We start from the raw sequence: 61,250 nt of genomic DNA on the forward strand, positions 1-61,250 counted from the left end.
AAGTCTTATAGTTCCTGAAATATTTGTCATAAAAATTCTTGTAAATATATACATTTCTTGAGATATATAAAGTCTTATGGTTCTTGTAATATTTTTTCCCTTTAATAAGCCATGAAGCAATTTAAAGAAAGATATTATAAATTGACTGTAATAAATTTGTAATAATTAACGCACCATCTAAGACAAGTAATTTTTGGCAAAATAAGGTAATCATCATATCAACCTGCGCAATTAATTGATAACAAAATAAGGTAAGTTATTAATAAACGAATCTATCTTATTAAAACAGAAACATTCTGTTGGACCTAACATTTATTTTGTAAGTTTTTAAATTAAATACACATTTATACTTTATAGTTAAACCTACATTAAATCACTAATGTTCATTTCTTTATATTACTATCCATGTTCCCAAACAATATACTTATTTCTTTATACTACTATCAATGTTTCTAAACAATATATTTTATATACTACTATCAATGTTTCCAAACAATACAATAATTAATCTTAGTTATGTTATATCTATCATTTTCTTTTTAAAATTTTGTAGAAACGTCATAATTTCATAAATTTTAAAAATAATGAACTTTAAAATTGAATTATAAGATTACAAATTATGAAATTGTTACAATTTAAATCAAATTAGATTACATATCGGTCATCCAACAGTTCAATCGGTTAATCTCGGGTTTTAGTAATCTTTTTAATATGAATATTTTAAAAACCTAAATTAAATTGTCAGATCTCCGAATTAACCGATATAATCACAATCGGGTTGAATTTAAAAACACTGATTTAAATGCAAAAATATTTTAAATATACACTTTAAAAATTACCAAAATATTTGTTAAGTTATTAGTGAAATTTTTCATCGTAAAATATTCCGCGCTTCCAAAGCGCGGGTAAGATCTAGTTAACTAATTAAAAGCTTTTACCAACAAGGTATATCTTTCCTAATACCATAATATGAGTATAAAATTAAAGAATAATAAATAGTTTTGATTTTGATATATTGTAAATCTATAGAATATATAATAATTATGTTTTATCACTTATATTTAATATAGAAGTTTGTATATAACCGATTTAATTTTAACATTAGTATTAGAAAGATATATTAGTGTGTAGTTTTTTCAATTATTGGGTTTAATTTAAATTTTAATAACTATATTACATTACTTAGCAGTAACCCTAACAAAATTACCTTGTTGTTTGATTAAAAAAAATTACTTTGTTCGATGGTGTTGAGATCGTTGTTGATTTGGTTTGAAGCTTGATAACTATGTCTTTTGATAATTCAGCTTACATTTAATTTTTGTTTTTCATATTACCACAAACATCAACGTTGATGGAAACCATTACCATGGCACATGTTTTAACTTATAAGTGATCGATCATTTTTGGAATTTTTTTAATGAAAGATAAATGGTTTATTTAACAAACACTACCAATAGTAAACAAACGCAAAAGAGTTTTACGAAACTCAACTTCCATTAACCTTCTTACAATACATTCTTATATCTCCACTTATCATTTTCAATGGAAACAAAGCACTGATCATCCCCTTATGAACCCAATATGTTTTCAATGTTGAAAGAAATCAGTGATGCCTGTATTTAGCACATAATATCTATGTTGCCATCATTGACCTTGCAGCAAATGACCATCTCTATCATATTGATATATAATCTGAAACAAAAAAGAATTTTCAGTTTTAAAAAAACTATAAATAAAAAAAAGTTGAAATATAATACAAAGAAAGACCAAATAGTTTGGGTTCTTCAGTCAACTATTCCCTTTTATCAAATTGATTCTTTTGAAATATGCAACAAAAATTTTACAGCATAAACAAAATCAACGGTTTCGTTTCAATTCAGAATGCCTCGTTTATATAGTATAATGGTAGACTTTACTAAAATATTTAGCTTTCACTATATAGGTGGAAAATAGTTTACACTAATGATTTAATTAACAAATCTTACCCTTTTAATTTAAATATTAAAGTATGAGATTAGGAAATAAGATATTATGTCAGTAGAGAAAATACCATCCTACTATAAATATTTTAAAAATATAATATGATTATTCAATTTTGATGTATAGTAGAGAAAATACCATTCTAAGCGCACATTATTTGCAGGATCGGAATGGTGAACTCTTAGAGGTCTGAAATATGAACACTTCCCTCGAATCATCTCTGAAAAAATATGAAAAAAAAATTACAATCAGAAAACCAAAAAAATTATATATGTATATATAAGCTTATAATTCTAAACAATAATATAAATCTACTAAACCGCAAGTGTTTCTAGAGTGTTTGAGGGGTGTTTCCTTAGTTATAAAATAAAAATACAAATCCCACTGTTTTAGATGAGATTTTAGAGTGTTTTAACAAAAATCGCACCAAATTCTCTAATTCTCCTGTAATCATCTAAAAACTCATTAAAAATCAAATGACTTCAAATTTCGGATTCAATGCACCCCCTAAGAGAATTAATCCTAGAGGCTCTCTATGAGTGCCACCTAAGCAGAAATCACTAAAGTGACTTCTCTTTTAATGTATAGGGGGATTACAGCTTCCAATATGAATCGCCTCCTTCTTATTTATATATGTATTAGTACAATTAGTCATAGTGAAAAGGACAAAAGTCCAATTTTTCCTCTTAATAACTCAAAGATGCCATGCTTTGCACATGCTTCCTATATACGCTACATCTCGGTTGCATATGGAGAATGTGGTAAATTCCTATTGTCGCAGACATCCGAGTACCTAATTAAAAACATTATTGCATGATCACCTAATTAACTTTATTTTAATAGTTTTGTAGCTAAATAACTCTTTTTAATTGATAAAATGAAAGAAATTCATAAAAACAATTTAAACATTCATACCTGCAAAATTGCGGGCATCCACTTAGTTTCTTGATAAATTTGATCTTGCTATGGATCACAAAGAACATGCATAAATTTATAAATTTAAACCAAATAAGAGCACAAACAAAACTTTGTTCCTGAAGTTTTTAACACATTTAAGTAAAAAGAAAATAGACAACTGCTTAAGGAAGAGACCAAGTCACCAAGGTAAGAAGCAAAAATCAAAACTTAACACATATACTAAAAAATAGACAAATCTCTCGAACATCTTATCATTTGTGTGTAATCTTGTCCTTGCCATGAAACTTCCTTCCAGCATCTACGGATTCTCTGTAGACCAAAGAGAGAAAAACACACAGACACATCAGTTATAAACTGATCAAACAAAAACATATAACGAATATGAATGATCTGCAATATAGAAGACAATTTCGAAAATCTATTTTTTGCTTGGCATAGAGGTGAGAAAACTTAGGTTAGCTGTGGTTGTATATATATATATAGCATTAAGTTTGTTGATGCTCCAGAACTGTCTCTCAAATATTTGCTTTGGAATATACAATATTTGTTAAGGAAATCCCTAGAGTATTGGTCAAGTAAAATATTTTAAAATACAAATAGTTGGTGATGGTTTACTTATCTTTCAAATATATATGGTACTATAAGAATATAATATCACAGGGAAAATCTTTTTAAATTAAATCTTAAATTAGTATAGTTAATACATACCCTTGATGCCCAAGTTAGTATATATAGTGTATTTTATTCATAATGACTTGCCTCATTTATTTGTGTGAATGTAAGTTATCCCCTTATTAACTTTATTAACTTGCGCATTTTAAATAAGATAACATAATTCTTGCGCAAGTAATTTATTTATAATAAGAAAACTAATTGTTACATGTATTAACTAATATTCTTGTGCAAGTAATGTTAATAGGGGGATTAATTTATTTTTTTCTTTTTCAATTAGTATTCAATGTTACTTTCCTTTTATAGGGGGATCGATCAATTAAAAAATCTTTGAATTGATAAAATGACTTTATACATTCTTATATATCTATAAACTACATAAAATAATAAACCAAAATATTTTTTTGAATTGATAAAATGACTTTATATATCATACTTTCGACAATTAGTTACCATAAATAGTTATTAATAATATTATGTAAGTCATTTGGAAACTATTATATTTATTTGAATTGATAAAATGATTTTATATATCATACTTTCGACAATTAGTTACCATAAGTAGTTATTAATAATATTATGTAAGTCATTTGGAAAATATTATATTTATTTGAATTGATAAAATGATTTTATATACCATACTTTCGACAATTAGTTACCATAAATAGTTATTAATAATATTATGTAAATAATTTGGAAAGTGATGTTAATTGGTCATTAAATTATGTTTTTCTTTGCAATTAGTATTCAATGGTACTTTCCTATTATAGTGGGGTCGATGAATTGAAGAAAATAAAAAAGAAAAGAAGAAAATCGAAAACCATCGACCAATGAAATTATAACAATTTTCCTGAGAAGCTCTGTATGAGCGACACGTGTCAGAAATCACTAAAGTGACTTCTCTTTTAATATATAGGGGATGTTTAAGGTTAACCATTTTCCCATATTATTCTCCATGATTTTCTATAACGGGATCAAAGTTTTTTAAAAGTTTACTAGATCTTGACCCGTCCGACCGGACGGGTGTTTATTTTATATTTTTAGTTTTTTTGTTTATATTAAATGATAAATTTACGATATTTTAAACATAAATTTTAGATTAAAAATAAATTTTGGTAGTAATAATAAAAAGTTAAAATTAAAAATTTAATTAAATATTCAGATATAAAATTTAAATTTTCTAACTAAAATAATATAAAAGCGGGTCATATTTTTTTTAATTTTAAAATCTTAGCATCTCTTATAAACAAATAAAATAAATTTATAAAAATATAAAATATATAAACATATTTAGAACTATAATTTCTGTTAAAATAAATTTATTAAAGAAAATAATCTTGCGATGTTGTTATTTATTTATAGATTCGACCCGTAACTGTATAAATATTTTTTTCACTTTAATTTTTTCTGTGTACTAATGATATAATATATATATGTACATTAAACTCTATAACATTATTGTTAATATTACATTTAAAAAAAAATTTATTTATTATGTTAAATAATTATGTTTTATGATTTTAATTGTCTATTATATCACAGTATATCATATAAACAAATCCAATATTTATAACTAATTGAACTTATATTTTGAAACCATTATACTAATAATATATGAATAAATTATTTTATATTATATTTATATGTTATATAAATTGATTATGTTATGTGATTTTAATATTTAATAAGTTAATACAAAATATATAGAGAAATTAATTTTGGTTAATATATGATTAAGGAAATTTATTATTTAAATTAGAAAAAATATTAAATGTTTAAATCTATTATTTAAATTCAAATTAGGAAAATACATTTATTAATCAGAAAAGACAACAATAATTAAGGAATCTAAATCAGAAAAGACAACAATAATTTTGGAAAACACATTAAATAAACTGAAAAAGACAAGCATTAAAATAGGAAAGTTAGTTAATTCTCAGTGGCATGCCATTGTAAATAAAACTGAAAATTAAGGGGTATTTTTTATTGGGTACTTCTCTTTTAATAAGATAGATTTTATCTATTTATTGTTTATTTGCTTATTTGAGAATGTTTTGCAACTTTTTTTTTGAACCTTAAAAGAGTTTAACCCGTTTCTATTAAAGACACACACCTAACCCCTGGGTGGGAGGTGCAACTCACGGATAGACCCTTTCCCGGATATTCAAATGGGTCGTAAGTATGGACCTATATCCGCGTAACCACGTGTGGAGCTAATAATCTCGAACTAGAGGGGAGTTGAATCCTGGCCTGGACCATCAGGGCACTCCTCTTCTAGTGGAAACCACTTGACCACCACAACGTGGTTCAATATTTTGCAACTTACAATCTAATTGTATTTGATTAGATACTAACCAAAACTGAATATATGATGAACTACAATTAAAAAACATTGTAACTATCATGCAATTGTACATTTTTTACAATATCAAGAAAATGTATAAAACTTTATTAAAATAGTTAGAGGTGGTGTATAATAAAATCATTAGAAGTGGTGCATATTAAAATCGTATGAAGATTATAACTATCATATAGTTGTATATTTATAAAAAACATCGAGGGAATGTACGAACATATATTAAAACTGTTACTGTGATATATATTAAAATCATTAGAGGTGGTACATATTAACATCGTTTAATCCAACGTGTAAAACAAATCAAATAAGTATGAACATAATTAAACATGGTAAACAAAGTAAAGAAATGGATAATATCTTCATTTAAACAAATGCAATGATTTACCAAAAAATAAAAGAACCTATTTTCGAAAAAATAAAAACATTAAATAAAATCATAGCATATAAATAACCCAGTGACAGATAATAATAAATATATTTGGAACAAAAGGTTATCTCAAAAATGGGTTTTCTGTTTAATAGTTTAAAAGATTTTGATCTGTCCTTTAGAATATAAGTATTTTTTTTTGGTTTTACATTTGTTTTAGAAATTTAATTTTCATATTTATATTTTTAACCATATTTGTGTTTTTCTTTGTAATTTAATAGAATAGATGATATATATCTTTCCCAAAATATCTCTTAGTGTATTATATACATTTCTTTTTCTGAACATATTCTATATATTTCAATTTTCTTTTAGTTTAAATTATATAACTTTATCAGTATTATATATGTGTGGTTCTACGCTAATAACATACATCACAGAAAATTTACAAAAAGTAAATTTGATTAAAAATGAACAAATTTCATCAATAATTTAATCTAAATTAAAATATTTATAAAACATTGATTGTTGTTATACTATGAGTTTCATTCTACACTTCAAAATATTAAACTCACTGATTTTTTCATTTTATATAAGATATATTATGTAGATCCAAAGATTCAAGGGAGATTTGCTAAAACCAACTTGAATATTGATTGAAACTCTAAAAGTAAACCATATATTCAATCAAATGCAAAACTAACCAAAAGAGGTGTTAAATGTACTATTTAGCTCTTATGAACAAACAAAAAAACAGAATGTTATTTTACAGTTATGTCTTTTGTAAGTCTACAGGTAACAAAAAAGTCTACATATTTATTGACCCTCTTCACAATCTACTGTGTAGACTTATTCTGTAGTCTACATCATGATTTGTTTAAATTAATTAATTTTAAAAATATATAAAAATGATTTTTGTGAAATTATTAATTAATCATCAATGTTAGGGTTAATATGAAATTTATAGACTAAAATTTTATATAATTGAACAACTTAAAAGAATATATTTTGATATGGTAATCATGTGTTTGACAAGTTTGTAGTTTAGTAACAAAAGGTTCTAACATGTTATATTTTTAAAGGTTAGATTCTTAGGGTTAGATTTAGATTGACAACCTTTTTTGTTTTATTGATTTAAATTTGCATATTAGTGTTTAGTAGTTTATATTTTGTAAATGATACAATAATTGAGACTATTTTGATTATCAAGCTAACAATTAGGGTTTGAGTTTTGTGGTTTAGGATTGCGCAGACTTACAATTTAGTCTACTTGAATTAGTGTTTACAAAGAAATCATTATTTTTAAATTTAATTACGTTCTGTATGAATAAAAATGTGAAATTATATATTATAACTATTAAAAAAGAAATTTAGTACTTCATATATAAATTACAAAAACAATCAAGGAAATAGGAAAATAATAATGTGCAGATGTTATATGAAGTCTACGCTTTGATCCCCTGGGTTAGTTTTGCATTTGACCAAAATAAAATAGTAGACTTCATATGCATTCTACTTTTTTTTTCTGAGATCAGTAGACTGAATAAGAAATCTACACTTTTTTCCATCCTGGTCAACTTTTTATAATTTTAGTTAAAAACAAAACTAACTTAATCAACGGAGTCAAAGTTTGGGTCAAATGCAAAACAGACCTTAGATAGACTTCCATAGCAGTCTACATATTGTAGACTGTTGGAGAAGTCTACTTTGAAAAGTCAAAAGTTCGGTCAAATTCAAAACTAACCTCTTTACGTAGACTTCTTCGTAAGTTTACGCGCTATTTGTTTTTGTTATCAAAGGAAAAGTCGTAGACTTCCAAGGAAGTCTACTTTATAGATGTTATATGAAATCTACGCTTTAATCCGCTGGGTTAGTTTTGCATTTGACCAAAATAAAATAATAGACTTCATATGCAATCTACTTTTTTTTCCTGAGATCAGTAGACTGAATAAGAAATCTACAATTTTTTTCCATCCTGGTCAACTTTTTATAATTTTAGTCAAATACAAAACTAACTTAATCAACGGAGGCAAAGTTTGGACACGAGGGATATGAAGTCTACTTTATAGGTTTTTTAGCATTTTGATCAATTGCAAAACTAAACTGTGCGTTGACTTGTAGATCGCAATGTAAGTCTACGTATAGCCGTAGACATACAAAGCTGTCTACATTCGCGACACAGATCTGAAAAATGAAGAAAACTATGTCAATAGTTACCTTTTTGCAGTGTGAAACTCGTTTCCACCCTTTTCCAATGTCCAAACTCAAAATATGAGCAAAAGGAAGGAACTTTGATGACCCTTAAGAGATAACACTCAAAAGTTTGAAGTTGTGCTTATGAAAATGAAAGTTATGTGAGTTTTTTAGATGAGAATGGAGAGGAAATGAGAGGAAATGAAGATTTGCTTGTTTAGAAACATAAAAAATGGTTGAGAATTGAATGATAGAAGTGTAAAGAGCTCAAAAATGGTTGTTAATGGTGGTTGAAGAATTGATGATAATGACATGGTTGTAAATAAGAAGAAACTAGATTTTGACCCGCCCTTTTAGATGGCGAGACAATCGTTTTTGCTTTAAATTTATGCTCTTGTTCGATTTTTCATAAATATGTTTAGGCATGAGTATCCGGGTTGAGATCAATTGTCGTTAATAATTTTGGTTTGGTCCGACATATATATATTAAATAATATGTGGTATAGGATTGATTTTTTTTTATTCGTTTTAGGGGCACGATAGAATTATGAGTTATATTCGGTTATATAAAGTATTGATTTTTAATATTTGATATATTGACTAAAAACTTTAAAAAATTATAAACATTAAATAATATTAGGGTAACTATGTATAAAATTTTTGCTGATATTATTTTTATATAAAATAAATATAAGTACAATCGACTGTTTATTTATAAACAAATATGGTCATAAAAAGTGATATTGTATAATGAAGATGGTATGGTCAGAAAAGTGAACGCACGCCGTATAGAGAGAAAAGACTTCCGATTCTGAAAAAAAATATTAACTTGTTGAATTTAAAAAGCTTATTTGTGTGAATATATGTAAATAAAATCATAGATCCCGATAGTCCTCTCAATATTATTCGCAAAGATCTTCTTATTCATAGAATTCATCAAAAACCTGGAAACATCGCCATGATATATATTTTCCCCTTTTGAAACTCTATGGTACTATTACGATATATTAATCTCAGTAGTCACAATAGAAAAACTCAACACCAGTACCTTAGTTATCGAAGAAATGATTGAATACACTCTCAAACCCATCGTCTGCAGATCTGTGCTGATTGCAAAACCTTAGATTTCCATCGAATGTATCGTTACCAGAATTACTAAAAATAATGAAATGTTTAATTAAAAAGAAAATCGTAAAATACAGAATTAAATAAAAATCATAGTTTAAAAATATTCCAGTGGCAGAGATCTGTAAATACTCTTGAGATCAGTATGGTTTGGCTTAATTAACTGGTTTGCTCAATTGTAGTAGTTTGACAAACTTTACGTGTCGAGCTCGATGCAATCTTGTAATCGCTCGTTGAAGCCGGGAAGATTAAATGGATCAGCTCAACGGATGTTAGAAATTGATGTTAGAAATTACTTGAAGAATCAATTTTAGGGGGTTCTGGGTTTCAAAAGACAAACCCGATCTTATTCTTTATAGAACTAACGTTTCTGTCAAAAAGTTAACTTGTGACATTTTAAAGTCTGAATTTAAGTAGTCATCACTCACATGAGGATTAAATCTGCGCAAGCATTAATTGGAGATTAAAAATGCTAATTGTAAATACTTGGGGAATTAATAACTCATTTTCCCAACAATAGCTTATAAATAAATCAGTGGCATTTTTTGGTAAATATTGTTGAAACAAAAGGACACTTAAAAAAGATTTTCTTTTTTAATATTATAGATGAAATACAATCTTGTTATTCGAAAACAGTTTCAAAAGTTGGAGACTTTTCTTTCTTCCGGAAACAACCGACTGAGAATTTAATATTTGCTATATAATAAAACCTAGACAGGGGAGATCAGTTGTTAACTTGTTATTAATAATAACAGTGTAATCTTTGCTATATAACTAACCAACAGAATCTAAAAATGAAGAAGGAAGAACACAGATCTCAGAAAAAAGCTTGAGATTAATGACTTATTCTGCTAAATATTTGACAAAATAAAAATGCCAAAGAAGCCAAAATATCTACTTTTTCTTTCTATTTGAAAAAATGCAAAATATGTAACGTTGTGGAATAGATCAAGGGAATAATAGGATTTTAGTTTGAATAAACAACATTAATATTTTATTAAAAGCAGTTTTCCTGTTGTAATATTAGAAGAAAAGCAAGGGAACTTTTTTTTACAAAAAAAGATCTCATGATTTAATATATTGAATGAAAAAAACATAACTTAAAAATAATGCAGTAGCATAAAGATGTAAATATTTTGAAACTCTAAGGTTACCTAAAAAGACCATTTGGTTTTAATAGTATAGATATACAATAATCATAGATATCTCACATATTTGACCAATATTTACAAAAAATTCCAAATAATATATTTTCATATTCCATGTCAAATTTTGACCATGATTTTAAAAAATTTCTTTCTAAATGCTTTTTTTTTTTTTGACAACAATATTCTACTCTATCGTGATTCCACCGGTTCAGAAAGCCAAACCGGAGGTATTGAATCAACATATAACATAGCTGAAGGTGAACTCCTTGCCCCGTGTGCAAGCTTGTCCGCCATTGTATTATGTGCCCTTGGAATATGTCGAATGGTGAAATTGGGGAAGAAAGTCTTACTTCGGCGAAATTCTTCCATATGCGTAGTGAATGCTGGCCATTCTTCAGGTGAGGACACCATCGTCACCAGTTGAGAACAATCCGTAGCAAAAACCACATCTGAGAACTGCAGGGTCTTCATGCACTCCATTGCCCAAATCAGCGCTTCACATTCTGCGTGTAAAGGAGATAGGCTACGTCGGAGATTCATGGCCCCCATCATCTTGTCTTCTGAATCTATCTTTCGGCAATACCATCCTTGTCCAGTAAATACATCTTGTTCCTTCCAAGATCCATCAACAAAGCATACTCTATTGGCTCCCAAAGTTTGCCAATCAGTAGGTGACTGAACATTTCCATGAGGACTTGGTATCAATAACTGTGCCTCTGTCCAGAGCGTTTCTTCAAGGTCCGCTATCCGCAGTATTTCCTGCGGATTCCCATTTCTATTTGTGTAAATCTTATCATTTCTATTTTTCCAAATATACCACAAAATCCAAGGAAAATAATTGGAATCCACTTCTTTCGGTATCCTCCAGAATAGATAATCCAAACTTGTGAAGACTGATGTTGATGGAAAAATTCCTGGTGAAGATGAAATTCTTGATAAAGCCCATGTTTGTAAAGCTGGTGGGCATTCAAAAAGAACATGATGCGCTGTTTCTTCCTCAGCTCCACATATATTGCAACGAAGATCACATTCAATACCCCGTGTCTTTAAATTTTTGAACACTGGTAATGTGCCTGATAGGATTTGCCAAATAAAATGCCGCAACTTTGGTGAGCACTTTAGTTTCCATGCAAAGGCCAAAAGAGGTTTTATATTTGGCCCAAAGGGTGTTATCCTTGGACCCTTGTCAGGATACATTGTTTCCGTTCGAAATCCTGATTTAACCGAATATTTCCCTGATTCTGTAAACGCCCAGCCAAATGAATCAGGCCGTTGAGTTCGGCTCAATGCCATACCTCTGATAATCTTAACATCATCTGGATGTATGTATGCATTAAGAAGATCTACATTCCATGTCTTATCTAGTGGATTGATGAGGTGCTCCACTAATAAAGATGGATTTAGAAACTGAACCGAGTGTTTTTGTGTTGCTGATCTCGGGCGAGGAGCCGGAATCCAGGGATCATTCCAAACAGAAATAGATTGCCCGGTACCAACTCTTTTGATTAGCCCTTTTTTAACCAGAGATCTAGCTGAACAGATACTTCTCCACCCGTAAGATGAAGAGTAAGATCTGTGTTCATCCAGTGGATGAGATTTTCGGAAATACCTTCCTTTAAACACCTTTGAGAATAAACAATCCGGCTTATCTATTAGTCGCCATAGTTGTTTTGCCAATAATGCCGTGTTTAGATCTTGTAGATCTCTAAAACTCAAACCTCCCTCTTCTTTGTGAGTGCACATTTTTTCCCATGAGAACCAGTGTATCCCTTTTTTGTTTCCGCTCCCCCCCCACCAAAAATGTGCTGTGGTGCTCGTAAGTTTTTTTGTAACCCCTTTTGGGAGTCTGAAACAAGACATAACATGCGTTTGCATAGCTGAAGACACTGATTTAATCAAAACCTCTTTACCCCCTCTTGTGAGAAATCGAACTGTCCAACTGTTTACCTTTTTATTGACATTTTCATTTAAGAAGCCAAAAATTTGGATTTTTGATCCACCAAGGCTCTCGGGGATACCCAGATAATTCCCCATACCTCCTAGACTGGAGATGCCTAGCAAATCATGAATAACCGGTCTGTCCTCGGCTGGGACCTTGTGACCAAACTGTAGTGATGACTTTAAGAAATTAATTTGCTGTCCTGATGCCTTCTCATAATCTTTAAGTAGCTTAAGAATTACACTACATTCCTGCACCGTCGCCTTACAAAAGAATAAGCTATCATCCGCAAAAAGTAAATGAGAAATTGCTGGGCTAGCCCGGGCTACCTTTAGGCCTGTTAACCTTTTTTCCCTCTCTTCCTTTTTAATGTTAGCAATAAGAGCTTCAGTACAAATGATAAATAAATATGGTGACAAGGGATCCCCTTGCCGAAGTCCTCTCTCGGGAACTATGTTTCCTTTAGGTTGTCCATTTAATAATACCTTGTAGGTCACCGAAGAAATACATTGCATCATCAGTGTAACCCAATCCGGCGAGAATCCCATTTTTAGTAGGATCTTTTGGAGAAAACTCCATTCAACTCGATCATAAGCCTTACTCATGTCCGTCTTAATTGCTAAATATTTCCCTTGACATGACTTGTTAGTTCGTAATCCATGAAACATTTCCTGCGCAATCAGAATATTATCCGATATTAACCTCCCAGAAACAAATGCCGATTGGGTCTCCGAAATCAAATTTGGTAGTAACACTTTTAACCGCTGGCATAACACCTTTGAGATGATCTTATATCCGACATTACACAAACTAATGGGTCTAAGTTCTGTCATCCTACTTGGTCTTGCTGTTTTTGGAATTAGACAAATATTTGTCAAATTCAATCTACCATCAAATACCCCGGTTCTCAAGAACTCATTTACCAGAAGAACCACATCATCCTTAATAACTGACCATGATTGTTGATAAAATAATGCTGTCATTCCGTCTGGTCCCGGCGCCTTTTCCGGGTGCATCATAAATAGTGCTGCCTTTACTTCCGCTTCAGTAGCCCTAGCTAACAGTCTGCTATTCTGTTCTGCTGTTACCGTAGTCGGTACCTCCGCCAAAAAACTATCAAAACCTGATGGGGAAGAGGTAGTAAATAAATCATTGAAGTATTTAACCGCCACTCCCTCAATTTCCTCTTCCGAGTTAACCCACGTGCCGTTTTCATTATGTAGACCAGTTATCCGATTTTGGATTCTCCGTTGTTTTGTCAATGCATGATAGAATTCTGTGTTTCTATCACCACAAGTGCGCCATTTGATTCTACTCTTTTGTTCCCAATATTCTTCCTCGTCCCTATAAGCTTCTTTTAACTTTCGGGAGACCTCTAGTACTTCTTCATTGGACTTTGAAAAATCATTTTGAATTTCCTCAAGTGCTTTTTGAAGATTATTTATTTTGTCCTTCCCATAAGGAGGATTATTCTTACGCCAAACCGAGATCTCATGTCTACACCACCGTACTCGATCCACAATCCCAATCCTATCGTTCACCCGTGTCGATTGCCATCCCCTAGATATTGAATCCATTAGCCCATCCTCTCCTATCCATCTCTTATCAAACCGAAAGGAACCTCTAAATTTAAGAACTTTATCCTCAATCAGAGCCACAATCGGTCTGTGATCCGAGCCAACCATACCAAGATACTCTACGTGAGAATAGGGAAACATATTATGCCAGTCATTGTTACCAAGAGCTCGGTCCAACCGGCACTTAACATTATGTCCTTTCCTCCTTCCACTCCATGATAAGGTATTCCCAAGGCTAGGAAATTCCATTAAACCACAATTGTCTATCATATTATTAAAACTCAGAAATGTATCCGCATGTCTTAGTACACCTCCTTCCTTCTCATGATTACCTCTAATCTCATTTAGGTCTCCAATAATAAACCATGGGTCGGTTCTTGAAATACCAATTCTCGTTAATCTTTCCCAGACTGGTTCCCGTAGGTTTTGATTTGGTTCCCCATAAACAAAGGATAAACAAATTCGTTTTCCTTTATGTTCCGTTTCCACATCAATGATCCGGTTACTAGATGATATAATGTTCACCTTGTAACTGGAATCATAAAAAAGTGCCAAGCCACCACTCCTCCCTTGAGGGTCTACTGTATGGAGATGACTAAACCCAAAATGAAACTGAAACGATTGAACAAAATCAAAATTTTGTTTTGTTTCCGACAAGAACATAAACCTAGGTTTATGCTTATAATATATTTCCCGCAAATAACTAATGGTCCATTTACTCCCAAGGCCTTGACAATTCCAACTTAAAATCTTCATCTAAATATGAGTTTATAAATAAAACTGACCATCACTGATCAATAAAACAAACTAGCCACCGCTCGAAATTTTGTTTTGCCGCGGGTCCCCAACACCCATATTCTTTCCGATACCAATAAACCAGCCAGAAGTAACCAGAAGTAACTATAAAGCTGTATGTAATATTTTCAGTTTTCATAGTTCTGAAAATATAATTTACACGAGCCCGAAGAACCTTAATTCCCTTTTGGTGTGGAGGTGCTATTATTTCAAACTTGAAGTTAACTATATAATAATTCTTTGACCGAGCAAGCGAATCACACCATCCGTTCTTTATTTTGCTCAAAATCCCTACCCAATAGGACATACTAATCATGTAACCTTTGCTGCTCTCACCATAACTAAACATATATAACCGTACAAAAATCTCCCTTCTCAGTCTTCTCCTCACAGACTTTAACCTCTCAAAACTCGTAACACCATTTTTGACCTTTAGTTCACCGAAATAAAGTTGAGACAGATGTGTAGAGTCATACCAAGACACCATCTCATACCCATTCCTATCCATTCTCGCCTTTTTGTTCCCACTGAGCTCAAATAACCCAAAATTAAGCATTCCAATCCATTGAAATTTATCATCACCCATAATCCAAAGAGAATTATTCCAATATGTAACAAAGCACATTTGTCTAACCTTTATCAAAACACCACAAAGTAACCGTAAGTCTACTGTTTTATTAATCCAGAGGCTGTTAACTAACAGCAGAGAACCATACAATAACTCATTGGAGAACCCAACCTTGCCTAAGACAGTGAGGGGAACAGAACCAGGAAATAAACACCAATGATAACCAAATGCAATACTAACGGATTTCATAGATGAATCCCACATTATTCAAACAGAAAAAGAAAAACTGAAACATCTTACTCCGATGTCTTTGGCTTCATGGTAGCCTTCTTTGATGCCCCCGCACCTTTGTCACCCTGCTTCGCTCCCATCTTGGCCACATTTTTCTTGCGGGGTGAGACCAGACTCTGGACCAGTCGCATCTTCATAGAGCCTCCAATCGCTAGTGGCCCTGGCTTTGCTCCTTTCTTCTTTAATGGCTTCTCAGAAATCTCCTCATTGTTGTCTCGTTCCTCTTCTCCCATCTCGTTAGCCTCTAGTTCCTGGTCTTGTGCTTCCACCACATCATTGCCAGCTTCGTTATCTTGCACCACCACTTCTTCCTCCTCCATGAAATCTGTGATCTCTCCCTGTTCCCACTCTTGGTATTCTCCCTCCTCCACATCAACGAGTAGGTCAGAATCTGATAGAACGGCACCCTCCACCATCAGATTTGCATCATCAAGCGGATTGGAATCAGGCTTCTCATCCTCCTTTGTCCTCTAAATGCTTTAAAAAAATTTGAATCTAACTGGATAGTTTTTAATAATCCCATTTTAATACGAATATTCCACATTGCCAACAACAATACTATAATCAAAAGAAATAAAAGTAATAATATACGCTTTCAAGATATATAATTAATATACGGAAATATATTTCTTTCTTTAATAACTGAAATTTAAGACTTATACTCAGTATTGATACAACATAATCAAACCTATCGCAACATCTTTCTTCATCACTCCTCAAAATACATAAAATATGGCTTCTATATAGCAACTCTCAAATCTGATGGCGTACACATGTTAAAGTACTCAAGAACTGTTCTTGGACTTCTAATCTTGGAGATTGATGCCCCCATCTACTTTGACAGAAAAGATGGAAACCCAAATCAAAACTTAGAACAGAAATTCTTTATACAATCAATTCACATCAGAAAAATATGGTTAACACAAGTTACGTTAGATGGCATTAAAAAAATATAGTATATAGTTAGAGGTTTTTAACAGCATGAACAATCACATATACACATCCTTAGTCCATCACTATTAAGATCGAAGAAATACTAACTACTAACTTGTAAGTTTTGATCAGTCAAAATATTTGTTAAAAATCTTGTATTTTAAATTCCTATATTAGGTTGAATTCAAACATACATACCTCAACATTAGCGCATCTGTGGTAGTTTTGGTCAACATCTCCGCTGTATGTTTGCCCTCATCGTAACAACTCGTAAAACTTGTTCCTAGTGTGTCATACCTCATCATACACTAATTTTTTTTACCATCACTGTAATTACCAAAAAAGGACAAACATAAACAAATAGTCAAATACCACGAAAACATAAATACTCTAACTTACTTTAGTTTAGTCCCAACCCAGAACATGTTCTTTGAAATATCATTCTTATACTTTTCCTCTTCATCTTCTTTTGGTTAGGCATCTATCATTCACATTAGTTTAGTCCCTGCACAAACAAAAAAAACAAACAAACACTAATTATTAGCTTATTTGATGATGAACAAATAATTAGAATACAAAGAAACAAAAAAAAAGAAAATTAAGAACTCAAAAAAAAACAGACAGAGAACGAAGATGGTTGACTAAAAAACGGTTCAATGACTATTTATAGAGTAAGTAATCGGCTAGTTAGGTTGGGTAGGTTAGATAGGAAGAGAATTCAAAAGTATCTTGATGATCAAGTTTAATCGAAATCTTTCAGGTTTGGTATTTACGGATACAATTATAGGATATTATGATTTATTTTCCTAAACTAAATATATTGCTAAAACATTTATTTATTAGTTTCCTGAAATTTTCTCTTCTCAAAATTCAATAAAATCGGTAGATTGATTTTATGTTGGATATTTTCGAAATCTGATTATAGGATATTAATTAAAATATTAAATAATGAACAAAAAACAATTTAAAAATAATGGTCAAGATTTGTTACACAAAATCTGGGAACCGTTTCTTGTTTTATTTTTTTGTTAGAAAAAACACTTTAATAAAAGCTTAGATTAAAACATAATGAAATGGCATTCCCTTCCCTTGTAAATATAATGAAAGATGTGTGTTGAACGTATTATTTATAAAGTCGTGATATCTGAAATTATAGATTTTTTTCAGAAAATCGTTGATTTTATGGAATATTCTAGGGATAATATAATATATTTGTGATTAATCAATAGAATTTGTAGGGATATGAACTATCTTCCTCTGTTTAGGTACAACAACATTTTGTTTATGGTTTGGATTTTTAGGTGTTAAGATTATATAAGATATGACTGTATACTTGCGATTTTGTACCCGATTATGGTTACAATGATATTAAAATGATTTAGTTTTTGCATTCAAAATTATGGTTGGCAATATATATCGTCACTTTTGTATTTGTTACAGCTGAATTTTATATGGAGGAAGAGGAGTATGTTGTATATAAAATTACACTTGGTAAATTACATTATACAAATTTGTACAAAACTATACAGAGTGATGAAATTCATGAGCGGTTTGGAAAATAACATCACTATGATAATTTTAATAGTAGTTAATATGTCCATGTTGATACATCATGAATTATGTGGTAGGTAATTTTTTTTTTTGTTAACCGATTGATCATAGGAATCACGTTGTGTTTGGATTGGATTATATGGTTCAATTATGGTTTGAATAACCATCATTCAAAAGTCCTGTTTTTTTTTGGATCAGTTACACGATAGATAAGTAAACAAAATACTTAGTTTTTTGAAAAAAAAATCACTTTAATACAAAGCATAGATTCAATATAATACAGTGGCATTCACTTGTAAATACTATTGAAAACTAAGGGCACTTCAAAAAAGGGCCTTGTGTTTTAATAGTATAGATATTTAGGGTGTTATAGGTTTATTAGTATTTTTGAATTAATTAAAAAGTTAATTAACAATGGCAATTCTGTAAATATTTCAAAAACATAGGAATGAATAGGAACTTTCAATGGTGAATAATAATAACAAAAAAAAAGAGGTATCTTTGTTTATTCCAAACTTGTATTATGACTTTTATATTTAAAGATTAATAAAACTATAATTTCTTCGCAAAAAAAAGAAGTATAAAATCTTATATTTTTATTTAATCAATATTTTCATATGATTTTTAATTTCTATTTCATATTTAAAGATATTAATCATGTATTATTAATATTTGAATAACAATTTATATTTTCAAAAATTTTATGTAAATAATCATCTCTCCTCAATTTAAACAAACCATCTATAAACAACATTCCTAAATATATCCAGCCTAAATCAATGAATTTTACAAATCTACATAATTTTTAATTACTATAAGTTATTTTTGCTGTGTTTATTTGTTAAAATTCGAATTAAAAACGTGTTTATAATAGGAAAAAACAACTATAGTAAACATAGTTAAATTTGTTACTTCAGTCACGTTCTAATGTAAATAACTTTGAAAATTAGTGGGCAATTTATATTGATATTTCTCTTTTAATAATATAGATATTTTTCGGTTTGATGTTAACATATGAAATTCATTTTTTTCTTGTGTTTTTACTATCTATTTAGAAGTAGAATATATATGTTCAATCTAAAATCATCCCCTATATATTATTTGAGAAACATTTCGAAAATTAGAACCTTAGTTTTGTATTAATTAAAAAAAGCCCCTATCCTACGCGTCATTCAATTAGAATGTTAATTAATCCTATGTGGCATCATTACATTGAAATTGAAAAAACAAAGATGTCCAATCGATTTTTATTTCTCCCTAGAATCAATCAATACAAAACTATATGATATAATATATATACTAGATTTTGACCCGCGCTTTCAAAGCGCGGGTTTATATTTGGTGAAAATTTTATATAATCACATTTATATAATCCGTCTTGTATATGCATTTATATAACCCGTCTCATATATGTGTTTTATATCCGGGTTTATATTCGGTTAAAACTATATTGTACATGTATTTTTAGGTTTTTAATTTTGAATTAGATATTTTAATATAAATCAATATAACAGTTTTATAGTTTTGATCGGTGTTTTGAAACCCGACTCGGACCTGCGGTTGAACGAATTACCGGTTTGTAACCCGGTATTTTTAATATTGTGATTTTTTCTAATGATAAGACAAATTCGGTGATCATAAGTTGGAAATTTGTTTAAAATATATTTATATTTTTCAAAATCGTTCTAAATGATAATGATTGTTGTCAAAATTAATAATTTTAGAATTAGAAAACCGGTGGTTAATAATAGTATCAAACATGGAAATAATCGATGCAGTATCAAACAAAGAAATAATCGCAGGCCGAAATTAAATTAGGAAACCGGTGATTAATGACAAATCAAAAAATAATTAAGAAGAAATTAGCGTAGAATGTCCAGAATATCCTTAATGAATACAAAGGAAAGGTTCTTTGGTAGGGGTAAAAAGAATAAAAATCCAAAACATGCTTGTACTTTAATAGTATAGATAATGTCGATAAGAGTAACAATTACATAAATGAGAGTTAACTTAACGGAGAAAAATATTTACTTTCCTTAAATAAAAGCTACGGAATTACCTAATATGATTAACATATATATGACAATTAATGGTTATGAATAATAAATATTTGATAACATTTTTTGTATTTTAGTTTTTTGTTTGATTTTATATTATTAAAAGATATTAAACAATCACATTAACCATATAATAAAAAATTAGATTTTTCTTATATGTTATATTTTGAATTTTTTAAAATGACTATAAATTAATATTAAATATAATACAGGATTTTAAATTTTATATCCGACTGTACACAAAATTTAGGTATATACTTTGAAATAAATTACAGTGTCTTAAACCCTTTTTACATTTTTTTACAGTATCTTATATATATATATATATATATATATATATAATATATATATATATACTTCGTATGAAATAAATGCATTTTATATGTAAATACATATACGTATGTAGGGCTAAAAAAAATCTTAATAAAAAAAAACAAACCGAACCCAACCAAAGATAATATTAATTCTGAACCGGAATTGATTAAATATCCAAACAAGTTATAAATTTTGGTATTTAGAAAACCGAAACCGATACGAACTGAAATATTTTGGGTAACCGAAATATCTGAAATATGTTTATATACCTAAATATATTAATTATTTTATATTTAATGTATACTAAAACATCCAAAATAGATAAGATACTTTTAAGTTGTCCAACATACTTAAAAATATATACAAATGGTCAAAAATAAATGTGCGCTAAATTTAAGTATACTCAAAACACCAAAAATACTTACAATATCTATTTATTCTCTATCCAAATATTCAAACTGAACCAATATATATACTAAGTTTAGGTATTATGACATATGTTATTCAAGTTTATATGTAATTTTATTTTGTTTATAGATTTTTAGAAATTTAATGTATTAAATGAATTTTAATTTTTTAAAAATAATTTAAATTATGATAAGATCCGCGCCTTGCGCAGGATGAAGTTGTTATTTTTATTATGTTTTGAAGAATGAAACAATAGTTCGATTTTATTTGGATTAGGGGTGTTCAATTCGAATATCGGGTTGGTTTCGGTTTGGTTTGGTTTTTTCGGTATGTCGGTTTGTAAAGTATAACTAATATTCTAAATCCATATTTACTTCTTTTCGATTTGGTTTATATACCGTCGTTTGCATTTTATTCGGTTTTGATACCAAAAAAATAAAATTATTTAGTTTGAGATCATATTATATATTATACGAATTTTGGAGTCATGGTGTCAAAAAGTCATTTATTAAAAAAATATTATATATTTAAATAAAATAATAAAAAACAAAAAATGCTTCTATCATCTAATAAAATAATCAAATCTAAAATTAATATCAAAGCTCTAAATTTAAAAAATAAAAGTAAAGAACAGAAGCATGAAAGAAAGTTTTTATTATTCTTCCATATTAGTGTTCATCAAATTAATATGTCTTCAATTGAACACAACTTTGTTTGTTTAAAGATAAAAAAAGTTGTAAAGAATTTTACTGATTGTTATCCATCAAATTTATAATCTTTACTTCAACTTATAGTTACTGTTAAAATAAAGCAAAAAGATCAAAAAAACTAAGAAAATAAGAAGCCTCAGTTGTAGTAAATTGTTACTTAATTATAGTTCAAGTGATTCAAGTGATTTAATATATAGGGGATATGTTGGCTGAACATTTGTAATTGTAATTGTGGACCGAAATCTATTTTTGAATTTATGATGAGTTTGATCGATTTGGGCTTAAATCTTTTACACACTATTTATATCTATAAAAACTGCAATGTTTTCAATGGGCCGATTTTATTCCAAAAACAGGTTCTACAATTTTTTTTTTAACTTTCACATCATTGAGAACTATTTTAATGATTTTAGAATCAACACCTTATTATTTCCAAAATCGAATTACTTTAACTTTAGTCTTTCACATAGTTTTGAAAGGTTTCAACTGGACGACTAAATTGATGCAACCAATTTTGTTGCTTTAAATATATATATATATATATATATATATATATATATATATATATATATATATATATATATATATATATATTATTTAATTCAAATATTTATTAAATAAAAATTCATATTAATAAATTTTATGATCATTTGTATCTTATTATAACAAAACTAATTAAGCTATTGATCATAAAATTTTTAAAGTGGGATCTTCAAATTTCTAATAATTTATAGACGTTTTCAAAAACTTAAAATATAACATATAAGAAAAAATCTAAATGTTTTTATTATATAGTTAATGTGATTGTTTAATATCTTTGATAATATAAAATAAATAAAAAGGAACTAAGATACAAAAATTGTTATCAAATATTTATTATTCATAATCATTAATTTTCATATATACCTTATTCATATTAGGTAAATTCGTAGCTTTTATTTAAGGAAATTTATTTAATTTGAATATTTATTTAATAAAATTTTATATTAATACAATTTTATGATCATTTGTATCTTATTATAACAAAACAAATTAAGCTATTGATCACAAAATTTTCAAAGTGGGATCTTCAAATTTCTAATAATTTATAGACGTTTTCAAAATTTTAAAATATAACATATAAGAAAAAATCTAAATGTTTTTATTATATAGTTAATGTGATTCTTTAATATCTTTAATAATATAAAATAAATAAAAAAGGAACTAAGATAAAAATTTTTTATCAAATATTTATTATTCATAATAATTAATTTTCATATATACGTTAATCATATTAGGTAATTTCGTAACTTTTATATAAGGAAAGTGCGAGATTGTTTTTTTGTATATTATTTCATCAATTCAATAGTTAGTTTAATAAAAAGTGTAATAAAGTTAAGATGGACCAACATATTTTTCTAAGAATAGTATATTTTATATAGTTATTTATTAAATGAGACTTCATAATCATTTGGTTCTATGATCAGCGCTTATATAATAAGTTTATAATTTATAAATGTTCTTGAAAATTCATTGAAAGTATTAATATCAAAATATTTATGTAATATTATATGGTATATGTTTTAATCTCTATATATATATATTTGTTTTATTATTAAATGATATTTTTTATTCATATGATTTTAAAATCATGTGTATCTTTTTATAACAAAAATGTTAAACCATTGTTCATTAATTTTAACATAATAATTTTAATATTTTTAATCATTTAATGTCATTTTTTAAATTCAATATATAACATATACGAAAAATCCAAATTTAAATTTTGTATCTAATTTGATTGTTTAATTTATTTTAATAATATAAATTAAACAAAAATGATTGAAGATATATAATTTGTTATCAAATCTTTATTATTAAAATCATTAATTGTCATATATATAAGTCATTTATGGTAATTCTTTATGTTTTATTTAAGGAAAGAAAATAAATAAATCAAATTAGACCATTCACTTTTTCAATTTCAATGTAATCATGACAAGTATGATTAATTAACATCCTAATTGAGTGACATATATGATAGGGGTTTATTTTAATTACTAACAATTTGAGGATCTAATTTTCGAAATGTTCCTCCTTCAATACATAGGGGATGGATTATCCGAACACATATCGAATCTTCAAAGATCCAAACCAAATCTGAATCGAAATTTATAAATACTGAATATGGATGAAATTTTTGATCCCAAAAACTTGAAAACCGAATAGATCTGAATCAAAGCCGAATGAAACCCGAACAACCATTCCTATATGTATGTAACATATAACTTTATAAAATACTTCACTCCGCGCAAGTCGCGGATCGTCACCTAATTTTTTGATAAAACCAAACTCACATCTGGACCGAATCAATTTGGGTTATTTTCAAGTTAAAAAAAAAAGTTTTATGTTATTTTTGTTTTTATCCGCTTGTTGTTCGTTGCCGGGTGTGAAATTACAAGTCGGATATGCACATTTGGGCCTGAAGTGTTTGTTGGGCTAGTTACTGGTTTGTTCAAGGCGAAAAGTGAAGCAAAGCGCAGAAGATTTTGTGGGTGGGTGAATGTGATGCGTATTTTGGACTCTCCTCCTTCTCGCCGGCAGACTTAAGAAACGAATCATCGGCACAAGTTTAGACAGAAAGAGAGAGAGAGAGAGAGAGAACCATCTTACTTACTTCTTTCTTTTTGTCTTCTTCTCCTCGGGTGGGTAAGGATTTACGCGATTCACGAGTCTCTCGATTGCTTTATGTTTGAACTTTTTAATTTCCAATTTGACTAGTAGGCTTTATATGCTCATCGTTCATAGCTTGTAGGCTTGCTGCTATGCTAATTAATACGCACAAAATTGTTTTATATTTTTTTATGACTCAGTTAGAGACAATGGAGACTGAATACGACCAAGTTCTTCACTCCGTTGCTCATGTTAAAATCGCTGACCAGACCGGTGATTCCCCCGATGTGAACCAAGAAGAGGACGGCGTAAAGGTTTCGTGCTTCACTGAAGTTCTCGATGACGTCACTCTTCACTTCCAGATCATCCGTCTCGCAAAACAGGTTCTTCCTTGATTTTCTTTTTTTTCTTTTTAGTTTTTGATCTCATCAAAACTAAATTGGGCCTTGTTATGACTGTAGATATATGTATGGATCGGTTACAATTCCGCCAAATTTGGGAATCTTTACGCAGCCGCTTCAACCCGACCGGTTAGTTCATCGAAAATCAGTTTTGAGAGTGTCTGATTCGGTGTTCTCAGTTAAAATCTTTTGGTGTTTATGTGGCAGAGTAATACAGTAAGTGTTACTTCCGTACTTGGTGGAACATCTGATAACACTGGGTCTGGCATTGCCCGTAGATTAGGTTAGAAATCTGATCATTACAAACTTGCAATTGCAAATCTTCTACAGTGAGTGAGTGAGTGATAATTTTGTCTGATTTTTTTTTTTTTTGTGTTGTTTCTAGTGATGAAGACTGGTCTCAATATAATCATGGCTTGCAACATCCCTAAAAACAATCCCTTGCTCGAGGTTCGTTCGTTCTTTCTTTGTGTTCCTTTTTGGTGTAGTTTTATTACACTCTTTTTTTATTTTTCTATGTTTGTGTTGTTGTGTAGGCAAAAGCTGAGAAAATGTTGATCAGAAAATTGATTGATCTTGGTTACACAATGCCAACACCTTTACGAGCAACATAACCGGAAGAGGGAATCGTTTTAGCCAGTTTCTTCAGTTTGTTTCTCCTTTTTTTCCGGTTTATTTACAGAATCTTGATGATTGTTGGGTTATTAAATGATGTCAATTATCCTTAGTACCAGTGCTATAGACTTTGGTTTCTTGCTTTCTATCTTGAGCTTCCCTAGCCCGTTTAATACGCTAATGATTTTTTTTTTTTTATCATATCTTCATATCTTATGCTCTGTCTGTTTCTCGATTACTTTGATGGTCTAAGTTTCTTGATCCTGAATAAGAAGTGAAAACTATTCTGGTAGTTAGTATCTTTGTTCATAGGCTCATATTCAGGTATTTGACCACTGTATCAATGGCAAACTACAACTCTACAGCATTAGCATTGACCTATCACGCCATACAATTTATTAACAAACTAGATATTGCTTCTTTTTTTTTTTGGACAAACAAACTAGACATTGCTATAACCTAAAAGCATAGCTGGTGCCACTAACACATTGCACACCAAATAATGCAAGCACACTCTGGCTATTGTCGACAACTCGCTAGTTGATTACCACGTTTAATCAAACCGAGCCTTTCAAAGGGGCAAATACTTTTAACCCAGCTCCATCCATTTTCATGGTAACTTATGGGCTTAGACTTATTTTTAAAAATATTTTTTTCTGGCATTGAATTTTTCTAAGAATAGAATTGTTGGACCTTGACAACTGGGGATCTTGTAACAAATCATAATGTTTTGAAAATGCAAATATTCCGTGTTTAATCTGAACAAAGCCTTGTTTTTCTGTGTAAAAAGTACTTAGGATACAAATACACTGATTCAATTTTCCACATTTGCGCCGAGAATATCATTAATGGGCCTACGGTGGAACGGCGTCGTAAAGAAAAAAGATTAGAAGGCGTCGTAACTCGAAGCTGTCTCTCTCTCTCTCTCTCACACATTTGATCACGGACGTTTTCCTTTGGTACGATCTCTAATTCTAATTAGACACACACACGCACTTGGTTGTGTTAAATCTCTTTGTGGTTAATCACTAGCTTGGGGATTTCCTTTCAAGTTTGTTTGTCCCTGTTTCTGTGACATCATCCATCAAATCTCTAGTTGAGATTGATTCTTTCTCTCAACATTGGCTATATTGATATTTGTTTTCATAATACAGCAACTTTGGAACTTGCTTTCATATCCCTCTACTGTTTACAAAGCTTTTCTGGTTTCATTCACTCAACCTTGTTTTATTTTGAAATATGTGCTAACTGGTTCTCTCTCCAAGTATAATCAAACCTAATGGCATCAGTAGTGAAAGAGGACCACTTTGAGGAGTCACATAAGTATATGGGTTTTGCACTGCACCAGGTAACACTTTTACTTGTGGTTCCATAATTTTTGCAAATGTCTGTTTCGTTTCCCTAAACTTCAAAAGCTTGTTACTTTATTGACCCTTCCTAAATTGCAGGCTAAGCTTGCGTTGGAGGCTCTTGAAGTTCCCGTGGGGTCTCTAATTCTTGCATTTGCTTCATCTCACTGTGTGTTTTTTTTTTAGCATAAGGTCCATAACCCACTTAGCTTCCTTAAAACCCTGGTTTGTTTTTGAATCAGATGTGTCATTACTGAGGACGGTGAGGTTATTGCTTCAGGAAGAAACACAACAAACGATACACGCAATGTAATCATTCAAAACATTCAAAAGCAACTAAGCATATGATTGTATCCTTGGTTTATTCATGAGGCTTTTATGATGTTAAAACAAAAAGGCCACAAGACATGCAGAAATGGAAGCAATTGATGAACTTGTTGGACAATGGAATAAAGATGGACTCTCGCCTTCGCAAGTCGCTGAGAGATTCTCCAACTGCCTTCTTTACGTAACATGTGAACCTTGCATAATGTGTGCATCCGCCTTGTCGTTTCTCGGTATGATTGATTCCGTAACCTGAAAATTTGACATCTTGTTATTGGTTCCTGATGAGAGAAAGTGTATGGTCTTCTCTTTGATTGAAGGTATAAAGGAAGTGTATTATGGATGTGCAAATGATAAGTTCGGAGGGTGTGGTTCCATATTGTCGCTTCACTTAGGGAGTTCTGATATCATGTAAGAAGGTCATACTATCACTAAGACCTTTATTAAGTAAGTGCCTTATTAGTTGAATGAACTAATGTGATCTTGATAGTGAGAGAAGTCAAAGAGGAAAAGGGTACAAGTGCACAGGAGGAATAATGGGAGACGAAGCTGTTTCTCTTTTCAAATGTTTCTATGAACAAGGCAATCCTAACGGTAATCACTCTCATCTTTGCATGCAACTATGTATGTTCCTTGATGAAACATCTTCAAACGATTTTTTTTTCTTTTTTTTTTTCTTCCGGGTTTTGTAGCTCCAAAGCCACACCGCCCTGTAGTTCAAAGAGAGATAAGACGGGGGTGAACAGGTTGTAAAGATATCGGGAAATAATAGTGGACCTACTAAATAACTTGTCAAACCATGATCATGGGGCTGAGGGTTTAGACTCTTTGCTTTGGCTGTGTTACCTGGAAGAAGGAACGGATAAAACCAATTAGAGGCAATGCACAGATAAAGGCGACTTCTATATTCTTATCATAGGCATATCTATTTCCCTTCCCCTTTAGAGTCTAAAAGCTTATTGATTTTAAACCCCATGATGCTCTTTTGTATTTGAGAAGTAGAAAGATCCATAATCACACCTGAACCAAGGATAGATGAGGAGCAAGCAGATTTAATGAAATGGGTTCCCTGGAGTTTCTCTTTTTCTTTTTCTTTTTTTGTATTCTACGGTTGACAGATACACAAACAACCATACCTCAATCCCAAAAATAACAAAAGATACTCAAATTAGACCAGCATTGCAATCATGTTCTTCTTCTTCTTCTTCTTTCCCTTGTTTTGTTTTTCTTTTATGTAACTTAGTTTTGGTGGGCCCATTTAAAATGACCCAACAAAACTCGCCTAGCCATTGGATGATCAAACTTCTTCTCATCATCAGTCTCTGTCTAGCACCATCACCATCAAACTTACCCCTCTGCTTTCCCCTCCCTTCTATCACAAGCAGCGCTGTTTCCTAACTTTATCATCTGCGGTTCAAAGAAACAACTTCGAAACTGTCTCCTCCGTGGAAAGAAGACGATGAGGCGTACGGTGAATTAGTAAACAGGATCATCGGAAGCAGGATGGCCATTCACCCTCGTGGGTCTCTGAATACTACGAGACACCCTGGTGGACCTGTCTAAGCCCTGTCTCAGCTTCTTGAGTCCTTCGACTACGGTCTCCTTCGCGAAGTCAACTCAGTAGACGAAAACGGCACTCTCGTAGCCGAGGTGCATGAGATTAATGCAATGTCATAAACCTAAAGACAGTTCAGAGGCTCTGATGCAACAAATCAAATTAACGTGGCTGGAAAATACAAGATTACAGCCTCCATTAAGCTACATACAAACCTCAATCAGCTAAAAAGAAACCAGATTCAATCATTGTAAAGAGATGAAGATCAAAGACTGACCTAGTGGATGGAGGATTAAAAAAAAAGAGCTTCTCCATGATTTGCTGGAGTCTCCTTTCCGAGTCTTGCGCCATCCAGAAGAAAAACAATGAAGCTTCCCCCTTTCTCTTCCTTCAATTTCGTCCTGCTGCGATCGCCACGAATCTCTCTCTCTATCACTGAAGGCAAAGTGCAAAACAGGAATCTCATTTACAATTGTCAAATTTATTCCAACAAACTAGAAAGAAGAGTCTTGGAGGTATCAAGTGAAAGAAAAGTAAATTCATATTTAATTAAATTACAAATAATGTAAGCAAGAAATCAAATCAAATCAAATAAGATCACGCAACAACTGATTAAATTATTTATTCATTAAAACTGTATACAACACGGTTAAAAATTCACAACGGCTATATGATATTGGAAAAATGGAAATTATAATAATTTAATACTACAAAAAAAAAGAAATCAACAACGATAATTAGAATCTATAAATATGCAAAGCCCTAAAAATTCGTGGCCACGCTACTATCACTCACAATTGTCGTCTCTCTCTATAAATTCTCGGAGCTACTTGTGTTTTTGCGATGGATTCTCTTTCTTCTCTTTCTTCTGATTGTTCGACAAAGATGAAGAAAACAAGCTCTCTGTGAGAAACCAAACCCGTTTCAAGAAACCATTCTTGTTGGCAAGAGAGAGGACGATACTCAAAATCTCAACGGCTTAAATAAAATGCACAAAATGAAAATTTATGCATTTAATAAAAATGTATGCAACACACGGACGCGGTAAAAATCCCTAACGGCCATAAAAATGGGCAAAAAAGGAAATTACCGATTGAGAAAAAAAGAAAATAATACATCAAGAAAAAGGAAATCAACAAGGATAATCAAAATCTATAAATATACGCAGCCCTAAACCCTCTGCTCACGCTACTAATTTCTCATTCTCTCTCTGTAAAACTCTCGAAACTAATCACTCACACTTCTCTTCTCTCTGCAAAACTCTCGAAACTAATCACTCATACTTCTCTTCTCTCTGCAAAACTCTCGAAACCATGGTTTCTTTTTCTTCTTCTTCCTCTTCTGATTCTTCGACAAAAACGAAGAAAAACAAGTTCTCTGTGAGAAACAACCAAACCCGTTTCAAGAAACCGTTCTTGTTGGCAAGAGAGAAGACTAATAGAGTGTAAAATTGTATTTTGGTTATATTGGTTAGATGTGGTTCAATGTGTTTTAGTACTGGTTTAATATGTTAAGTAAACCAGGAACAATACACACACTATATATGCCGTTGTATTGACTTCTTTTCACTTCAATGAAAGAAATGAGTTTGTTACGAGTTTGTTAGATCATCGTCTCTCTCGTCTCTTTCTCTCTCTCTCGAGCTCAAGCTCCATCTTCTCTATCATGGTATCAGAGCGTTGAGGATTAAACCTCAACCGATCCTTCTTATCTTCTCCGATCTTCATATATCTCATCTCGCGATCTCGTCGTCTTTCTCTTCAGTCATTCCGCTGAAGACTCGACGTTGCGATGGTGATTTCTCGTCGATCTACTCGCCGTATCGGCAAACAAACCTCTACTTCAGCTCGCCGTGTTCCTATTCCGGAACGATCACCTCCGGCGTCCCCTGTTTCCTTCCGATCTGATGAAATCTCTCCCGAGAGCATTCATTCTCCTTACTATCTCACAAACGGTGATAATCCAGGTCTATCTATCATCTCTGAATCTCTAGATGGTTCAAACTATGATAACTGGAGTATTGCTATGAAGATTGCTTTGGATGCTAAGAACAAACTTGCTTTTATTGATGGTTCGATTGTGAGGCCTGATGAATCTCATCGTAACTTTCGGATATGGTCTAGATGCAACTCGATGGTTAAGTCTTGGATATTGAATACTGTTTCTAAGCAGATCTACAAAAGTATCTTAAGATTCAACGATGCTGCTGAAATCTGGACTGATCTTCTCACTCGCTTTCACATCACCAACCTTTCGAGATCCTATCAACTCTCTCAACAGATTTGGTCTCTGCAGCAAGGACCTCTGGATTTGGCAACATATTACACTAGTCTTAAGACTCTTTGGGATGAACTGGATGGTGCTAGCTGCATCACAACTTGTCATCATTGTGATTGCTGCAAAGCCATGGAAACTAAAGCCAATCATTCCAAAGTGATCAAGTTCTTAGCTGGACTAAACGAGTCTTATGCTGTAATCCGTAGTCAAATCATCATGAAGAAGACTCTTCCTGAGCTTTCTGAGATCTACAACTTACTCGATCAGGATCACAATCAACGCAACATTATGCATGTTCATAATGCCTCTGCTTTTCACGTCAGTGCTCCTGCTCCAGTCTCTCCTCAAATCAATGTTGCTCAGTCTGGTTTTCAGCCGAAACAAACTCGCCCTGTTTGTGCTCACTGTGGTTATAATGGTCATACCGTTGACACATGTTATAAAATACATGGGTATCCAGCTAGTTTCAAGCATAAAACGAAGCCAAGTACTGAGAAGCAATCCTCAAACAAACCTGTTACTTCTGCTAAACCTTTGGTAGCTCAGCTGGCTCTCTCGGATTCTGCTTCTGATGTGGTTAAGAATCTCACTAAAGATCAGATTGAAGGAGTTATTGCCTATTTTAGTTCTCAACTCAGCTCTCAAGCGCCTCAAGTGAACAACTGCATTGCTTCTTCCTCTGGTGGTTCAATTACTGCACTTCCTGGTATGGCATTTTCTTCTTCTACTCTGTGCTTTGTTGGCATGTTGCAAGGAACGAATAATGCTCTATGCTCAGAATCTTGGATAATAGACAGTGGAGCTACACATCATGTTGCTCATGATAGACGGTTATTTGTTGATCTATCTGATGCAATGAATACTTCAGTAACCTTGCCAACAGGTTTTGGAGTTAAGATTGAAGGAATAGGCTGTATAAGACTGAGTGATACTCTAGTCTTATCCAACGTTCTTTATATACCAAATTTTCGGTTAAATCTGCTCAGTGTAAGCCAACTCACGAAGGATTTGGGTTACCGAGTTTCATTTGATCCTGCTTCTTGTATGATACAGGATCTTACCAAGGGAGTGATGTTTGGGAAGGGTGAACAGATCTCCAACCTATATGTACTCGACACTGCTGAGCTTCCAAGATCAAGTGCTCCTCATCAGTCATTTGCTTCTTGTTCTAATGTCGTTGTTGATACCAATTTGTGGCATGACAGACTTGGTCATCCATCTATGTCTAAAACAGAGTTTGTTATTGATATACTTGGTTTGAAACAAAGGAATAAAGGAACCATTCATTGTTCTATCTGTTCTCTAGCAAAACAAAAACGTCCTTCTTTTCCTTCAAACAACAATGTCTGTGACAATATCTTTGATCTTCTTCATATAGATGTGTGGGGTCCTTTCTCAGTCTCAACTTCTGAAGGTTATAAATACTTCTTAACCATTGTGGATGATCACAGTCGGCTTACTTGGATATATCTTCTTCGTACAAAAGCTGATGTCTTGACTGTGTTTCCAGACTTCATTAAAATGGTTGAGACTCAGTATAAGGTCTCTGTAAAAGCTGTGAGATCTGACAATGCTCCTGAGTTGAGGTTTGCAGATTTATACAGACAGAAAGGGATTATTTCTTATCACTCTTGCCCTGAGACACCTGAGCAAAACTCAGTGGTTGAGAGAACACATCAACACATTCTCAATGTTGCGAGAGCTTTGATGTTTCAATCTCAAGTCCCTTTGGAGTTTTGGGGAGATTGTGTTCTTACTGCCGTCTTTATCATCAACCGTCTTCCCTCTCCTCTGCTTAAAGATAAATCACCATTTGAAATGTTGAATTCTAAAGCAGTAGACTACAAAGGACTTCGTGTTTTTGGTTGTCTTGCTTACTGTTCTACGTCACCCAAGAGCAGAACCAAGTTTCAACCAAGAGCTGAGGCGTGTATATTTCTTGGTTATCCTGCTGGTTACAAGGGTTATAAAGTGATGAGCCTTGACACCAACAAGATACATATCTCGCGAAATGTCATATTTCATGAGGATATATTTCCTTATGCTCAGAGTCAGTCTCCTTCTTACATTGACTTCTTTACTTCTCTACATAAACCAGTTACTAATCCTGTTACTGGAGTAGATGAAAGTAAACGGCTATCTAAGTTACCTGCAACGGATGCTACGGATACTTCTTCTAGTTCCATTCCGGTTCCTGCTGTAACTGATAGTAAAAGGCCTTCAAAGTTGCCTTCTTACCTTCAAGATTACTACTGCAATGTTACTGAATCTGATACTGAGATTCCTTATCCACTCTCTGCATACATGTCTTTTGACAATCTTTCCGAGAAGTACAAAGCATATATATGCTCTGTAGCTTTAATCCCAGAACCTACTTCTTTCAAGCAAGCTAAGAACTTTGTTGAATGGCTTGAAGCTATGAATGAAGAACTTAAGGCTCTGGAGCAGAACAATACTTGGATTGTCGTTTCTTTACCTCCGGGGAAGCACGCAATTGGTTGCAGATGGGTGTATAAGATCAAAGTAAATGCAGATGGTACTATTGAAAGATACAAAGTGCGCTTAGTGGCAAAAGGGTATACACAGGAGGAAGGGGTTGATTTTGCTGACACCTTCTCTCCAGTTGCCAAGATGACAACAGTTAAAACCCTTCTTGCTGTCTCTGCTGCAAAGAAATGGAGTCTCACTCAGTTAGATATTTCTAACGCCTTCTTGAATGGAGACTTGGAGGAAGAGATATACATGACTTTACCTCCAGGATACACACCAAAGGAGGGGGAATCACTTCCACCTAATGCGGTTTGTAAACTCCAGAAATCGTTATATGGTCTGGAGCAAGCTTCAAGACAATGGTTTCTCAAACTGAGTGAAGCTTTGATGTCATTTGGCTTTAAGAAATCAAATGCAGATCATACACTTTTCATTCGTCATATTAATGGAGTGTATACTGCAGTGTTGGTTTATGTTGATGATATCATCATTGCTAGTAATAGTGATGATGATGTTGATCAACTAAAAGAAGACTTGGGTAATGCATTCAAGCTCCGGGATCTTGGTACTTTAAAGTACTTCCTTGGCCTTGAAATAGCTCGATCCAGCAAAGGTATTTCAGTTTGTCAACGCAAGTATACTCTGGGTTTACTTGAGGATACTGGACTTCTTGCTTGCAAACCTTCTCTGGTTCCTATGGATCCTAGCGTTAAGCTTACTCTGTTTTCTAAAGAACCTGTTCTTGAAGATGCTTGTCTTTATCGACGTCTCGTTGGATGCTTGATGTATTTGACTATCACACGTCCTGACATTACGTTTGCTGTCAACAAACTGTGTCAGTTTACATCTGCTCCAACTCAGACGCATCTTAAGGCTGCATACAGAGTTCTTCATTATCTAAAAGGGACTATTGGATATGACATTTTCTACTCGGCGGATTCTGATCTTGTCTTGCAAGCATTCACGGATGCTGACTGGGCATCTTGCTTGGATTCTCGCCGTTCTACTTCTGGATATTGTATGTTTCTTGGACAATCTTTGATCTCCTGGAAGTCCAAGAAACAACAAACAGTTTCTCACTCCTCTGCTGAATCGGAATACAGAGCAATGGAGTATGGTTCGCGTGAAGTTGTCTGGCTTTTGGGTCTTCTTCTCGAGTTGCAGGCACCACAGTCTGGACCAGTTCCATTCTTCTGCGGCGGCTATACACATTGCTACTAACCCGGTTTTCCATGAAAGAACAAAACATATCGAGCTTGATTGTCACCAAGTCCGTGAACGACTTCTCAAAGGTTTCATCAAGCTTCTCCATGTCAAGACTGCACTTCAGATTGCAGATATCTTCACTAAACCTCTGTTTTCACCTCAGTTTTATTCTCTGGTTGGCAAGATGGCCTTAAAATCACTTTTCTTGCCATCTTGAGGGGGAATAATAGAGTGTAAAATTGTATTTCGGTTATATTGGTTAGATGTGGTTCAATGTGGTTTAGTACTGGTTTAATATGTTAAGTAAACCAGGAACAATACACACACTATATATGCCGTTGTATTGACTTCTTTTCACTTCAATGAAAGAAATGAGTTTGTTACGAGTTTGTTAGATCATCGTCTCTCTCGTCTCTTTCTCTCTCTCTCGAGCTCAAGCTCCATCTTCTCTATCAAAGACCATGCTCAAGAAAGCTTTGGAGCTTACCGTTCTCTGCGATAACGAGATTTGTGTGCTACACTACGATCGCGACGGTAATCTCGTCAACACCTTGCCCGAAGATCAGTCGCAAGTCACAGGCATTCTCGACAAGTACAGAAACCTAAGCGACGGTGAAAAGCTGAAGAAAAGCACGAATCTTTCACAGTTCTACAACAAGAAACTGGTGGACGAGAAGAAAAGATCTCTTACCGACGCAGAGGAACGCAAAAGATTCACCAAGAAAGTTGGAGATTTCAAGGGTTCCTTGTTGGATCAGTTTCATATGTTAAAAGACAGGGTTCGTGACCTTCGTTACTCCCAGGATCATTATCATCAGACCCAGCAAGATCAAGATCAGAGCCCTTTTCTTGATGTTGTGTCTGATAAAAATCACAACATTCCGGAGGCGTCTTCTTATGGCTTCGTCCCCGCTAGTGACTTCTCTTCTTCACTAATCGAGGAGGAGAATCCATTGATGAATTTTATTCCGCACGATCTTGATCAACAACAATCATTCACGAATCTTCTCATGAGTGGTGATCATCATGTGTCAACAATTACCGACCAATACCTCCCGAGCCCTGCTCCTTCCTCAACCGTATGCTCCTCCAATCATCATCAGGGCAAATTCTCAGTCTTTCTGTTCAACCATGAAACGGCCACGTTTACTCAACTTCCCAACTCTGCTTCTTCAAGCTTCGGCCAAGGGTTTACTGGCACTTTAACCTCTTACTGATCAGATATCCAAGTAACATCTCATTGGTTCATATGATGATTAGTCTAATGTTTTCCACTTATTGTAAATTTATGTCAAATATTATATTTTGTGATGTATTTTGCGAATGGGAAGGTAAAAATGAAACACTTTTCTTACTTTAACAAATGCAAATGAATTTTTACTTGAGGACCACTCTAACCAATGATCAAGTGGAGTAGAAAGTTTACACATTGATCCTTGCATGTCACGTCACTCATAAAGAAATAATATTACATAAAATCAGTTAAACCATGTTTAACCCAAAGCAACCCCTGAACTTTCTCATCTCCAATGGCGGCCTCTCTTCTTCTGAACCGTGTTTCACAGATGGAGCTGCTGAGAGATGTTATAAAACTTGTGCTTCTCTTCAGGGTTTAGATAAGGATTAAGCAAAGCTTATGTTTGCTTCCTGTTGTGTATAATACCAGATAGATTTTGTCAGGAAAATGAGATTTTTATTTATTTATTTAATAATTTACTGGAATTAGCAGACGATGCCAAAAGCTGCGTTTTATCGTACTGATTGATCAAGTTTCATGATTTGATCAAATCTGTGTTCTTAGCATATATTTTTTTTGTCTTGTAACGTTTTCCTTATTTACCAGTGCACATTTCTATACTCGAAACTAGTTGCTCTAAGCTTTTGCAATCTTCTTAGATCATCTGCAATTTTTTTTTAAGTGAATTTAAGTGGCAAAAATTATTAATATCCTTACCAACAACAAATACATTATACGAGCAAGTTCAGTAATTTTTTTGTCTCTGTTTAACCAAACTTTTTGTCTCTGTACATTATCGGTTTAATGATTTTGGTTGATGTTTTATTTGTTTTGGATTTAATTTTAGAGCGCTTGACCATAAAACAGTGCTTCTCCCAACAAACAGAGACAATGATCGAAGACCAGAGGTCCAGAACATTATTACAAGACAATTTTAAATTTATTTTCTGCATTCTATATTTACCAAATTTCCAAATCTTGACGCATCCAGCTTTGATTTATTACTAAGCAGACATCGGATCCGACAGTGCGCGTCTTTGGTTTCGAATAGTACATCCAGGTAGGTCTCTCTGCTTACCGTGCTCAAACTTGTTCTTCACGGTATTGTTTCTTCTTCTTCTCTCCTGATTCGGTTGGCTCTAATGCATCACCATTCATGTCTTGATCGCTATTTTCTGTAACACAAGATAAGGAAGTGTCCGTGGTTCCCATCCACATAAACTGATAAGTTTTTGTGCCTGCAAACATCAATGCATCAGTACTATTATTCGCTATGACTCAAAAAAATATACCAAATGCCTCTCAGAAAGGATGAAATAGTCAATAAGTGATCATTAATTAGATGTAGTCTCTAAGACAGTTACATCATATGAACGAAACTAAAGTAAATAGAGAAGAATGACGAACCAATAGTCTATTGTACAACACAAACAAACGGTTAAAAAATCCCAACGGCTTAAATAAAATGGACAAAAATGGAAATTTATGCACTTAATTAATAAAAATGCAACACGGACACGGTAAAAATCCCTAAGGGCTATAATAAGATGACAAAAAAGGAAATTAAAAAAAGAAAATAATACATCAAGAAAAGGAAATCAACAACGATAATCAAAATCTATAAATATACGCAGCCCTAAACCCTCTGCTCACGCTACTAATCACTCACTCACACTTCTCTTCTATCTGCAAAACTCTCGAAGCTATGGTTTCTTTTTCTTCTTCTCCTTCTGATTCTTCGACAAAGACGAAGAAAAACAAGCTCTCTGTCAAAAACCAAACCCGTTTCAAGGAATCGTTCTTGCTGGCAAGAGAGAAGACGATTCTCAAGAAAGCTTTGGAGCTTACCGTTCTCTGCGACAACAAAATTTGTGTGCTACATTACGATCGCGAAGGTAATCTCGTCAGCACCTTGCCCGAAGATCAGTCGCAAGTCACAGACATTCTCGACAAGTATAGAAACCTAAGCGACGGTGAAAAGCTAAAGAAAAGCACGAATCTTTCACAGTTCTACAACAAGAAACTGGTGGACGAGAAGAAAAGATCTCTTAGCGACGCAGAGGAGTGCAAAAGATTCACCAAGAAAGTTGGAGAGTTCAAGGGTTCGTTGTTGGATCAGTTTCATATATTAAAAGACAGGGTTCGTGACCTTCGTTACTCTCAGGATCATCATCATCAGACCGAGCAAGATCAGAGCTCTTGTCTTGATGTTATGTCTCAAGAAAATCACAACTTTCCGGAGGCGTCTTCTTATGGCTTCTTCCCCGCCAATGACTTCTCTTCTTCACTAATTGAGGAGGAGGATCCGTTGATGAGTTTTATTCCGCACAATCTTGATCAACTAGAATCATTCACGAATCTTCTCATGAGTGGTGATCATGTGTCAACAATTACCGATCAATACCTCCCGACCCCTGCTCCTTCCAATCATCATCAGGGCAAATTCTCAGTCTTTCTGTTTAACCATGAAACGGCCACGTTGACTCAACTTCCCAACTCTGCTTCTTCAAGCTTCGACCAAGGGTTGATTGGCACTTTAACCTCTTACTGATCAAATATCCAAGTCACATCTCATTGGTTCATATGATGATTAGTCTAATGTTTTCCACTTAATTGTAAATTTATGACAAATATTATATTTTGTGATGTATTTTGCGAATGGGAAGGTAAAAATCAACATTTGTCTGTTTATCCCAAAGTTCATTACTCCTTTAGTCACAATTTACAATATGATGTCTGGCCCCCAATTTTCTTTTCATGCAACAACAAAACCTAATCTTGGACTTACAAATTTTTTTGTTTGCACGCGCAAACTACATGACAGAATATAAAAACAAGAGCAAATCTTTAACTCAAAAAGAAAAGACCTAATCTTAGACCGATGGGTCCATAATTTGAAAGCCAAATCTTTTAAGGTTGTACAGTTTGATGCAAACCAAGTTTTAAAAATAGAGACCAAAATGATAATCTTAACTTGAGAACCTCTCAAACCATGATCCTGGAGGTAGACATTTTAGATTCTTTCTCGACTGTTTCACCTGCAAGAAATAACACAATTAACCAAGTCAATGATTGCACAGCTAATCTCAAATGCGACTTTTAATCATGATCCTAATAATTTTCTCCTCCCATTAGGGTATTTTTTGTAATGATAGCAACAGGGAATGAGAGCTAAGAGTAATTACCAGACTGAGTGTTTGTGGTGACTTCGCCATAGATGGCTTTAAGAGTGGACATAGGAACAATCGCAGAATCACCAGCAGAGGTGGCTTCAGCAAAGAGTTGCTGTTATCGTACATCCGGGAATTGAAACAATAAATGGTACTATTCTCAAATCAAATTTGTAGAAGAACTAATGGAAGATGCCAAGCAGATATGACGATGATGATGATTTAAAATTACAAAAATCGATTTTGAGTCATAAAATGAAATCGGAAGGAAGAATAAAGGCGAGAATGGAAGATGACTCACCTGAAATGAGGGTTCGACGACGGAGCCGACAGCGACAATACTACTTCAAGGTTGATTTGAAAATATAATTTACGGCAAATCTCGAAAAGACTCTGTAAAAAGGTTTTGAAAAAAAAAAACTAAAATAACACAAAAGAAGAAAATAACTAAAAACGTTCATTTATTGAAGAAGTGTAAAAATTTTAAATCTCTATTCTTTTTTTTTGTCAACATTTTTTTTGTCAACAAATCTCTATTCTATAATATATAAATATAAATAAATATTTAATAAAACAAAAGGTTATTTTCTATCTTTTCAGTTCAAATTCGATTAATAATCAACATTTTATTTATTCAAATTTTCAAAAAATATTTTCTAAAAGAATTATTATTTTAAGCTTTAAATATTAATAGTTGTTTTAGAAAAAAAAGCTTAAACTTCACTTTAATAGAATCTATGTATATTTTACTTTTTTTAATAAAATCTGTTTTGGTGACTTTAGCAATTTATCCTATTTATTTTTAATAATTTATTTAAAGGGTAACTCCATTCGTTTTTTTATCGGTAATTTTATATGTTTCTTAATAATTTATTTACGGGGTAATTTGAGTATTTTTAAATTTGTTTCCTCAGTGAATTAAGTTGGTTAACTTCTAGGTTTACAGAACTATAAAACCATCTCCATTGGAGTCTCAAGGGAAGAACTCAGTTTCGCAAAACCTCTCTCGGATGAAACGGGTTCATGACTATTTCGTGGGCTCTACGACACGTAGCAGCCCACGATTGGTCTAATTATTATTATTATTATTTTTTTTAAAAAAATCAAACAGAAAAAAATAATAATAAAAAAATACTTTGTGAACCCCTCTTATGGTGGGGTTCACTAATGGAGATGCTCTAATGCTTCATTGTACGGTGTTTCTAGTTTTTCGATCGGTTTGTGTTGTCCTGATGATCCATGATCATTATGCTGGTTTTTAGATTAATAAGATTTTAATTGCTATAAATGTTACAACGGAAGTCACTATCTAATCCAACCATGAACCAACCTAGTAGTTCAGATGCAGCCATTCCACTGGATGAGTTGAGAACCCATAACTATGGTTTAAAGGTTTTGATCTGTGAAAGCTATATGAAATATTGTTTTACTTTTCTCAAAAGCGTTAAGGCAGCCGCCATCAAGAAACTTGATTTTAGTATGAACCAAACAATAATTTCTTTCAGAGTTATATGCTCTATAACTATAAATCACGTCATTGCTTTTCTTTATCTCATTGTCACATTGTAGCATAAAAGGTGATATTTACTTAAAAGGTGATATTTAGGGTATAACTTAGAAGACTAGTTTCCGCTATTGAGATTAGAATCATTGTAGCGAGAAACCATCTTTCAAATGCGAAAGAGACGAGCAATAAAGCAATAGTTGTCATCCGCATTCATCTCTGTTACAATTGGTTTTGGTTTTGTATTTGTTATAAGATGATCAAATAGTTGCAGTGGCTGCATTCTATGTACTATTATTAGCTATATGACTCAAAAATATACCAAATGCCTCTCAGAAAGGTGAAATAGTCAATAAGTGATCATTAATAAGATGTAGTCTCTCTAAGACAGTTACGTCATAAGAACGAAACTAAGCGAATTGAGAAGAATGACGAACCAATAGTCTATTGCACAACACAAACAAACGGTTAAAAAATCCCAATGGCTTAAATAAAATGGACAAAAATGGAAATTTATGCACTTAATTAATAAAAATGCAACACGGACACGGTAAAAATCCCCAACGGCTATATTAAGATGGCAAAAAAGGAAATTACCGAATGAGAAAAAAGAAAATAATACATCGAAAAAAGGAAATCAACAACGATAATCAAAATCTATAAATATATGCAGCCCTAAACCCTCTGGTCACGCTACTAATTAATCATTCACACTTCTCATTCTCTCTGCAAAACTCTCGAAGCCATGGTTTCTCTTTCTTCTTCTTCTTCTGATTCTTCGACAAAGATGAAGAAAAACAAGCTCTCTGTCAGAAACCAAACAACCCGTTTCAAGAAACCCTTCTTGCTGGCGAGAGAGAAGACGATGCTCAAGAAAGCTTTGGAGCTTACCGTTCTCTGCGATAACAAAATTTGTGTGCTACACTACAATCACGACGGTAATCTCGTCAGCACCTTGCCCGAAGATCAGTCGCAAGTCACAGACATTCTCGACAAGTATAGAAACCTAAGCGACGGTGAGAAGCTAAAGAAAAGCACGAATCTTTCACAGTTCTACAACAAGAAACTGGTGGACGAGAAGAAAAGATCTCTTACCGACGCAGAGAAACGCAAAAGATTCACCAAGAAAGTTGGAGATTTCAAGGGTTCGCTGTTAGATCAGTTTCGTATATTAGAAGATAGGGTTCGTGACCTTCGTTGCTCCCACGATCATCATCATCAGAGCCCTTGTCTCGATGTTGTGTCTGATAAAAATCACAACTTTCCGGAGGCGTATTCTTATGGCTTCTTCCCCGCCAATGAGTTCCCTTCTTCACTAATCGAGGAGGAGAATCCATTGATGATGAGTTTTGGTCCGCACGATCTTGATCAACAGCAATCATTCACGAATCTTCTCATGAGTGGTGATCATGTGTCAACAATTACGGATCAATACCTCCCAAGCCCTGCTCCTTCCTCAACCCTATGTTCCTCCAATCTTCATCAGGGCAAATTCTCAGTCTTTCTGTTTAACCATGAAACGGCCACGTTTACTCAACTTCCCAACTCTGCTTCTTGAGGCTTCGACCAAGGGTTGATTGGCACTTATTGATACATATATATCCAAACTCACATCTCTCATCTGCTTCATGATTGATTATAGTCTAATGTGTATTCTTTGTTCTTTCCACTTCTTTGTAAATTTTATGACAATATATACTACCTTCTTATTCCTATAATATACCTTCTTATGTCATCTAACTCTTCATGTCCAAGGCTTACTTTTAGAGATTACAAATGAAACACTTTTCTTACTTTAACAAATGCAAATGAATTTTTACTTGAGGACCACTCTAACCAATGATCAAAGTGGAGTAGAAAGTTTACACATCGATCCTTGCATGTCACGTCACTCATAAGAAATAATATTACATAAAATCAGTTAAACCATGTTTAACCCAAATCAACCCCTGAACTTTCTCATCTCCAATGGCGGCCTCCCTTCTTCTGCACCGTGTTTCACGCTATGTTTCTCTCCAACGGGTCGGAGGAGCTCTGCGTTTCAGTTCTCTCGATGCTCAATTTCACGGTGGGAGAACACTCTTTCCAGGTACCCTTTTGATCGTTTTTCATCCACCCATATGTTAAAGCAAACTTTTTTGAATAGAACAACTCTGGTTTCAGATCTGATTTAGTTTAAAGTTTCAGACTTTGATTACTGTCTCTGTCCTTACTTGTTAATTATGTTCTATCTTTTGTGTCCATGGCTTTTAGATTCTCTGTGAAGTTGTAAGATGAGAACTTTCCTTTTACTGATTAGTTAGGCATGTGGTGTCATTAACATTTGGTTTCTCGCTTGTGTGTGTTTACTCTTTAGAGAGATCATTGGCTACTCTTGCCGAAGGAGGAGCTTCCTGTTTTTTACAATTTAGCCCCAAACTTCAGAATTTGCAGAAACACGCCCATCAAATCAACCCTGAACTTTCGATTGGGATATTTAAACCCTGTCAAATGCAATTATGTATGCAAATGCAATATAAAGACCTAAATGCAACCTAAAAATAATCATAATAAGCTAAAATAAAAATCTAAAGCTCATTAAAATCAAGAGATATCAGTCACCAAAAACATGTCTTTGAGCCTATAACAAGATATTTAATTGTACTATAGCACTATAGCACCACCCCAGGTGACAATCCCAACCAATTCGGGTAGATGATGCTTCACGGATGGATCATGGAAAGATCGGAATAATTTCTCGGGGCAAGGATGGTATAGTACTTTGGCAGGATTTGATGGACTTATGGGAGCCAGGAATACAAGAGCAACTACTTCTCCATTACATTCGGAAATGGAGGCTCTTATTTGGGTGATGGAATGTATGAGGAATTTACGACAATTCTCAGTCACGTTTGTAACGGATTGTTCTCAGTTGGTGAAGATGGTTTCGGAACCAGAAGAGTGGCCAGCCTTTGCAAGTTACTTAGAGGATATTAGATCCTTGAGAAGGAGTTTTACTAGTTCAGAGCTCGTTCATATACCTCGGACACAAAATAAAAGGGCGGATAGCTTAGCACGAAGTGCAAGGAAGCAAGCGTCTTTTGTCGTCCATGGATGCGGTTTTCCCAGTTTGGTTTACAGAGTCTATATGAGTCTGTTGTTGCTGACAAAAAAAAACAAGATATTTAATTGGTGTTTTGTTAAAACAACAAACTTTTAAAATTGTGGCCAGAACAAATAAAACTTTAAAATAATACCAACAAACCATGCAAAAAAATAAGAAAAATTGTCTTTTAAATCATGAACTTTCAAATTTGGTTGAAAAAAGTCTGAACTTTCTCTTGGACAATTTAAAGCACCAATTTAATTTGACTAGCCATTTTAAACATCAATTTAGTTTGACTAAACCAAATTAAGTACGACGTTAACTCGGATAACAGAATGATTAAACAGAGTTAAATGACGTCTCTAATTTCCGTTAAGTCCAAAACGACGTCGTTTAAAAATCTTTTAAAAATATGCATTTAGGTGGAATTGAACCCATGACAATAGACACACACATGTAAAGCTCAAACCACTAGACCACTTAAATTTTTTTTAACATGATTGACTAGTAATAGTTATTATTGTGAAACCTCCAAATCATCTTATTCAACCCTAAATCCCTAAATAATTTTATAAATATTAAAAATTGTAAATAAATTATTAACTATACAAAATTTTGTGAACATTACTAAAAATATTAAAACTTATAATAATTATTAATTTAACTATAATATTAAGTTTTATTTACAAGTATTATTAAAAATACTACTTATAATTAACTATATGATACTAAATGATTTTTAATTATAATTTTTAATTAATAGCAATACTAAATGATATTGAATTATGATTTTTAATTATAATTTTTCATAATACTAAAATATTTTTAATTAGAAATCACAATTAAAAATCATTTTGTTTTATTAGTAATTAAAAATCATCTAGTAATTAAAATTATAATTAACAATCATTTAGTTTACTATTAATTAAAAATTATAATTAATTATTATTATAAATCAGACAAGTTATTATTAACTATAATTGTTTATTATAATTTTTAATAATACTAAAAGATTATATTTTTAAAATCATAATTAAAAATCATTTTGTATTATTATTAGTTAAAAGATATAATTAAAAATCATTTAGTTATTTATACTCAAAAAATTTCAAATAACTAATAAGCTATTTACAAGTTTTAATATTTATAAAATCATTTAGGGATTTAGAGTGTAAGAAGATAATTTGGAGGTTTCACAATAATAGGTATTAGTAGTCAATAAAGTTCAAAAAGTGCAAATAGTCTAGTGGTTTGCGCATTACATGTGTGTGTCTTTGGTCACAGGTTCAATCCACCCATATGTGATTTTTTAAAAGATTTCTAAACGACGTCGTTTTGAATTTAATGGAGATTAGAGACGGTATTTAACTCTGTTTAATCATTCTGTTATCCGAGTTGGTGCTTTAAATGGTCCAAGGAAAAGTTCAAGCTTTTTTTTAACCAAATTTGAAAGTTCGTGATTTAAAAAACAATTTTCCCTAAAAAATAACATGTAAAATTGGTTGTTAACTAATTTTGTTTGTTGTATGTGAATAGTAGATAAGGAGCGAGTGAGAAAAAAAGTGACAGCTCATTGTTTTTACCTAAGGGAATCATTGACGTCAGCCTCTTGCGGTAAAAAAGAAAGAGAGTTTGAAATAAAGCGAGAGAGACGAGCGAGGTTGCTTCCCCTCGTTTAACTGTTTTGTCGCATTCAAAAGGACACTGAAGGAGAGCTAATAAAAGAGATGGACAGCTAGCTCTCGGGTTCTTACCACGGTAAACAATTGCAAAGAAGGAAAGCAACTCTTTTTTATTTTAACAGTGATATTAAGTAAAGCGATGACCAGTCAAATAAAAGCCTCCTCTTTCCTCTTCTTATATCACGCAAGCAAAAGAGAGAGAGAGAGAGAGAGAGAGAGAGAGAGAGAGAGAATACAGAGAAAGAAGAAGAAGAAGAAGAAGAAGAAGAAGAGAAGAGATGGCTTCATTCATTGACATGTCGAGGGTTCCTTTCATCCCTGGTCTGTGTCTCCTTCTTTCTCCTTTTAACATGAAACTTTGTCGCAAAGATTTACTCTTTTTGGATCCTCCATGAACGTAAAGTTTCATTCTTTAATGCATCTAATTAGTTTTGATACTCTCTTATTGTGTTTAACATGAAACTTTGTCGATTTACTCTTTTTGGACCCTCCATGAACGTAAAGTTTCATCCTTTTTTGCATCTTAGTTTTGTTACTCTGTTTAAGTGTTTAGCTTGTTGCAAAGAAGATTGAAAAAGAATAAAGTTTGCTTTTTTTTTATATTGACTTCTGTGTCTGTCTACTGCGTTCTGTTTTGTGTAATGATGAACAGGGAGGTTGCACGCGACGAACAGCCCTTACCAGAGATACGGTCCAAAGGGTTTCATGGAAATCAAGGTCCTTGGCAACGACAGCCTCTACGTCCGCGTCGACTTGCCCGGAGTTCCAGACGACGCCATCCGCTACAGAGTCGACGCCGTGAGACAAAAGCTCGTCTTTTTCTCCGGTGAAGAAACTCTCCGCGACGGCGTCAAGGCTGAGGACGTTCGTGAGTACTCTGGATCCGCCGGTCTCGGCTGCGACTGCTGCGAGATCACCGGGGTTGATGCCAAGATGAAAGATGGAGTCTTGAGGATGATTGTGTCAAGGGTCAAAGTCAAAGACCACGACAACAAGTGTACCCACTTTGTGCCTCCCAACGCAGGTTCGATTCCCAAACCATTCAAAATAATCACACCGTTTTGTTTTGTGCAATTTAATTTTAAAAACGATCCTTTTCTGTTGTGTGTGTTTGAAAGGCAAATCTGGAAGATACGGTTACCAACGATCATCTGATGAAAGATACCTATACGATCAGGGGCGGAGCCACATGGTGAGTAGGGGTGGCGGATGCCCCGGATGATTTTTATAAACTCTATGTAAAATTTTGATAATGATCTTCATGCCCCGGTTGATTCTTTAAAGAATTTTGATATGCCTCCCATAACATTCATCTCTAGATCCGCCCCTGTATACGATGTGAGATCATTCAACATGGAGGATATACTGGAGGATCATCCCTTTGTGGTGAAAGGTCGCAAGGATGTACTCGCTCGCCAGCGGCGAACGTCTGACGGATCTTTCCACTTTTCAGTGGATATGCCAGGTGTTTGCAGTGACGACATGTTCGTGCTTCCCAACGAGAACTAGACAAGTTCTACGGTGGTGAGAACAAGGAGGTCTACGACCACGACGAGAGTTGCCGCATTTTCCTCGGAGCCGTCGACAAGACATCATGTTGTTCCTCCTATGGGATTCCTCTTTTGAGCCACGATATCGCTTGGGATGTAGAGTTTGGTGTTCTCAACATCCGTGTTTCACCACCTCCTCCTTGCAACAACAACAATGTTGGGGATGGATTGTCGCCATCCACAAGGCCCAGCGAACAGGAGGCCCATTACTGTCATTCAAAAGATGATCGGCTTGAAGCCGGCTCCCGACGAGCCGAGACTCGGCTCATGACTGCTTTAGCTAGGAAACGAGCAGCTGAAGAGAGCGATCAAACGGCTCGGGCCGAACAATCGTTCCGATTGGGTCTGCAAGTCAAAAGGCCCATAACAAAGAGGATGGATTAGGTCAGAGCTAACCGACCTAAGAGACTATATAAGGAGTTGAGGACAAGAAGGAAGGGGATGACCACTTAGACACACAGACTTGCGGCTAGATTATGGTTTCCATTACTCTCTTTGTATCTCGCCGCTTTCTTTGTACTTCCGGCTAGGAGCTTTCCGAGCATCGACTAGCCGGCTTTCTTACTCTTGTACCCTCGTTATTCCGACTCTAATAAAACGTCTCTGTTCATCCCACTCTTGAGTTCTTTTACTTTCTGTTGACCAAACTCACCTCAAACAATTGGCGCCCACCGTGGAGCCAATCAGAGTAACGTTTCTTAGACCGATATCACGATTGGTGACTCGAACCCCTGCACTTCCGGCGAAGCGCCCGAGCTTACGCCTCCGCCTCCTCCTCCTTTTCTCTCGTCGGACTTTTTGAGCTCCGTGATGGCTCGTCTCGCGCATCAAGAAGAAGTCCAGAAAACGACGAACGAGCAGCTCGCAGCCCTTGTAGCTGCTCTCACCGCTCCTGCTGGGCCGACAAGCCGTTCCCAGCCTGTCTGCCGCCATCTTTTCCCTCCAACACCGGCAGAAGATCGCGCCGTCGACGAACTTGACCCTAACGGACCTCCTGCCGCTTACCCTACTCCGGCGACAGCAGACCAAACGACGATTCGCGAGATCGCCGAGCTCAAACTCAGCCTTCAACATATGAGCTCGCTGATCCATCAAGCGACGAGCGCAGCTCCTCAGATCGACAGCGTTATCGCCTCCACCTCGCGCTCGCCTTTCGCTGGCGAGTTAACCAGAGTCCAGCTCCGCAAAATAGAAAAGCTTCGTCTTCCCGAATACAAACCCGGCGGCGACCCTGTCGAGCATCTAACATCCTTCAACATAGCGATGGCCAGAGCTCGTCTTTCCGACAAAGAGAAGGACGCAGGATACTGTCAGCTTTTCGTCGAAACACTGAACGAACAAGCGCTAACTTGGTTCTCGCAGCTCAGCGAGAACTCGATTCGCAGTTTCCGAGACCTCTCAGCTGTGTTTCTCAAGACTTACATCATGTTCGCCAAGCGAGCAGCAACCGCTTCTAGCCTGTGGAATATGGCGCAAACAAAGGACCAAAGCCTTAAAGACTACATGGAAAAGTTCAAGACGATCGTTTTTCGAGTCGATGTTCCTGATCACATCGCTATCGACGCCTTGATGAACACTCTCCTCGTCAACTCGAAGTTTCGAAAGGACTTGTATTTCAACCCTATGACTTCGCTCCCTGACGCTATCGCCAGATCTCACAACTTCATCCGAATGGAAGAAGACACCAAGGCGATAATCCGAAAGCAGAACGCCGCCAAGCCTGCAGCAGCCAAGAGTGCGGGTGCTCAGACAGAGCCACGCCAGCATGCACCAAGTGATACTGGCAGCAAAAAGGGCGGTCTCCTCTACGTCGTAGATGAGAACAACGCCCCCGTTTCAACCATGGTCATGCACGAAAAAAATGGAATGTCTATCAGCGAGAAACCGACTCTCCCGATGCATCTCCCAGTACCCCGAGTGCTGGAACCGTGGCTAAAGTTGATTCGGCGACGGGACCGACCAGAACGCCCATCGATCTTACGAAGCATTGCAAGTATCACGACGTCAAGGGGCACGATACGACTGAGTGCAAATCTCTCTACGCCCAGTTCCTCTCCTCGATCGAAAGCGGAGATTACAAGATCCAGCCACCGAAACCCAAACCGAAGGGGGAGAACAGCTGGAGCAGGAACAAAGACAAGAAAGCTCAGCGAAAATCGCAGAGCAAAAACCGTAAAAGTGACAAACAGCCAAAGGACGCAGAAAAAGCTGCCCGAGAGACCGACGATGACGACGACTCGGCAGATGACGATCAGCCGGCCAATCGCCAGCGCATCGAAGTGATCTGCGTCTAACCGCAAGGAGAGAACAAACCGGGATCCTCGTCCGACGAGGACGACGACATGAAAACTTTCCAAAGCACCACGGACCTTCGGTCCCTCCTCGATCAAAAGCTCCAATCTACTACCAAGGAAACGCCAGTCTCCACCGATCTCCGCCTACGCCTATGGATCGACTCGAACCGAGCCGCGAAAGCTTCAGCGCAAGAATTCTCTCACCAGCAATCCGCTGAAAAGCCGAACTGTGATTTGCGAAACAAACTCAACGCGAAGATCGGTGATCTGCGGACAACCTTCAACCGCAAGAAAAGGAATACTGCCGATACGAGTAACGACCTTCGCAACGTGCTCCGTGCAAAGCGTGCACAAACTCGTCCCCGGATAAATGTCATTATGGGCGGATCACCTCCTTGCGGCGATTCGGTTAGATCAGTCAAGGACTATCGCAGGCAAGCCACCACTTCCCAACGATGGCCCTAGAAGCAAGTAGACGATCAGCCGATTACCTTTTCGTCTGATGACACACTCGGCGTACACCTCCTCACAACGATCCTCTGCTCGTCGTGCTTGGCATTGACAAGTACGACGTCACAAAAGTGCTCATCGACACCGGTAGCTCGGTCGATATCATCTTTCGCGAAACCCTCGTGAAAATGGGGACCGATCTCAACGACGTTAAGCCCTCAACTCGAACCCTGACAGGATTTAATAGATCTTCCGAAGTAATCGCCGGCACGATCCGCCTCTCGGTTCATGCATGGGGAGTCACGCGAACGGTCAAGTTCTCCGTCGTCGGCTCCAAAGCTCCTTGTCACGTTATACTTGGCACCCCATGGTTACATTCCATGCGAGCAATCGCATCAACGTACCATCAATGTGTTAAGTTTCCGGTATCCGACGGATCTGTCAAAACTCTGAAAGGGGACCAGCAGGCTGCACATGACCTCCTGATCGCCACTGTTAAGATTCAGCGCTCTCAGTCGCTCGTCAACTCGATCTCTCCCCATGCGAGCAAATTTTGTCCGCAAAAAGAAGAGGTTCTAGAAGTACCGATCGATGACTCGGACCCGAGCAAATCCGTCCGAGTAGGCGCGTTTTTATTTGACGCAATGCAGTAGAAGATCCTCGACTTTCTCAAGCAGAACTTGTCCTCATTCGCTTGGACAATGTCCGATATGAAAGGAATCGATCCAGCTATCACAACTCACGAACTCAACGTTGACCCCAATTTCAAACCCATCCGCCAGAAGAGAAGAAAGTTGGGTCCGGAGCGATCCAAGGCAGTCGCTGAAGAAGTCGAGCGTCTACTCGGCGCCGGCTCAATTACCGAAGTTTGTTACCCAGAATGGTTAGCCAATCCAGTGGCCGTTAAGAAGAAGAACGGTAAATGGCGCATCTGCGTCGATTTTACCGATCTCAACAAAGCATGTCCTAAGGACAGCTACCCGTTGCCTAGCATCGATCGCCTAGTCGAGTCGACAGCCGGCAACGAGATGCTGACATTTATGGATGCCTTCTCGGGTTACAATCAGATCTTAATGCACCCAGACGACAGGGAGAAAACCGCGTTCATCACCGACCGAAGAACTTACTGTTATAAAGTGATGCCCTTCGGACTGAAAAATGCCGGAGCAACCTACCAAGGCTTGTCAATCGGATGTTCGCCGACCAGCTGAAAAAAACGATGGAAGTCCACATTGACGACATGCTCGTCAAATCACTCCGAGCTGATGACCACCTAATGCACTTGAAGGAATGCTTTGCGATCCTCAACAAGTACGGGATGAAGCTGAACCCCGCCAAGTGTACCTTCGGCGTCTCCTCGGGCGAATTCCTCGGTTACGTCGTCACGCAACGAGGAATAGAAGCCAATCCGAAGCAAATCTCAGCGGTCCTTGATCTCCCAAGTCCGAGAAACTGCCGAGAAGTGCAGAGACTAACGGGACGCATCGCCGCACTTCATCGCTTTATCTCCTGATCTACCGACAAGTGCCTCCCCTTCTACGATCTCCTCCGAGGGAACAAGAAGTTCATTTGGGATGACAAATGCGAGGACGCATTCACTCAACTTAAGCAGTACTTGACGACTCCTCCCATCCTAGCCAAGCCGGATGTTGGAGACGTCCTATCTCTCTATATCGTGGTCTCCTCAGCAGCCGTCAGTAGCGTCCTAATCAAAGAGGTCGCGGCGAGCAGCGTCCGATTTTTTACACGAGCAGACGGATGACTGGCCCGGAAACCAGATACCAAACCCTTGAGAAGCTGTCTCTGGCCGTCGTTAATTCTGCGAGAAAGTTACGACCCTAATTCCAATCGCACTCCATCGAAGTGTTAACCGACCAACCGCTCCGCACCGTCCTGCAAAATCCCAACAGAGCTGGCCGGTTGACTAAGTGGGCAATTGAACTGAGCGAACTCGACATCACCTATAAATGCCGAACAGCCACCAAGTCTCAAGTCCTCGCAGATTTCCTTGTAGAGCTCACACCATACCTTCCGCAGGACCTCGACATTCCAAGTCCCAACTGGATTCTCCACGTCGACGGGTCATCAACGAGCAAAGAATCAGGTGCAGGAATCCAACTTCAGTCACCTACGGGAGAACTCATTCGGCAGTCTTTCAGTTTTGATTTCCCAGCCTCTAACAACGAAGCGGAGTACGAGTCACTGATCGCGGGTCTCCGTCTCGCCAGAGCCGTTAAAGCCAAACGCTTAAGTGCTTATTGCGACTCGCAGCTCGTCGCTAGCCAGTTTAGCGGCGACTACGATGCTCGCAACGACCGAATGGACGCATATCTCCGGGTAGTCCAAGAACTTGCCAAGGAATTCGATTTCTTCGAACTTACCAAGGTTCCCCGAGGAGAGAATGTTTGCGCCGACGCATTAGCTGCACTCGGGAGCAAACTCCATGACCAAGTCAAAAGGACAATACCCATACACCGAATCGATAGACCGAGTATCGACGCTCCCTCCACAGAAAGTACTCCCACTGCACCAATCTCCGCAGCAACTCGACGATCCACTGACGATCCCAACAACACCGAGATGCCCGATTGTGACGACACCCCGATTGATTGGCGAGTAGAGTTCCTCGATTACCTTATCCGCGGGGAACTGCCAACAGATAAGTGGGCAGCAAGACGCCTAAAGAGACGCAGCGCCCACTACGTCGTTATGAACGACGAACTTCACCGAGTAACCGCGAACAAGGTACTCTTGAAGTGCATCCAAGGTGATGAAGTGCGACGAGTGATGGCAGAAACACACGACGGAGCGGGAGGAAATCATTCAGGAGGCCGAGCTCTCGCCCTCAAGGTCCAGAGCTCGGGCTTCTTTTGGCCATCAATGAAAACCGATTACGAAGCATATGCCCGTCGGTGCGACAAATGTCAGCGCCACGCTCCGAGTATCCAAAGCCCTACCGAGCTGCTGCGGACGTCTGCGGCTCCGTATCCATTCATGCGATGGGGTATGGATATCATCGGGCCAATGCCGAACTCGCGCCAGCGTCGCTTTATCTTGGTCCTCACCGACTATTTCACTAAGTGGATCGAAGCCGAGGCCTTCTCTCAGGTGACGGACAAGGAAGTCCGCACCTTTGTCTGGAAAAACATCATCTGCCGTCATGGCTTACCATACGAGATCGTGACGGACAACGGCTCTCAGTTCATGTTTGGAAACTTCAAGGAGTTCTGCAGTAGATGGAATATCCGCCTTAGCCCTTCGACTCCCCGCTACCTGCAAGGAAACGGACAGGCGGAATCCTCCAACAAAATTATCATCGATGGGATCAAGAAACGGCTCGACCTCAAGAAAGGCCATTGGGCCGACGAACTGGACGGTGTCCTCTGGTCGCACCGAACGACTCCTCGTGGTGCGACAAAATCCACCCCTTTCTCCCTTGCTTATGGGATGGAAGCAATGGCCCCTGCAAAAGTCATTATGACGAGTCTTCGCCGCGCCAAGATGCCTCAGTTCGTCGAACTCAACCAAGACATGCTCCTTGACGCCCTCGACGAACTCGAAGAGAAACGCGATCAGGCACTTCTCCGGATCCAGAATTATCAAAACCAGATCGAGAGTTACTACAACAAGAAGGTCAAAGCGCGCCCTCTCGAACTCGGTGACCTCGTCCTCCGGAAAGTTTTTGAAAACACTAAGGAACTAAACTCTGGAAAGCTAGGAACCAACTGGGAGGGACCTTACAAGATCACTCGAGTCGTCAAACCGGCGTCTACCGACTCGAGACTTCTCGCGGAGAGGCAGTCCCACGAGCTTGGAACTCGATGCACCTTCGTCGCTTCTACCAATAGAAACACCTCTATCACCTCTCCGAGTGAATGACCTACCATAGCCTAACATGGGAGATGTGTTTCATTCACTCGGAGAGATGGGAGAGGTGTTTCTATTGGTAGAAGCGACGAAGGTGCATCGAGTTCCAAGCTCGTGGACTGCCTCTCCGTGGGAAGTCTTGAGTCGGTAGACGCCGGGTTTGACGACTCGAGTGATCTTGTAAGGTCCCTCCCAGTTGGTTCCTAGCTTTCCAGAGTTTAGTTCCTTAGTGTTTTCAAAAAACTTTCCGGAGGACGAGGTCACCGAGTTCGAGAGGGCGCGCTTTGACCTTCTTGTTGTAGTAACTCTCGATCTGGTTTTTGATAATTCTGGATCCGGAGAAGTGCCTGATCGCGTTTCTCTTCGAGTTCGTTGAGGGCGTCAAGGAGCATGTCTTGGTTGAGTTCGACGAACTAAGGCATCTTGGCGTGGCGAAGACTCGTCACGTTGACTTCTGCAGGGGCCATTGCTTCCATCCCGTAAGCAAGGGAGAAAGGGGTGGATTTGGTCGCACCACGAGGAGTCGTTCGGTGCGACCAGAGGACACCGTCCAGTTTGTCGGCCCAATGGCCTTTCTTGAGGTCGAACCGTTTCTTGATCCCATCGATGATAATCTTGTTGGAGGATTCCGCCTGTCCGTTTCCTTGCGGGTAGCGGGGAGTCGAAGGGCTAAGGCGGATATTCCATTTACTGCAGAACTCCTTGAAGTTTCCAGACATGAACTGAGAGCCGTTGTCCGTCACGATCTCGTATGGTAAGCCATGACGGCAGATGATATTTTTCCAGACAAAGGTGCAGACTTCCTTGTCCGTCACCTGAGAGAAGGCCTCGGCTTCGATCCACTTAGTGAAATAGTCAGTGAGGACCAAGATAAAGCAACGCTGGCGCGAGTTCGGCATTGGCCCGATGATATCCATACCCCATCGCATGAATGGATACGGAGCCGCAGACGTCCGCAGCAGCTCGGTAGGGCTGTGGATACTCGGGCATGATGCTGACATTTGTTGCACCGACGGGCATATGCTTCGCAATCGGTGTTCATTGATGGCCAAAAGAAGCCCGAGCTCCGACCTTGAGGGCGAGAGCTCGGCCTCCTGAATGATTTCCTCCCGCTCCGTCGTGTGTTTCTGCCATCACTCGTCGCACTTCATCACCTTGGATGCACTTCAAGAGTACCTTGTTCGCGGTTACTCGGTGAAGTTCGTTGTTCATAACGACGTAGTGGGCGCTGCGTCTCTTCAGGCGTCTTGCTGCCCACTTATCTGTTGGCAGTTCCCCGCGAATGAGGTAATCGAGGAACTCTACTCGCCAATCAATCGGGGTGTCGTCACAATCGGGCATCTCGGTGTTGTTGGGATCGTTAGTGGATCGTCGAGTTGCTGCGGAGATTGGTGCAGTGGGAGTACTTTCTGTGGAGGGAGCGTTGATACTCGGTCTATCGATTCGGTGTATGGGTATTGTCCTTTTGACTTGGTCATGGAGTTTGCTCCCGAGTGCAGCTAATGCGTCGGCGCAAACGTTCTCTCCTCGGGGAACCTTGGTAAGTTCGAAGAAATCGAATTCCTTGGCAAGTTCTTGGACTACCCGGAGATATGCGTCCATTCGGTCGTTGCGAGCATCGTAGTCGCCGCTAAACTGGCTAGCGACAAGCTGCGAGTCGCAATAAGCACTTAAGCGTTTGGCTTTAACGGCTCGGCGAGACGGAGACCCGCGATTAGTGACTCGTACTCCGCTTCGTTGTTGGAGGCTGGGAAACCGAAACTGAAAGACTGCCGAATGAGTTCTCCCGTAGTGACTGAAGTTGGACTCCTGATCCTTTGCTCGTTGATGACCCGTCGACGTGGAGAATCCAGTTGGGACTTGGAATGTCGAGGTCCTGCGCAAGGTATGGTGTGAGCTCTACAAGGAAATCTGCAAGGACTTGAGACTTGGCGGCTGTTCGGCATTTATAGGTGATGTCAAGTTCGCTCAGTTCAATTGCCCACTTAGTCAACCGGCCAGCTCTGTTGGGATTTTGCAGGACGGTGCGGAGCGGTTGGTCGGTTAACACTTCGATAGAGTGCATTGGAAGTAGGGTCGCAACTTTCTCGCAGAATCAACGACGGCCAGAGCCAGCTTCTCAAGGTTGGGTATCTGGTTTCCGGACCAGTCATCCGTCTGCTCGTGTAAAAAATCGGACGCTGCTCGCCGCGATCCTTTTGATTAGGACGCTACTGACGGCTGCTGAGGAGACTGCGATATAGAGAGATAGGACGTCTCCAACATCCGGCTTGGCTAGGACGAGAGGAGTCGTCAGGTACTGCTTAAGTTGAGTGAATGCGTCCTCGCATTTGTCATCCCAAATGAACTTCTTGTTCCCTCGGAGGAGATCGTAGAAGGGGAGGCACTTGTCGGTAGATCGGGAGATAAAGCGATGAAGTGCGTCGATGCGTCTCGTTAGTCTGCACTTCTCGGCAGTTTCTCGGACTTGAGAGATCATGGACCGCTGAGATTGGCTTCTATTCCTTGTTGCGTGACGACGTAACCGAGGAATTCGCCTGAGGAGACGCCGAAGGTACACTTGGCGGGGTTCAGCTTCATCTCGTACTTGTTGAGGATCGCAAAGCATTCCTTCAAGTGCATTAGGTGGTCATCAGCTCGGAGTGATTTGACGAGCATGTCGTCAATGTGGACTTCCATTGTTTTTTCCCAGCTGGTCGGCGAACATCCGATTGACAAGGCTCTGGTAGGTTGCTCCGGCGTTTTTCAGTCCGAAGGGCATCACTTTATAACAGTAAGTTCCTCGGTCGGTGATGAACGCGGTTTTCTCCCTGTCGTCTGGGTGCATTAAGATCTGATTGTAACCCGAGAAAGCATCCATAAATGTCAGCATCTCGTTGCCGGCTGTCGACTGGACTAGGCGATCGATGCTAGGCAACGGGTAGCTGTCCTTAGGAAATGCTTTGTTGAGATCGGTAAAATCGACGCAGATGCGCCATTTACGGTTCTTCTTCTTAACGACCACTGGATTGGCTAACCATTCTGGGTAATGAACTTCGGTAATTGAGCCGGCGCCGAGTAGACGTTCGACTTCTTCAGCGACTGCCTTGGATCGCTCTGGACCCAACTTTCTTCTCTTCTGGCGGATGGGTTTGAAACTGGGGTCAACATTGAGTTCGTGAGTTGTGATAGCTGGATCGATTCCTTTCATATCGGACATTGTCCAAGCGAATGAGGACAAGTTCTGCTTGAGAAAGTCGAGGATCTTCTGCTGCATTGCGGCAGATAAAAACGCGCCTACTCGGACGGATTTGCTCGGGTCCGAGTTGTTGATCGGTACTTCTAGAACCTCTTCTTTTTGCGGACAAACTTTGCTCGCAGGGGGAGAGATCGAGTTGACGAGCGACTAAGAGCGCTGAATCTTAACCGTGGCGATCAGGAGGTCACGTGCAGCCTGCTGGTCCCCTTTCAGAGTTTTGACAGATCTGTCGGATCCCGGAAACTTAACACATTGATGGTACGTTGATGCGATTGCTCGCACGGAATGTAACCATGGGGTGCCAAGTATAATGTGATAAGGAGCTTTGGAGCCGACGACGGAGAACTTGACCGTTCGCGTGACTCCGCATGCATGAACCGAGAGGCGGATCGTGCCGGCGATTACTTCGGAAGATCCGTTGAATCCTGTCAGGGTTCGAGTTGAGGGCTTAACGTCGTTGAGATCGATCCCCATTTTCACGAGGGTTTCGCGAAAGATGATATCGACCGAGCTACCGGTGTCGATGAGCACTTTTGTGACGTCGTACTTGTCAATGCCAAGCACGACGAGCAGAGGATCGTTGTGAAGGAGGTGTACGCCGAGTGTGTCATCAGACGAAAAGGTAATCGGCTGATCGTCTACTTGCTTCTGGGCCATCGTTGGGAAGTGGTGGCTTGCCTGCGATAGTCCTTGACTGATCTAACCGAATCGCCGCAAGGAGGTGATCCGCCCATAATGACGTTTATCCGGGGACGAGTTTGTGCATGCTTTGCACGGTGCACGTCGCGAAGGTCGTTACTCGTATCGGCAATATCCCTTTTCTTGTGGTTGAGGGTTGTCCGCAGATCACCGATCTTCGCGTTGAGTTTGTCTCGCAAATCACAGTTCGGCTTTTCAGCGGACTGCTGGTGAGAGAATTCTTGCGCTGAAGCTTTCGCGGCTCGGTTCGAGTCGATCCGTAGGCGGAGATCGGTGTAGACTGTTGTTTCCTCGGTAGTAGATTGGAGCTTTTGATCGAGGAGTCCCTGGTGCTTTGGAAAGTTTTCATGTCGTCGTCCTCGTCGGACGAGGATCCCGGTTCGTTCTCTCCTTGCGGTTGGACGCGGATCACTTCGATGCGCTGGCGATTGGCCGGCTGATCGTCATCTGCCGAGTCGTCGTCATCGTCGGTCTCTCGGGCAGCTTTTTCTGCGTCCTTTGGCTGTTTGTCACTTTTACGATTTTTGCTCTGCGATTTTCGCTGAGCTTTCTTGTCTTTGTTCCTGCTCCAGCTGTTCTCCCCCTTCGGTTTGGGTTTCGGCGGCTGGATCTTGTAATCTCCGCTTTCGATCGAGGAGAGGAACTGGGCGTAGAGAGATTTGCACTCAGTCGTATCGTGCCCCTTAACGTCGTGATACTTGCAATGCTTCGTAAGATCGATGGGCGTTCTGGTCGGTCCCGTCGCCGAATCGACTTTAGCCACGGTTCCAGCACTCGGGGTACTAGGAGACGCATCGGGAGAGTCGGTTTCTCGCTGATAGACATTCCATTTTTTGTCGTGCATGACCATGGTTGAAACGGGGGCATTGTTCTCATCTACGACGTAGAGGAGACCGCCCTTTTTGCTGCCAGTATCACTTGGTGCGTGCTGGCGCGGCTCTGTCCGAGCACCCGCACTCTTGGCTGCTGCAGGCTTGGCGGCGTTCTGCTTTCGGATTATCGCCTTGGTGTCTTCTTCCATTCGGATGAAGTTGTGAGATCTGGCGATAGCGTCAGGGAGCGAAGTTGTAGGGTTGGAATACAAGTCCTTTCGAAACTTCGAGTTGACGAGGAGAGTGTTCATCAAGGCGTCGATAGCGATGTGATCAGGAACATCGACTCAGGAAACGATCGTCTTGAACTTTTCCATGTAGTCTTTAAGGCTTTGGTCCTTTGTTTGCGCCATATTCCACAGGCTAGAAGCGGTTGCTGCTCGCTTGGCGAACATGATGTAAGTCTTGAGAAACACAACTGAAAGGTCTCGGAAACTGCGAATCGAGTTCTCGCTGAGCTGCGAGAACCAAGTTAGCGCTTGTTCGTTCAGTGTTTCGACGAAAAGCTGACAGTATCATGCGTCCTTCTCTTCGTTGGAAAGACGAGCTCTGGCCATCGTTATTATGAAGGCTGTTAGATGCTCGACAGGGTCACCGCCGGGTTTGTATTCGGGAAGACGAAGCTTTTCTATTTTGCGGAGCTGGACTCTGGTTAACTCGCCAGCGAAAGGCGAGCGCGAGGTGGAGGCAATAATGATGTCGATCTGAGGAGATATGCTCGTCGCTTGATGGATCTGCGAGCTCATCTGTTGAAGGCTGAGTTTGAGCTCGGCGATCTCGCGAATCGTCGTTTGGTCTACTATCGCCGGAGTAGGGTAAGCGGCAGGAGGTCCGTTAGGGTCAGATTCGTCGACGGTGCGATCTTCTGCCGGTGTTGGAGGGAAAAGATGGCGGCAGACAGGTTGGGAACGACTTGTCGGCCCAGCAGGAGCGGTGAGAGCAGCTACAAGGGCTGCGAGCTGCTCGTTCGTCGTTTTCTGGACTTCTTCTTGATGCGTGAGACGGGCCATCATGGAGCTCATAAAGTCCGACGAGAGAAAAAGATGAGGAGGCGGAGGCGTAAGCTCGGGCTCTTCACCGGAAGTGCCGGGGTTCGAGTCACCAATCGTCATATCTGTCCTTCCCTAACGCCAGCATCCGCCCCGATAACCATCAGCGCAACCGCCAGTCGCCCAGCACCATTCAAGAATTGGCTCAAAGCAACTCCTCGGTGCATTGTGTAGGCGGCAACAAGTCGAGGTATCGGAAACCATAACTTCATGTCACCCTCGAAGTACGACTCGTATACGCACTGATATCCCTTCGGGGGAGACCACGGCCTTTGGTCCTTGTTCGGGATTATGAACGTAACCCCAGTCGCCTTGCACTTCTTCAGCAGTTTTGTTACCGACTCGAATGTAGATCGCGTCGGTAAAACGTTTGACTAGTCCTGCCCTTCGACCACGGAGGCACGAGCTCGTGTTGGATCAAGCATGCGCTGCTCCTTGAAAATATTTCCCGGGTAAAAGCAAAAAGGAATCATCCCGTCATCAGAGGAACCATCGCCTCCATCGTCATCCCCGCGAGATCGAACCATCGCCTCCAAGACGAGCATACGTTGTTCTCGAGTCATGTTCTCGGTATCCATCATCGCCTCGCGATGAGCCGGCTCTGCGTTACCGCCGGATCCGCGGACCCTATCCAGATCGCTGTCGGAACCAACAGTACCCGCAGTCATCTTCCCCTTCTGTTCTCGAGAAAGTCTTTTGCTCGTCGACATACCGAGTAGAGGAACTAAAACAGAGAGCAGAAGATAGAGAGATAAAGGATAGATAGAGAAAATGATTTCCTCCCGCTCTGTCGTGTGTTTCTGCCATCACTCGTCGCACTTCATCACCTTGGATGCACTTCAAGAGTACCTTGTTCGCGGTTACTCGGTGAAGTTCGTCGTTCATAATGACTTAGTGGGCGCTGCGTCTCTTCAGGCGTCTTGCTGCCCACTTATCTGTTGGCAGTTCCCCGCGGATGAGGTAATCGATGAACTCTACTCGCCAATCAATCGGGGTGTCATCACAATCGGGCATCTCGGTGTTGTTGGGATCGTCAGTGGATCGTCGAGTTGCTGCGGAGATTGGTGCAGTGGGAGTACTTTCTGTGGAGGGAGCGTCGATACTCGGTCTATCGATTCGGTGTATGGGTATTGTCCTCTTGACTTGGTTATGGAGTTTGCTCCCGAGTGCAGCTAATGCGTCGGCGCAAACGTTCTCTCCTCGGGGAACCTTGGTAAGTTCGAAGAAATCGAATTCCTTGGCAAGTTCTTGGACTACCCGGAGATATGCGTCCATTCGGTCGATATCACCGACTCGCCGTCACTCGGGGTGACAGACTCTGGCACGAGCGGAGAGCGTTCCGAGGAGGATCCCCTTGTCTCGGGATGATTTTTAATGTATGTTGTAACCTTTTTCGGCCTTGTGGCCTTGCTTGTTTTAAACTATCTCTTTTTCTCGGCTAAGGCCTTTTGCTGTAAGAACTGTTGCCTTTGATTTTTATTTTAGACCTGAATGTTTCTTTATATATTTCAGTAAGCCGTCCCAACTTAGAAATATATAAATCATTTTTTCGTTCATTTGTCTTTATCCGAGAAACGGATTAGTTCGGGTGGTTGCTCGCGTTTGCCGGCGAGTTCCCCCCTTTTCAGATAGAACAGGAAATTAAAGGCGGTTGCTCGTTCGTAATTTTGCTTATCCAATAGAACTTTTACAAGCAGTCGTTTAAGTAAATACAAAGAAAACTCTAATCGTTCTATTGAATTACCAAGAAAAAGGTTTCGAGACGCAGTGCAGTAACC

At 37.3% G+C, this 61,250-nt stretch overlaps 8 protein-coding genes across 9 annotated transcripts; 7 read left to right on the forward strand and 1 right to left on the reverse strand.

The window, feature by feature from the left end:
- Positions 1 to 24,429: 24,429 nt before the first annotated feature.
- On the forward strand, positions 24,430 to 25,692 carry LOC108851618 (uncharacterized). Of its 2 annotated transcripts, none has more exons than XM_018625086.2 (6): positions 24,430 to 24,590; positions 24,759 to 24,941; positions 25,020 to 25,088; positions 25,167 to 25,242; positions 25,345 to 25,409; positions 25,496 to 25,692. In XM_018625086.2, the coding sequence occupies exons 2-6, from the start codon at positions 24,768 to 24,770 to the stop codon at positions 25,571 to 25,573; spliced, it is 462 nt and encodes a 153-aa protein (XP_018480588.1). In that variant the 5' UTR covers positions 24,430 to 24,590; positions 24,759 to 24,767; the 3' UTR covers positions 25,574 to 25,692. The 2 variants fall into 2 exon arrangements, with proteins under 2 accessions (XP_018480588.1, XP_018480580.1); XM_018625078.2 differs by having other exon boundaries at positions 24,432 to 24,594.
- Positions 25,693 to 26,470: 778 nt separating this feature from the next.
- LOC108848034 (tRNA-specific adenosine deaminase TAD2) lies at positions 26,471 to 28,324 on the forward strand. Its single transcript, XM_057009161.1, has 8 exons — positions 26,471 to 26,533; positions 26,840 to 26,922; positions 27,023 to 27,060; positions 27,166 to 27,232; positions 27,321 to 27,480; positions 27,568 to 27,658; positions 27,738 to 27,841; positions 27,940 to 28,324. The coding sequence occupies exons 2-8, from the start codon at positions 26,854 to 26,856 to the stop codon at positions 27,987 to 27,989; spliced, it is 579 nt and encodes a 192-aa protein (XP_056865141.1). The 5' UTR covers positions 26,471 to 26,533; positions 26,840 to 26,853; the 3' UTR covers positions 27,990 to 28,324.
- A 2,269-nt stretch (positions 28,325 to 30,593) lies between these two features.
- Positions 30,594 to 32,151, forward strand: LOC130497579 (uncharacterized). The gene is made up of 2 exons (XM_056990491.1): positions 30,594 to 32,050; positions 32,133 to 32,151. The coding sequence occupies exons 1-2, from the start codon at positions 30,594 to 30,596 to the stop codon at positions 32,149 to 32,151; spliced, it is 1,476 nt and encodes a 491-aa protein (XP_056846471.1).
- A 2,702-nt stretch (positions 32,152 to 34,853) lies between these two features.
- LOC108848052 (agamous-like MADS-box protein AGL93) lies at positions 34,854 to 36,089 on the forward strand. The gene has a single exon (XM_018621462.2). It carries the CDS (start codon positions 35,237 to 35,239, stop codon positions 35,990 to 35,992), a length of 756 nt encoding a protein of 251 aa, XP_018476964.1. The 5' UTR covers positions 34,854 to 35,236; the 3' UTR covers positions 35,993 to 36,089.
- Positions 36,090 to 37,717: 1,628 nt separating this feature from the next.
- On the forward strand, positions 37,718 to 38,563 carry LOC130497580 (agamous-like MADS-box protein AGL53). Its single transcript, XM_056990497.1, has one exon. It carries the CDS (start codon positions 37,718 to 37,720, stop codon positions 38,561 to 38,563), a length of 846 nt encoding a protein of 281 aa, XP_056846477.1.
- A 2,830-nt stretch (positions 38,564 to 41,393) lies between these two features.
- On the forward strand, positions 41,394 to 42,382 carry LOC108838780 (agamous-like MADS-box protein AGL93). The gene has a single exon (XM_018611658.2). It carries the CDS (start codon positions 41,432 to 41,434, stop codon positions 42,242 to 42,244), a length of 813 nt encoding a protein of 270 aa, XP_018467160.2. The 5' UTR covers positions 41,394 to 41,431; the 3' UTR covers positions 42,245 to 42,382.
- A 3,270-nt stretch (positions 42,383 to 45,652) lies between these two features.
- On the forward strand, positions 45,653 to 47,666 carry LOC130496567 (putative 57 kDa heat shock protein). Its single transcript, XM_056988740.1, has 3 exons — positions 45,653 to 45,774; positions 46,106 to 46,477; positions 46,572 to 47,666. Exons 1-3 carry the CDS (start codon positions 45,732 to 45,734, stop codon positions 46,673 to 46,675), a joined length of 519 nt encoding a protein of 172 aa, XP_056844720.1. The 5' UTR covers positions 45,653 to 45,731; the 3' UTR covers positions 46,676 to 47,666.
- A 9,333-nt stretch (positions 47,667 to 56,999) lies between these two features.
- On the reverse strand, positions 57,000 to 57,509 carry LOC130497583 (uncharacterized). Its single transcript, XM_056990504.1, has one exon. The coding sequence runs from the start codon at positions 57,507 to 57,509 to the stop codon at positions 57,000 to 57,002; it is 510 nt and encodes a 169-aa protein (XP_056846484.1).
- Positions 57,510 to 61,250: the final 3,741 nt, after the last annotated feature.

The sequence above is a fragment of the Raphanus sativus genome, chromosome 1 (assembly GCF_000801105.2).
Source record: "Raphanus sativus cultivar WK10039 chromosome 1, ASM80110v3, whole genome shotgun sequence".
NCBI classification, from domain to species: Eukaryota; Viridiplantae; Streptophyta; class Magnoliopsida; order Brassicales; family Brassicaceae; genus Raphanus; species Raphanus sativus.

Excerpts from the sequence above, each read along its gene's own strand:
- LOC108851618 (XM_018625086.2), top strand. The coding sequence starts at position 24,768 with ATGGAGACTGAATACGACCAAGTTCTTCACTCCGTTGCTCATGTTAAA. Across the intron at positions 25,089-25,166 it reads CAGCCGCTTCAACCCGACCG|AGTAATACAGTAAGTGTTAC; the intron begins GTTAGTTCATCG and ends TTTATGTGGCAG. Across the intron at positions 25,410-25,495 it reads AAAACAATCCCTTGCTCGAG|GCAAAAGCTGAGAAAATGTT; the intron begins GTTCGTTCGTTC and ends GTTGTTGTGTAG.
- LOC108848034 (XM_057009161.1), top strand. The coding sequence starts at position 26,854 with ATGGCATCAGTAGTGAAAGAGGACCACTTTGAGGAGTCACATAAGTAT. Across the intron at positions 26,923-27,022 it reads TGGGTTTTGCACTGCACCAG|GCTAAGCTTGCGTTGGAGGC; the intron begins GTAACACTTTTA and ends CCTAAATTGCAG. Across the intron at positions 27,659-27,737 it reads TTAGGGAGTTCTGATATCAT|TGAGAGAAGTCAAAGAGGAA; the intron begins GTAAGAAGGTCA and ends TGATCTTGATAG.
- LOC130497579 (XM_056990491.1), top strand. The coding sequence starts at position 30,594 with ATGGTGATTTCTCGTCGATCTACTCGCCGTATCGGCAAACAAACCTCT.
- LOC108848052 (XM_018621462.2), top strand. The coding sequence starts at position 35,237 with ATGCTCAAGAAAGCTTTGGAGCTTACCGTTCTCTGCGATAACGAGATT.
- LOC130497580 (XM_056990497.1), top strand. The coding sequence starts at position 37,718 with ATGGTTTCTTTTTCTTCTTCTCCTTCTGATTCTTCGACAAAGACGAAG.
- LOC108838780 (XM_018611658.2), top strand. The coding sequence starts at position 41,432 with ATGGTTTCTCTTTCTTCTTCTTCTTCTGATTCTTCGACAAAGATGAAG.
- LOC130496567 (XM_056988740.1), top strand. The coding sequence starts at position 45,732 with ATGGCTTCATTCATTGACATGTCGAGGGTTCCTTTCATCCCTG. Across the intron at positions 45,775-46,105 it reads GAGGGTTCCTTTCATCCCTG|GGAGGTTGCACGCGACGAAC; the intron begins GTCTGTGTCTCC and ends AATGATGAACAG. Across the intron at positions 46,478-46,571 it reads CTTTGTGCCTCCCAACGCAG|GCAAATCTGGAAGATACGGT; the intron begins GTTCGATTCCCA and ends TGTGTTTGAAAG.
- LOC130497583 (XM_056990504.1), bottom strand. The coding sequence starts at position 57,509 with ATGGCCCAGAAGCAAGTAGACGATCAGCCGATTACCTTTTCGTCTGAT.